The 71929-nt window shown below is 38.3% G+C and overlaps 3 protein-coding genes across 14 annotated transcripts in view; all 3 read right to left on the bottom strand.

Annotated features, from left to right (window-relative positions):
• Nucleotides 1–7923, bottom strand: part of LOC122156088 (interleukin 18 receptor accessory protein) — a 16257-nt gene extending 8334 nt beyond the window's left edge. The window contains exons 1-7 of the mRNA XM_042810568.1: nucleotides 7896–7923; nucleotides 4985–5110; nucleotides 3745–4012; nucleotides 3470–3644; nucleotides 2057–2231; nucleotides 579–647; nucleotides 213–330 (exon numbers count right to left, since the gene is read on the bottom strand). Coding sequence (XP_042666502.1) covers nucleotides 213–330; nucleotides 579–647; nucleotides 2057–2231; nucleotides 3470–3644; nucleotides 3745–4012; nucleotides 4985–5102 — 923 coding nt within the window. The 5' untranslated portion in view covers nucleotides 5103–5110; nucleotides 7896–7923. The remainder of the gene's footprint in view (nucleotides 1–212; nucleotides 331–578; nucleotides 648–2056; nucleotides 2232–3469; nucleotides 3645–3744; nucleotides 4013–4984; nucleotides 5111–7895) is intronic.
• A 5545-nt stretch (nucleotides 7924–13468) lies between these two features.
• On the bottom strand, nucleotides 13469–29531 carry IL18R1 (interleukin 18 receptor 1). 10 transcript variants are annotated; one of them, XM_042810708.1, is made up of 14 exons: nucleotides 29513–29531; nucleotides 28833–29188; nucleotides 28115–28202; nucleotides 27176–27247; nucleotides 26540–26658; nucleotides 25331–25571; nucleotides 21632–21809; nucleotides 20688–20841; nucleotides 20092–20154; nucleotides 18510–18666; nucleotides 18217–18350; nucleotides 17393–17554; nucleotides 16060–16218; nucleotides 13469–14639 (listed from the first exon to the last, which is right to left on the bottom strand). In XM_042810708.1, the coding sequence occupies exons 5-14, from the start codon at nucleotides 26586–26588 to the stop codon at nucleotides 14239–14241; spliced, it is 1698 nt and encodes a 565-aa protein (XP_042666642.1). In that variant the 5' UTR covers nucleotides 26589–26658; nucleotides 27176–27247; nucleotides 28115–28202; nucleotides 28833–29188; nucleotides 29513–29531; the 3' UTR covers nucleotides 13469–14238. The 10 variants fall into 10 exon arrangements, with proteins under 10 accessions (XP_042666642.1, XP_042666641.1, XP_042666645.1 ...); XM_042810707.1 differs by lacking the exon at nucleotides 29513–29531 and having other exon boundaries at nucleotides 28833–28973; nucleotides 29046–29359; XM_042810711.1 differs by lacking the exon at nucleotides 29513–29531 and having other exon boundaries at nucleotides 28833–28973; nucleotides 29118–29359.
• Nucleotides 29532–34292: 4761 nt separating this feature from the next.
• Nucleotides 34293–57242, bottom strand: IL1RL1 (interleukin 1 receptor like 1). 3 transcript variants are annotated; one of them, XM_042810596.1, is made up of 12 exons: nucleotides 57112–57242; nucleotides 56285–56417; nucleotides 54303–54373; nucleotides 52409–52610; nucleotides 51934–52102; nucleotides 51685–51847; nucleotides 49693–49761; nucleotides 47992–48124; nucleotides 47750–47901; nucleotides 40791–40931; nucleotides 40004–40162; nucleotides 34293–35845 (listed from the first exon to the last, which is right to left on the bottom strand). In XM_042810596.1, exons 3-12 carry the CDS (start codon nucleotides 54367–54369, stop codon nucleotides 35499–35501), a joined length of 1602 nt encoding a protein of 533 aa, XP_042666530.1. In that variant the 5' UTR covers nucleotides 54370–54373; nucleotides 56285–56417; nucleotides 57112–57242; the 3' UTR covers nucleotides 34293–35498. The 3 variants fall into 3 exon arrangements, with proteins under 3 accessions (XP_042666530.1, XP_042666529.1, XP_042666531.1); XM_042810595.1 differs by lacking the exon at nucleotides 56285–56417; XM_042810597.1 differs by lacking the exons at nucleotides 54303–54373; nucleotides 56285–56417; nucleotides 57112–57242 and having other exon boundaries at nucleotides 51934–52097; nucleotides 52409–52500.
• Between the last annotated feature and the right edge of the window lie 14687 nt (nucleotides 57243–71929).

Here is a 71929-nt window from a genome sequence, read left to right as displayed (position 1 = left end):
GAAAATACTGAATTCTTGAGTTTATGGCCATATCATATTTTGAACATGTGCTTCTGTATGTAAATGTACTCATGGACAGGCACTATAACATGTTGAAGGACAGATGGTTCTGAGCTCCCTTCAGTAAAATTACATATTAAGTAAAGTTCTTGTGGAAGGATTTTTACAGTTGCCAACAGCATAGTAACACTGCTATTGTATTGCTTTCTTACCTTGTTTCCTGGTTCAATTTCTCATTTATATTTTCATTGTCTCTTTTCCATATTACTCTTTTCTGAGTACCTCTTTCAAACCCAAACTGTACACGGCATTCCAATTCAAGGGGTTTTCCTGAAACAAATTAATACAGGAAGAGCGTGAATGAAGGTCACACTATTTAGTAGACTGCGATACATGTAATATATAATGTTTATTTTAATATTCACTAATACGTTAATTAAGAAAAAAAATTATAGAAAATTCTCTGGAGAGCAAAGCTCCAAGAGAGCAAAGCTGTTTTATTTTATCAAGGTTTATCATCATCTACAATTTGCTCATTTGAACATTTTCTTTCACTATCAGAGAAAGAATAAACTTACCAAGTTCTGCTTCAAGAATCGCCACACCACTGGGATGCAAAATGTTTGGTGGATGGATAGTGTTTTTTGCTGCAATTAACAGGACTGCTATTAATAAGTGCTATTGCCAATGCCAAAGACCAGAGAAAATATTTCAAAGGTATATCTTTCTCTTGATGTTAGGTGGAATTTTGACATTACAGTCCAAGAGGATGATTTATGGTTGTTAAGCTGTCTGAGAATTCACAGTATGAAAGCTTTCTCTACAAAACTTATATAGATACTTAAACCGCTATGTCAGTAGATGAACTGGGGAGCTCAGCATCAGCACTGCACCTGAGGTAATTTGGGATTCAGAAACAAGGATCCCCTTTGCAAAATCCCCTGTGGTACCCAATCCCCATACACATTCCCTGCCAAGCTCCATTCCACATCCACTAAGCATGCACTAACTCCTTATTCACACTTTAAATACACAACACAAGTACGTGCACTAAAATACCACATTGTTAGAATTTTTTCTAAGCAGGAGTTGACAAATAGCAAGGATAATGACACCTAGTTTGTGCAGTGTGATAAACAGGTACCCAGGCTGTGAGAACGTGGCATGAAGGGCCTAAAATGCACGGCTCTGATATTCTTGGGAAATCCCATACTACAGGAAATGTTGAAATGCTGCCGCACAAACACTATTTTATTTTTTTTTTAACTTTGAACTACGCTGAAGCAGAGAAAGCTGCAACCCCTCTACTTCTGAATACAAAATAGATGCAGCTGTGTCACATTGCTGGTGTTCCAGCCTAGAAGACAAGGCCTGAAAGAACAGGTCATACAGGCAGTGATGCTGTCCCCAGATAGCATGCAAAAACAAAGAACTTTGTTGTCTTTGTTGTTAGATTGCTCTCAGGTCCCGTATTTCCTCTGATACAAAACATCACATCACCATTTTTAAGTGAAAAAATGAAGATCTCATGCATTACAGAAGAAAATACCGTGTCATCCAACTGTAGAAGGGAATTCTCTAACTCGTACTTTAACTCAAGCCACCACTTCAGGACACGTGTAGGAATGAGATACAGCATTATATTCCACATCTGCCAAGCAAGATTAGCATTCTTCCATCTTGGTATTCAAATATCTTTCTAACACTGCACACACAGTGCATGGAGAACATTGGCACCAGCAGTGGTTTCATGAATTCTACTCTCAGATTAAGTGATTTAAAACCTTGTGTAGATTTGATTCCCGTTGTTAGGAATCAAGGCAGAATAAGATCTTGACATCTATGGTATTACTAAATTTATTACTAAACACTGAAGGTCCTAGACACTGCCCAGAGATGTCCTCAGAATACTTGGAAGTGAATTTTAATGAAAGTGTAGCTAGTCTAGTTAATAATTTTTCAGAACAAGATCCTGAACAAAATATATTAATAGAGTACTAAAGAATAGGGAAAACATATTTTTGAAATATTTTATAACAGTTAAAATATTACTCACCAACGACTTCTACTGTAACTGCTGTTCTCATTGTCCATTGAGTAGTGTTGTCAAATATGGTGTAATCACATATGTATATTCCAGCGTCTTGAACATAAGTTGTTTTCAAGTAGATTTCATTATCCACAAACTTTAGGCTTTTCCTGGTTTTCCTGTATTCTATCTGACGGCCATCCTAACAACAATAAAATAGTATCAAATAATTAAATGTATCCTTATTGTAGTTGTTACTGCTGCTGTTAAACTATATTATAAGATACTTGGATGGAATTGCCATGACAGTAACAGTAGGGTTAAGCCAAACTCTTTTCACTGAAAACAAAAACTTTCTGCTATTTAGATTTATAAAAATCATGGGCTATAATATGTGAATATCAGTACATGTTAAAAAACAACAACAACAATTTAACTTTTGTGGCTGCTGAGAGATATGTAAAATAATGAAAAAATTATGAATTTAATTCACATTACTAAAGGTCAAAGAAAAGGATCACTGCTTTGTACATTTACGGAGTAGGTATTTTTATTTTCATAAATAAATGATATTTGAAACCAGTTCCACAACATTTTATAGGAAAAAATATGGTTTTGGGTTGTATAGATTGATAGTATTGTCACTATTTTCAAAAGGATGAATACTGCTTTTTGAAAAGTGCCCCTAGTTTTCACAGTTTTATTTAGTTAACATCTCTAGGGGTACTAGGAATTTTCCTTAAGACAAATGCAAAATGAGGTAAAGACATACCTCATATAAAGCTTGGAAGTAAATGAAGAGTAACTTTGACTGGATGATCATTTTGCTTGATGAATAAATACTGTAAATAGTACCAGGTAGTAAAATGAACAGTTGAATTTTCAGTTATTTTTGTTTGCTTATATAGTACAAGCTTAGATGGAACTATTAGTAAGTATAATAACTACTAGTGACTGTAGTATTATTTCACCTTAATGAGAACTATTGGTGATAGGTGGATGGTTGGACTAGATGATCTTGAAGGTCTTTTCCAACCTTGGTGATACTGTGACCCTATGATTCTGTAGCATATTACAATTATCACAGACGAAGTAGGGATAAATTTTAGCTTGAAGGTAATTTAGCAGTCATTTGAAAAAGACTAAATCAGTAATTTCTCTGTGGGATGGTGCCTCATTAGAAACAGATTCTTGGAAAGAATCATTTGAAATATTATTATTAAAATAAATTTGTTTCTAACATAGCTAATTTTTTCTTTCATATGTTTGATATTTTCAGAATTTAAAATCAAAACAGAACTTTAAAATTTTAAATTTCAGCAGTGTCAATTTTGTAAATAACCAATTTTTATTCTCAATTACTACAATTAGTTGAAAAGAAAATATGCGGAATTCCGTACTTCCACTGTGCTTCTGAATACTTAAAGGACTGACTCTTACCTTGTACCATCTTACATCCACTTTATCTATATGGCTGTAGCATTTTGTCCCAGGACAAGCTATTGAATTCCCACTGCCAGCAAGAAGATGCAGTGTGTTTGTACCATAGCCTGCACATTTTGCCTCTGCCTTTGTCTGAACCTCCAGAACAATTTTGAGACACGGGATTTTTTCACTGAGTGATACAGAAAAAAAAAGTTAAACTTTTAATATAAAAGCAAAATAAATACATCAATTCTTACCTAGAAATATAAGCCCTTTTCCCCATTACATACTGTATCATACAGATGTAGATTCCAGAAGCATTCTCCTTTACTGGTTTAAACCAAAGTGCATCCCCTTGCAGAGTAACGTCAGAGCTTTCCTCAACAGCTTTAAGATGTCCTTTGTCTTTCTGACACCATAACCATTTCACCTCATGTTGCTTTAGAGCTGAGTTGTTATAAATGTTGGTAGCATCTTTACGTGGCAAAGCACATTGTAAAACAAACTCTTCATCACTAATTGCACGATACCATACTTGAGGCTTTACATAGGAACATCCTGAAAAGTAGGAAAATATCATATCAGTACCACCTGAAAAGCACACACAGCAGTCATGTCTAAAAAAAAAAAAAAAAAGAATACTGAAAAAAATAGTTTTTTTTTTTCATGTGACTTTCGGACTAATGACCAACTTTGACCAAATAATTTTCTAAAACATGGAATTGATCAAAGTTCTCAAAGACTTGCTCAAAAGTTGTTGCCAAATGTTTTTTTCAAAACATTTTTTTCAAAATGCTTAATATGAAAATAGCTGAAGATTTTTAGTGAACCAAAGATTTTCATGTGGATGCTAATCTGTTAAACCTCCTCCGCTCTGTAGAAAAAAAAGTGTAGCTCTTCTAGCTTCCCTCATATTAATGCAGAAGGGAGTGAGACAAACGTGAAGAAGGAGAGCCTGCCTGCCTCACTCCCTAATTAAAGTAAGACTGACAAACATTTCATTATCATCTCATTGCTTTCAAATCTTTGCCCTCGTACATTTCAGTTGCTATGTCTAAATGAAATGAATTTTCAGATTCTGATTGCTGTGGTCGCACATCCCAACCCCGGATTCTCAAAAGGCTGACCAACCTCCTAGTAGAATGGATGTAGTAACCCCTGAAAGAAGGGTGGCAGGATTTCATATCAGTAGAAGGGAACACATGAACTGTTTGGTTTCTCACACGCCCCAGTGGGAAATCCTTTGCAGTTTTGGTTTCTCTGCAACTGGAATTAAGTAAGTTCTTTCAGATAGACAGATGAATGGAAAGCTCTGATATATTGATCTCACCCAGCCTTGTTTTCCACCTCCCCTATGGTTGGACCAGCTGCTGGAGACTTCAGGGAGTCATAAAAACCACTAATATTTTCCATTAGGTTACCAGAAATTCTCCTTTACATCTCATGAAGTCGTGGCTAGAAGTAGATCTGCTTCTCTAAGTTTTCAGCAAGTATTACGACCACCAAAACCCACCAAAGCGGATTTCTTACCTGGCAAATTAATCCCTCTAACTTCTGTTCCATAAAATGCTAGAATCCAGGAAAAAGTAAGCATCATCTTCTTTATTAATTTTGGTTGGTATTCTGAGATATTTTCTTTAAGAACCATCCTGCTTTCTGTAAAAGAGAAAAACAGACTTTTTTTGCAAATAATAAAATGATAAGACAGGTGGTTAAATATGTAACTCATTGTGTAGCTCTATGAACAATAGCAGACAGTATTTTGTAGATAGTGTGTTTTAAAAATGAGGTTCGCAGTGCTCTTCCTGCTCTTATCATTTCACACAAATGCAAGATAAATAGTATACAAGAATACAGAAAACCTCTTCAAAATATCTTGCAATGATATATTTATCATACATCTTATATGCAGTACAGGTAAGCATTACATATACACAGATCTTCTGCATCACAGCGCTGTGCTGCCTGAATGACCTTAGAGAATTGCAGAACAGGGCAACATCCACACCATCGTTAGGTGTCAGCTCTGTGCTGTGCCATTTGTGAGCATAAAGTGGGGAGCTTCTAACATCCAGGAGGTCTGGGAGAAGGTCCACAAAGCTCTCAAGAGTCTTACATTGCAGCCTCCTCGCCAAAGTGAAACCCCGAACCCTTTTGCATGAATTATTCTGCCTCTACCACACAGAGGCTTGAGCTGTGTCCCACAGCCTTTCCAGCTGTGGGGCTAAAGAGAAGGCAAGTTGTCCAGCATTCATCTTCAACAGCCCCAGATGAATTTGGATATCTAGTTAGAACATCTCCAACACTGATGTTCCTCATTCAAGATCTCAGCGAGTAAAGACACACCCTTTGCTGGTGCTCACATTGTGCAATTTAGACCTCAATAATTTTTCTTTGCTCTTTGGGCTGTTAAGTGACTCTGCATTTACGCAGTGGCTAGAAAGACACTGAGTCAGCCTGAGGGAAAAAAAGGTCAGGCAAGGGCTAGTCCCTAGTCTGTGAGCATCTCATGCAAATTAGACACAATTCAAACAGGCAGGCATCAAGAGATCATCCAGGGCACCATGAGTTGGCTGCCTAGATAAGGAAAACTCACACTACATTTTTTCAGGAACCTAACCCACATAGAGAGGAGCACTTTAGTCACTGTTCTGTTCAAGACGTCTCTATTCCCTACAAGTGAGTGGAACAATCTATTTTTACACTCAGAGGTCATAAAGGGTAGGCTCATTTGTTTGCCTTAACCCATCCTGGTGCTTTCTTATAGACCATCAAATCAACCGTCAAAATGCCATTACCCCGTATACACCTTAAAAACATACTGAAACTCCAAGCCAGTAAGTCAATCTGAATAAAGAGACAGTTTCACTGGGTGCAAGCCCTCCTAAATTTTAGAAAGACTTTTATCCACTGCATAAGAATGAATGGATCCTGACTCTCTTGGATCTGTTTTAAGGCAGTCATAAAGATCTCTCTCAAAGCATCCATTAGTGTTGCAACTCTGTATACAGCAAAGATCATGTTCTGAGTTATGTCACCCAACAGTCCATGTGGCAAAAGCATACTGGTGCCAGTTGCTAGCAGAACCCAAGAGCCTTGTTTGTGATTCAGTGCTGAACCCCCCTGAGCAGGAAAGTTGATGCAATGGGTCATTGTTGCCAAAGAGAGGTGGTCTCATCTGTCATTCTGTCCTAGCACACTCATCTCTCTTCACCCTAAACAAATGGTCCAGCCCCTCTATGGTGACAGCTGCAGTTCTCTTTCATGTCTCAGTTCAATTTGCTAAGCCATTAGAAGTTAAGCTCTGGGACTGCTGATTTTCCAGCTATTCCTTTGTTCGTAAACAGGGACAAGCAGGTTATATGTAGCAAAACCATATGAAGCAACACAAAGCATTTAGTAATACAAATGACAAATGATAATGTCTATGTTCTCCAGTTTAATTCCATGCTAACAACCCTCAGGTCACAAAGGGTCACTGTGAATGGGAAGAAGTGGGAAAAGGAGGGTTAACAAATGAAGTTAATAGCTTTGGTCAGCAATTTGCATAACTCTCTGTTGTATTCTGCTAGCTGTGATAAGGTACATCACTACCAAACATGAGTTAACACTTATTACAGAAGTGCCATCATGACAGCATGTGAGGTTAAGAAGTGTGATCTTGTAAATGTGCTAGATAGGGAGAGGGAAACTCACAGCTAAAGCAAACAACAGTTACCAAAAGAAGGGGGTTCTTGAAAAAGGATAATCTTAAATGACCATCTATATTTGTTTACACTGTGGGTGGACTCAAGGTGATTCAGTGACTTAAAATATTCAGTGACTTGCCAGTATTTGTCAGGAAAATCAATACAGTCTTTCCCTAGGTAACATTATCTACCTCTCTGTCTTCTCCAACCATGTGTGCATCCCTACTGTCATATCCTTAGTTCAGCAATTTAGGATGCTGTTTCACTGGAAATCAACACATATGCAAAGGAGGCTAATGTGGTTTTAAAGTAATTTCCTATGGTAAAACAATGCAAAAGAGAAGAATAAGAGCTGTTCCCTTTTGCCTACGTTTTAACTCCTGTAAGACACTCAGAAAAAAATAAAATTGATGAAAGTCACTTCAGCCTCAGAGTTATCAATTTCTATCAGTTGTCACAGATTTACATCACAAAGGCTGATTAATCTGATAATCTGATTCTAAATGTAAGATTACAAATAGTCACACAAGAGAAGAAAAAACTTCACCAAGCCTATGAAGTGAAATATAGTCTAGTGAAGCTACTTACTGAGGCTTTTTTTTTCTTTTGCTCAAGTAATTAAGAACACTTTACTTTAAAACACATATTAAAAGACAGTAAAACTAACTCACCTGTAAGTGGTGTAAGTGGTATAAGTGGTGAACAGACTAAAATCTAGAATTAAAAAAGGAGAGATTATCTGAAAATCTTACCTGCACATTTTACACTACGTGGTACGAATTGTGGTAAGGTTTAGCTGAACACTGTTGAGACTCTGTTTCCTTTACAGGAATTTCCTCTACTTGAGTGTCATCATCCCTTCCTTTTTCGGTTTAATTGCTTTAGGTTCAAAGTTTCCGGGTAATTTTCTTGTAAAAAGATAGGGGGAAAAAGGGTTGCCTCTACTAAAAAATCAAAGCTTTCTGAGCTTTAAATCCTTTACTTGCACTGCATTTAGAAATGCATTGGACTTTTTAGTTTGCTTCATTTACGAGGAGGAATGGTAGAATATTCTTCTCTCTTTTTTTTTTTTTTTTTTTTCCTAAGTGTTGCTACTGGGTGGGTGAAAAGAGTACATAATTTCCAAAATCTGTAAGCCAGGCATACATCTTCTCAGTACAGAATAATATTCACTATACCCAGCAAGTTCTTACTATCCCTAGAATCATAGAATCACAGAATTGCTCTGGTTGGAAAAGACCTTCAAGATCATCAAGTCGTTAGTCACTTTCTGCATGATGCGAAGAGGCACTGTATGAGGGCTGTGACACACTATCTTTCTGTGCCCTCACACTTCAATCTTGTTGGCAACACTAGTGGGGCTTTGCAGATAGTGAAAAACGTAGGCCTGATGAATACGAGCTGTCTGTGACATCCCCATTGGACCTGCTAGGCAGGCAGAGCACTTCAGCATATCCAATATCCAATCCCACATGGTTCAGCTCCTCTTCCAAGGTTCCTCTAAGGATGTGAAATCCTTACAAGACAGGCTGCATATTGACTCTGACTACATAAAAGCATAAGAGCATTTCAATAGATGTTCTGATATACAGGTCTCTCCGCTTATGCTAGACATTTCAAGAGCAGTAGAACTTTTATACCCTCCCCCTGTGTGAGACTTACTCTCTTTACTGCAGCTTGGGGTAATTATTCTATTTCATTCAGGTTCCACGAGAAGAAGGTAAGAAAGGCTTTTTGCTGTACAGCAAATAAATGTAATATTGCCTCTGCTCAGAGAATCATAGAATCATTTCAGTTGGAAGGAAACGTTAAAGGTCATCAAGTCCCATTCCCCTGCAATAAACACACGCAGCTCAATCAGGTTGCTCAGAGCCCCATCCAGACTAAAAATAGACACATTCTTTTAGGCAATAGACAGTACTAATGTTTGTTTATGTTGGGTCCTGAGCATGTGGAAATATAAGATGGGTATTCTCAGATTCCATAGCTGGTGATTAAGCTTAGTGGTTGTTTCCTCCAATATTTTCAGTGTTTTGCCCCAGCACAAAATATATGTTTGATTTCTAAGTTACAAGAGGCTCCAGTGATTCTTTATAGGTTTCAGTATAAAGAGATGAGACTTTTGTAGGTGTCCTTTTTGACTGGGGGGAGAAAAAAAAGCAGTTCACTTTTCCCTTTAATGAATAATGGAGTGCAACACAGACAAAGCAAAGCCCATGCTACCTTCATAGAATCACAAAATCATAGAATCATTAACATTGCAAAAGATATCTAAGATCTTCTAGTCCAACCGTAGACCCATCACCACCATGCTCACTAACCTAGAGCCATTGCTCAGACAACCAGGAAGAGGGCTGTTTTCCAAATACAAATCTTCCAAACATAAAATGTACGTCAACCTTTTCAAGTACTAACAAGTTCATTAAAATAAATAATAATAAAAAATGAAGTCGCCCAATCACTTGATAAAACACCAGTCACCCAGAGTTTTGAATGAGGACAGATGGATGAAAATCTTGTCAAACTGTACCAACCATGTGGCTCAGCTTCTGCCAAGACTCACCCATCCTCTTCTGTAAAAGCAATATACATTCTAAAAATCAGTCTCACACACTGTACTTATCAGGCTCCTCCTTTCCCCTTGCTGCTAGAGCATGTTTACAAAGGAACGGATCCAGAATTCCCTCTCTGCCTCCTCTCCACTCCCTCACTCAGCATATTTTAGGCTATGGCCATAAGAAACTGCAGGCTCCACACTCAGTAGTACCTTTCCATCCCCCTGGAAAGTCAAGGCAAGAGTCCATATCCTACCTTGTTCATCTCACATCTGCTCAAGCCTTCTGTCAGCCAAGAAGCAGAGGGGAAAATGTACTTCTCTCATCATCTCACCATCTCAGCATGTAATCTTACACTAGTAGGAAGAATTAAGTCTCTTTATCATTCTTGTACTATTCTGGCTTGACACATTCACGCACCACATCCACGCCTTCCGAGCTATGGTTAACACTGACTGAGTAAGATATTTTCCACTCTGTCTATTTTCTACACTGTGTCAGTGGTGTTGGTTCTGCTGTCACAGATGTCTGAACAGTATCTGAACATGAACTTCTGTTCACATTGTACTGGATTATATGGCCAGTGGAATGGCATAAGTCAAGTGGGTTATGGAGCAGTGGCGTAACTCACCTATTACTCCCCTGTGAAATAAGGGAAAGTCTTGTTATCTACCTAGATCTGTTGCACTACAGCAGTTTTCCTTAGTCATTAGAGTGCAGTAAGACTAGTGTCACACTGATGAAATAATAACTGAACAGATCACCTGCAGGCAAATAAAAATGCAAAGCATATATTCATGAACCAGGCCTTTAAAATCTTTTTTCTCACAACATTTCACACTGTTAATCAGAAAGGACTGACTAGTAACCTCAAATTTGACAGCAAACCTTTCTTGATAGTGTATCCCACTCTTTGGAAGCCCAGAAGTACAAATGTCCATGACTACATTAAGAGTTTTCATGCAGAAGCTGATTGTGCTCTAGCACTGAAATAGGTCAGCATAATTTCTCCATTACTCCTACAGGAGATTTTACTATTATAATGGCTTTAACATTCAACACCAATTTTTTTTTTTTTTTAGTGTTTTGGATTTTTTTCTCTTCCTGGATAATTTTCTTTACAATGCTCCTATTCCTTTTCCCATTCGTGCAATCAGCTTGAACAATTTAAATCCTTCTTCAGCCCTTTCACATGCTTCACCCAGTGATTCTCTGCCTTGCATCTCTCAAAGTCTCACTTTGGTGACAGCATTTCATCAGGATTTGCACTGTACCATTTGACTTCCTTCCATCATACTGGCAGCTGGCAACAATCAGCAAATGCGTTGAAGTTCTTCTCCCAAGTTTTCATTTCCAAAGTATGACTTTCTTCCTTGTAGCTGATTTTTGTTGTTATTCCCAAGAGCAGTATCTTCCTTAAGTACTATAAATGCAATTATACTTGATGTACTACATTATAAGTCACAACACACAGAGACATTGCTTTCACAGTTGAGCTGGTTATTTAGGCTATACCTGGCTACAGAAATGAGGAGTACCTCAGAATACAATATCCTACAAGAGCTATCTTCGCAAAGGAGATTCAGACTGCTCCTAGTGTATAATGACAGCTCTTCATGAACAGCACCAGTCACTTGTAAATTTGCCTTTTTTTTTTTTAAGTCAGATTTTTACAGCTTCACAAATGGTTTTAGATACTTTGTAGAATAGCATTCCTTTACCACAGTCAGAAAACTTCAAATAGCTACATTTTTCCTGCACTATACATCAATATTTTGTAGATACATCTTATAAGTCTCCTGCACGACTGGAACTGACTTAACTATGGTAGTTGTCAAAATAATTAGAGCTATGAAATGTAAATCTGAATCATAAATAGGGCCAAAGTACTGTACTTTTACTTCTGAATTTGATGAATAATACACAATAAATATATTACATTGGACTGCAGTGTATCTCACTTGTTGTACATACTATAACCCAGTAAGAGAGGCCAAAAGGAAGATGAAACAATGCAATATAAGAGACAAATCCCCCTGATGAGTTGATTGCATATCTAGCAAAACTCAAAAATGAGACTGATGAGCTCTGTCTGCACCTGTTTTCTCTGAAGTTCAGAAAATTTGGTGTATTAAACCACAGAAAATTGTCACAAGTTGGTCAAAACTGGAACAGATTCTTGTGGAGTGTCTTTCAATATTGTGCCCAATGTAGCTTGTGGCTGCTGCAGAAAGCTTGGTAAATACTGTTTCACACAGGCATTCTATCTAAATATAGCTACTAAATCAGAAAACCATATCAAAAAAATTCCCAATCACATTTTCTCTTTCAAAATACTGAATGCTCTTCAGGTATACCACAAGCATCTCACTAGGAGGGCAACACTTGAAACATTTTATTAAACATACAAAAGATTTAATGAGGTAAAGTTTGCCCCTTCCATGCAAGGTAGAACAAACTCATTTTAAGTCTTCTTTTTTCAAATTCTCTGAGAGAACATGATAGAAAACAGTAATTCAAACATCTATTGGATCTAGAGTAACCTTCTCACACAGTACTTGAGGGACATGGATTAGCAGGCATGGTGGTGATGGGTTGATGGTTGGACTAGCTGTTCTTAGAGGTCTTCTCCAACATCAGTGATTCTATGATTTATCTTCATATCTGTCAGTCTTTACTTTCTTCCAGTATTCATGGTCTTTAATGACAAGAGGCATGAATCTACTGTTTTCTGGATGTGATACTTAGAATACTAGACCATAATGCTCAAACAAGCTGCAAACTGCTTCTAGGTTTGACAAGACCAGCATAAAGTAACCTTGTTCTGCACACACGATAAACATGTGCCCAAGCATTGGAGATCTCAATTTTGGGCTGACTTCAAAATTTCAATTTAACTTCTTGTTTTGTAAACATGCTACTGACAGCTTGCTTCTGCACACATCTTCAGTTTATCTGCAACATAACCTGCAAGTCTTCCTTCTGTCCTCCAGTTCTTTGATCTGAGACTAGTGGAAGAGACAGTATTTGTCCTGAAGCTTGGATACAGGCTCACATATCTCCTCATTCATCCCTGCTTTGCAAGTTCTACCTCTCCATCTGTCTCTGTAAAGAATGTAGAAGGCAATGGAAGAACAGAAATTTTTACAGGAAAATATATTTATGGACACGGTATTAAATGTGGCGTCCATTTAGAAGGATTTATTTTCTCTGCAGACTCAAATTTCTGCAGATTTGGTGCAGACACTGATGATAACCATACAGGGTAGAATTCATGGACAACAAACACTCAACCTTCTACATTTCCAAGCCCTTACATACTGTAATAGTGATACGATACAGGACAGTACCAACTCTTCCCAACAATTATGTTCAGTAGACAAGAAGACTTCTTTGGCACCCTTTTTTTTTTTCTTCCCTACATTGTGAATGGCAGTAGTCAGGTATAGGAAGGAATGGTAAAATACGTAGACTATGGTTTCACAGTCAGTACTGATGAGACAAGAATCTTGAAGACTGCTATCTTACAACAGCTGTCTTCTAACTGATCCCATTTGCATTCTCCTCTGGAAAATTATTTATTCCAGAAGCTTGTTCTGATTCAGCTTAGTTTATTTACCTATTTTACAGTACAAAGGAGACACTTACTGCTTGTGTAGAGTAGGTCTAACAACACTCCTGCTTATTCTTGCATATTTTTTTCCTTACTCAAAGTTTGATTTTTGCCACTTACTGTTGAGTAACTGCAGCAAAAACAAAAGCCACTGTTGTACAGAGAGGGAAATAAATTTTTATTAAGTGCAAAAAATGGTACAAAAATGTTAAAAGAATCACTGAAATGATCTCAAAACAACAATCATGTCAATTCATATATATATATATTGACACAAACATCATCAGGAAAACCAAAAGAACCACAGTCTATAAAAGCCTAACTAGTAGCCTCATTTCTCTAGCGTGGCAAACAGAAAGTAGGCATTTCTAAGCCTTGGTTAAAATCAGCAATTTGGGACCTAAGAGCAATAAGAACTGATGTTAGTTTATGTATGCATAGTCCTATTTTCCCTTGTCTCCTTTTACCATGGCACATTGCTCAGCAGTGAATACAGTCTGATTCACTTCTCTGCTCAGCGCTGCCCAAGGCCTATCTGCCAGACTTTCCAGAGTAGGAGCCATTTGTTTTTACTTCCAAGCAGGACCCTTAGAAAATACCAAAACCAAAAGCACCTAAATATCAGAAATATGCAAGTTTAACCAATGTCATTCTATAAGTAGGAAAACATAATACCAGAAGTTTACACAATGCAGTTGTTGTGGAATAAGAGTTAAGCTCCTTATGCAGACTGCTGAGGAAACATCCTTTGGAATATAATTTAGTATTGGAGTTAACATGATTCTAGCCAATGTGGTGATTCTTACATTCTTCTCAAATCTCAGACTGCTATGAATACTGTCTCTCAAAAGTAATTGCAGTGTGTGTTTTCTATTTGAATTTATTGAAGATGGTAGCTTTCTGCAGCAAATTCCATCTCCAAAATTGCTATATGACTGTATTAAAGTCACAGCCTCCACCCCACGGTTGAGTCCCTTTTGAACCTCGATCTAGATTCAGGCAGTGTCCTTTGGTGTTTGACTTGGTAGGTTTTGCTGGCATTAGGTACCGAAGGTTCTTCCAAAATCTGGAATTCGCGGGAAGAGATTTATCTTTTTTCCATTTCACTATCCTCTTTGATGGCAAAAGAGACAGTGATTCTGGCAAGAAATTGTAGTCACTAATAGGCATATATTCAATTAATATAATCTTCGTTTTCCTTTCTACTAGAGCTTTGTGCAGTCCACTCTCAAGTTCATATATGACTCTGTCAGAAATGTAGTTCTGGCTCAGTATAATGATTAATCTTCGGCTTTTGTCAATGAATGAATGGATATCATCAACAACAGCTGCAAATTAAAAAAAAAATGTGTTATTAAACTAAATTGAAAGGGCAGGCACTGAACTGACTTCTCCTTTAAGAATTCCACATGTACCAAAATATTCTTCTTGTGAAGAATCATCCTGTCCTTAAGAATAGATTAATATTCATTACGGATAATGGATTTGTGAAAATAAGCTCTCCCATGGTCAAAGCTTAATCTATGAAGCAGAGAAAAATCTATATACAATCTCCAGCTATCTATCTGTAATCATACGTACAGAAGGTGACAGTTAAACTTATTTTTCATCCACTGATGCCATTAGAGTGATTCCACACAAAGTCACCAACAGTCACTTCTCCCTGATTGTTCAATAAACACCAGCTCACTCCTTTTCTTCCACTGAAATCCCAAATCTACTGCTGGTAATTCAAGGCTGAGAAGGCTAGCATGAGATGATAGAATGAGCTCCACAACCATGAAACAACAAGGTCTACAGAAACTACAAATCCAGAAAATATGCCTCATAGGGAAAGAGAAAGCAAACTGCAGAAGTAACCAAAAGAAGAGAAAACTGAAAGGAGAAGGAGACTGGCAAGGGTACTGCAAATAGAAGGAAACAATCTGTTTTCTATATCCACAATAGATCATACCAGAGAAAATGAAATAAACTGCAACACTTGAAGGGAAGAATCAAGTTGAGCACATAGGAAAGCCTTTTTTATAATACTCAGAACTTATTGGGAAATTTGTGGTATTTCTTACAGGTTTGAAAAATACGTCAGGAAAGGATGCATGGACAGAAGATCCCGCCTTGAAAAGGAGGGTGAGAGAGCTTACTGCTTCGAGAGTTTAACATGAATTCTACCCCCCAAACAGGTCCTCAAATTAATGAAATTATATTTTTTGTGATCATCTGTAAAAGGCTTTCTGCTCATAGGTCATTTAAAGAAACAAAATGTCATGTTCTCATGTATATTTTCCTACCATTTGTCTTCTATTGGATATATTAAAAAAAAGGCTATCAACTGCCAAAACAAGGATAGAAACATATAAGCTACCTGAAAATACTTAATACCAGAACCATCAATTTCTCTGTGCAATAAATCTAAGTTCATTCACAGACACCTGCCCTCAGCAAAAGCAGAGAAAGAGCTCTACCATCATGAAGCACCTCATAATCTGTGTTCTCACCCTTTCTCCATGGCAGCTTTTCCACCTATTTGTCTTGACTGCATAATTAAAGGTATATATGCATGTGTCTAAGAATTCATAAAATTACATAAAAAGCAATAAAATGTCTTTGTGCTGCCTCTGTGAGCAAACACAGCCTATATAAAATGAAAAGGTACCACTTCAATGTAAAGAACTTTTGATAGAATTCTTTATTTAGCTTTGCATGAAAAGGATGTGTTCATTTATTGACAAGAATATTCAATATGCTTACCTCCTCCAGGAGATACATCTCTCTCAAATATACATAACTTGTACCCAAAGTTTTCTTCTAATATCATTGGTAATATCCTCAAAGCAAATTCTCTCTCTTCTTTACTAGTAGAAACACAGTCTTTCAGGTAAGATACAAAAGCGTCATATTCTTTTCCATCTGGAAAGAAATCACCCATTTTTGTCTTGTTGGCAATGATTAGAAATAAACTATCTGATCCACCATTCTGGTTTACAAAATTACTGTTTCAGCTGCAAAGCATCTAGAAGCTTCTGCTCTTTTTTTCTTGATAATGGATACTTCAAAAATTTGTATTTGATTTTGTTTGCATTTTTTCAAATATTTGAAAATAATATATCCTCTCTCCATTATATTTTTAAATCAGATTATTTTAACCAGTCAATGTGATATTTACGATGATCAGAAAAAATAAGGAAGTTACTAGAAACTAATAGAAAAAACATGTTTATGACTTGATAAGAATATTAAATAAGTCACATTTATTTTACTCTTTGTCTAGTACTATCATGTAGGTCTGTAGAACAATAAAATAAGCCAGTTTATTATTTTAACGAGTTAAGAATTACAAGAATACACCACATTTGGTCATGTACCAGGAAACAATCTATAAGCATAGAACCCAAATAAGACCAATTCCAAAACTAGATTTACCACAGGGATCAATCCCTAATTGAACCTTGCCACAAAGAGCTATCTGGATTGATACAAAACACATAGCTTGGCATCAACTGTACTTCTTCCTTAGCGTTAACAAAGAGATAAATAACTCTTTGGAAACAAGAAAACAACGACATTCACCCATTACTGAGAAATCTCCAACTACTGCGGTTTATTCAAACTATAGTCAAGCTGATTTAGAGTCCAGACTGCTACAGACAAAGAAGCATTTTAATAGCAAGCAGAAGGGCACCACTGAGGTGAAAACAAATTTCTATCGATCTATCACTTTGACAACTGCAGAATGCTCACTGTGGATAGATACTTGTACATTTCTCCACCTATGCCAACAACTCTCCAACTTTTGTGATGCAGATTACTACAAAATAAAGCATACTTGAACAGCATCCAATTACATCCCTCCTACTGCCTGCTCCAGAGGCAGCTTCTCTGTGCGTATCTGCTTTACTACTCTAAGAGGATAACATCATTTTAGCACCTATTGATATCTTTTATGTACTCTTTGCTCATTCTACTGATAGAACTCCTGCATTTATTTTGCCACTTCCTCAAAGATGGCCATTTTATAGAACTTATCAGAAGCTATTCATTTAATCAATGCTCTACTTCAATGTCAGCATTAGCCAAGTCATACCTCCGGCAGTGTCATCTCTTTGGCTTATGTTCCTGTAGAATAGAACTAAGTCTACTCTGAAAATCACACAGACAACTACCACAGCCAGAGCAACACATGGAAACAGTACAGCAAGGATCATTCCAGTTGTAAATATATGCATAGGCAGATCTCGGGTATTTCCTGTAAAAGAGAAACCCAGGCAATTATAGCCTTAACAGAGAGTATGATAGTAAATACTCATGACATCTTAAAATCACCCAAACTGAAATGTTGATGTGAATCTTTTCCTGTTAATCTTTCAGGCACACACGTACACCATTAATCCTGAGATGGAAAAGAGCTGAAGAACATAGATTACTCTAAAAACAACAAAATTAATCTTTCGTGCACACACACCCTAGATACACATAAATGAGTTTCATATGGGATCAATACTGAGATAAAACTCCTCAAAAATGTACAACATCCCAAACTGGAGAGCTATACTAGGTCAACTGCTTTTATCACACACAGAATCACACAGAATTCTGTGTTGACCTGAGTTCTCCTCAGAATCTTTATCGTTTCCTCTTATTTGCTACTCCTTTCTCAGCTCATCAATAACACCACTTAATGTCCTTTTTAATCTCTTTTTTGTTGTTCTGTCTTTACTCTCTCAAGCTTTTTTTTTTGTTTATTTATTGCTATATGTTAAGCCCAGCATCAGAGGGGCCAAAGCCTTCACAAGCACGCATGTGTGTCTGGACTGACATTCCGAAATCAGTGCTGTGCCACCCTTGCCAAGGGGGCTGGCACAAATAATAATTAAAAATGAGAAGCATGATTCATAGATTATACTGTACCTTTTTTCAGTTTCACTACTTTCATGTGCATTATTTCATCGGCTTGCAGTGTGCAGGTGAAATTGTGATTCAAGTCCTCCTCTCTTACTTTTTTAATCCGTAGAAGCCTTGTGATATAAAACTTGTTTCCCGAACTGCAATAAGGAATGAAATTAGCAACACTACCTGCACAGAAATCTACAATAAGTTGAGAAGCAGATTTTGAGGAAAAGGTTGTAGAAGAGCTTCAGGTATTTCAATTAATTTGCAGTCCACAGCATATGACAGAAGATCAGTATTTTCTGGAAACCTACTGTGATTTTTTTAAATCTTCTTCACATATTGGTGGATCAGCCTCGGGAATACCTGAACATTTTTTGGGAAATGTATCATTAAACCACCAGTAGAGGTTGGCATCTTCTTGTATATAATAACCCAAGAAACCTGTGCAGTTGAGTGTCTCTTCTTTACCTAAACAAAGCATAACATAAGAAGATCTAATCAAAAGCAGCATTCACATTTACAGTGCAGCAAAATATGAGCTTTACAGGTCAGATATCCAAGATGCTACCCTCCCTTCTGGACTTAGTAGCCCTTACACAAAGTTTTATACATGTTCCATCTGTACTGTTGCACTCATTGCAGAGTGAGGATCTTCTGTCAAATTAACTCTGTAACAGGCAGAAAAGTTTAAATAGGTGAAAGACTTTAGTGGACTAAACTGCATGCTGCTGGAAGATAAAAGGACAACTCATCAGTGCCTCAGGGCCAGGTAAGGGCAATTAAACCAACTGATGGGGCTAACTAAACTGTATACAACAGCACAAAGAAATAACCAAACCTGCTATGGCCTGTGATGACCTCTCACAGAAAAAGCTGTCTTCTCTTCCAGTGGAACAGTTCAAGAATCTCTAAAGCAAGTCTAGCTGAAAGTATGCCAGCTTTAAATTTAGACCATCTAAATCCAAATCACAGTTGCACAGTTTGAAACACAGACCTAAACATTTATTACCAACTACTTAGCAACTCGAGCCTTACTGTGCACAACTGCTATTTTCAGGAAAATTTTATAGAACACTGTCTAAACAACACAAGTTTTGAAAGTCCACAGACCAAATTCATCCAAAATTCCTTTCATTCTCCACCACGCCATCATGCTGAAGGTAAACCAACATCTGATGCCTTGGCTGAGTAAATGAGATTCACACATGAGCAACAGAGGTGCTAAATAAGAATTTGCAAAATGGTGCAAGGGAACACTGGATAATGGAATGGGAGAAGCCCTCAGACACAGGACAGGAAACAGACAGACAAATTTATGTTCTTGAGAATTATATAGTCTCAACAGGAAAATTTCAGATGGTTTCCAATACTGTGTGAATCCTACAGACCATGTTATCTAACCCCCAGCTAGGAACACAGACAAGGATTCTTTGCAGCAGTAAGGGATCTGAATGCTTTTATTGACAGGACTGTCATCCCTCAAATTTCACACTGCACTGCAGAGCAACATCTTTGACTGTAACAGATATGAAAGGGATTACTTATTCTTGTTGCTCACTGAGAAAAACAACCAGAGGCATTTCACACATTGTTCTGTGTTGCTTGCTGTCTAAAAATAAAGCCATGGAGGGCTGGTTTATCATTACCGCCACTTTTTCTTGATGGTCATAGCAACAACCTCCTCTTCTGCCTCTGCAAGGGTGAATTTAGTGTACTTGTAGATAGATCATGGAACCCACTAGTAAAAAAATAACCATTCGTGAAGACGTATTAGATCCAGCAAGGTATACAGACAACTATTTCAGTTAAACTTAGCAGACCATCAGCCATAAAGAGCTCAGGACTAAAGCATGTATACGAACATGTATAAAAATACTCATATCAATTTGATACCTATTTCTGTTTGGATTTCTTCATTGCGTCCAACTATCTCCAAAGTTACAGTCTCTGGTGCATCTAAAAAAAATATATAAATAAGGAAGTTTTGCTATTGAAGCTTTCTTACATTCTACAACAGTAGAAATGACACATTTCTGGAACTAATTACATAGATTTCTAATTCAAAGAGAAATATTTCGACCCATACTTACAGAGCAGTTAAAAAGCAGTATTTCCTGATGAATTTTCTGCATTTCAATACAGAATACAGATAGTTTACAATGGTTGGAAGGGCTCTTTCCCCAGAATCTGTAAGTTTGTATGACTTACAGCATTAAAAAAAAAAAAAAAAAAAAAAAAGGCCACCTAAAACTGCAAGGGAAAACTTACTAAATTTTCCAAACTTGGTAGTACATGAATTTCTGCTTTTTATTTTCGAATTACTGCAAGATATATATCAGATTGCCAGATCTAATTACATCGAAATACTTATCAGGTAAGAACTGTAAGTAAGAGATGATGAATGACATCCAATCACAAACAGATTTAGTAGGGAATGTTTTCCACAGTGAAGTAAACAGAAAACATGCTTCAGTTTCAAGTCTTCTTACCTTCTTCTACTACCAGCCTAATTGTATTGGTACTGTGGTATAGCTTTCCTTCATGACTGATGGAAATTTTGCAGGTATATATACCAGAGTGCTGAACTGATAAGGTTTTAAAATCCAGTTCCCGTCCCCTTTCATCTTCATAGTTCTTACAGTCCTGCATCAATAAAGCAAGAAAATATCATACTATATGAAATATATTCAACACCTTAAAAAAGACAAAAACAATCTTCAGAATGAAGAATCATTCTTTTACTATCTCAATAGCATTTACCTGACCCAAAGGAGGTGAGACCCCAATTTCCAATTACTGCCGTTTAAAGGCAACACTTGAACATCCAACCCACTAAAAGTTGAGAGCACTGCCTGAATTACCTTACATTATGAATGCTCAAAGTGGCGAGCAGGGGCCTTCCTAAATCTAACGGCTGATTACACCAACACTCCACAGTTACAGGTGCTTCATCTGTTGTCTGTGCATCAGCAAAACTGATCCAAAGATCAGATTTGCCTAAAGTGACCTGAACCAGGTCTGATACACATTCTGTAAAACATGTTCAGAAACAGTAAAATTTCAAAGCTTCTCAATAACTTTACAAGCACATGTCTACAGTTAAACAAATACCTTGGCAATTCATTTAGTGTCAGGATGACACCTATATTGGCAAAACAAATAAACAGGCTAACAGACATGCACATCAGATCTTCTTCCATTCTAAACTACCAGTAATTTCTGATTACAGGTATTATTTCTAACAAACTTGATAACAGAGAGAAACTTTATTCTGTGTATCTCTCTGAAGACTTATTTCCACAATAATTTGGAAGACTAAAGCATTATTGGGTTTTTGATGGTTCTAAAAATCTCTATAATTCACTTTTCCTGCAATTAGATGTTCTATCAATAGATGTTCTATCAACAGACAATGCTTTGATTTTTTGATTACCTTATACCATGTTATGCTGTCATTTTCATTGACAGACAGATCATTGCATTTCAATGAATGACCAGTTCCAGCATTTTGAATTTCAGTTGTTAAATGATTTTGATTGAAACAGCTGCTTCTATTTCTTTCAAGTACATTCAAGGTCCACTTTTGAATTGTGAAATTTCGTTTTCCACTGCTATGAAAAAAGATTTGCAAAACCAGTTTTAAGAGCTTTTTAAAGGAATTCAGCTTAGCAAGCTACATAACAAAATAAAAGTAAGTCCTTCAAGCCATAATAGGTAAAAAATACATGTACTGTGAACTGATTATTTACATTCCCTTTATTACTCTTCCATCTCAAATGTGTTATTTCCCACAGTAAAAGAGGTAATCTAAACTAAATTACCTATCATAATGCATTTGACAATAAAATTATGTTATGAAATATGACAACACTGTTCTTGTTCTGGTAGATGTAGTACAAGATATATCTACCAGAACAAGAAATCAAGTATCTGTGGCGTCATACATAGTTAAACATGGAAATAAAAGAGTTTAAGTAGCATGAATCAGCTACTGATCTTGCAGGTTTAATTTCCCATGCTTTGATAAGGTCTAAAGTAGTAACTGAGAAATCTATTTATTATAAAAATATTAAAAATAAAATAGGCGATTCTGGTTTTGTTCACAAAGTCCTGTTTTTTCATTGTTTAATACTGTGGAGATAATCACCAAAATTTTGGAAATATTTCTAAACTCTGCAAGTCTCATGAATTACTGAATCACTTACGAATTTAAGCATGTCTTCAAAAGAAAGCATTTTTGAAAGAATTAATCTCATTTTAGTCTCCACTGAACAGAGCTCTACAGTTTGCTGGCCACCACAGGTGGATAGAAGAGCCAGCAACTCTCTCTTCTAAAGCAATTTCATTACATCTCATATCTATAAAAGGATATGTAAATATGCTGTAAAAATGCCTCTTCTAAATCTCTAGAAGCTGACCATGATCATCCAGATATCTACTATATTCTACTTGCATTTTTTCTCTAAAGGTTATAGCTGTAATATTCCTTTCTGAGCTGTTATATTTCTATCACTTGTGATTCTTTTGTGATAGTTTTTGGGCATACACAACAACTTCTGGCTTAACAAACTTTCCACCTCACCCACCAAACCCACAAAAAAGGAACAAAAAACAGCTTGACTCAGGAAAGCATACAGGGAAGTGAAAGCCCTTAGGGCATATAATCCAAGTTTACCATAAAGACTGTATACATACACAGTTCTAAGCTGTTTCAGTGCAACAATCCAGTGTTACATTAGTATTTCAACCTGCAAAACAAAACTGACAGCCTTCTATACAGTATTATCTCTACATGTGTGCATTCCCACTGCTTTCAACAGCTCTAAGCACCTTAAAAAATATGCAGTGTTAGGAACTTATTATATAATCAGGTGTCTGTCATGAATCTCCACACACTAATTTTTTTCAGGAACTCTTTATTTCAAGGTCATTATTGCAGAGCCACAAGATGACCTGCTTTCTTGTTGGTGTCTTTGTTGTTGTTATTTTTTTCTCTGCCAACCACAGGAAATAGGTACAAAAACCACACAAATTCGAGATCCTGCCAAAAATGTGCGACACAGATTTCTGTTTACCTCTCCCACATCCAGTGCCTTTGAAATCCTTTATGTTCAAGAGATGTTGCTGAAGGTGGACACGCTCAGACTTTCAGGTGATGTCCACTAATTCCTAAAATTATGTCCTCAGTCTACTGCATTAATAAATGTGCAAACACATCAACATATACATCTTTGGCTATATATGCTATGTCTCAGCAGAACAATTCTGTTGAACTAGAAAACTTCTGATTATTCTTTAAGTAAAAAATAAGTGGATAACACAATATACATACACTGTTACAACATTTTCACCTCTCTCTCCTTGCACATTGTCAGTTGCAACAGAGCAGGAAATAATTAATTAGCTTGCAAAATATGTATCCTGTGTTGTCATATAGTTCCTGAAATCCTGCAGTGAATTTGATTGACACTTTGGTCAATTAAAACTGTTTACCTATGCAGCTAAAAAATCATTTCCCATATACCTTACAAATTCTCATATCTAAATTAATTATTTGTTACTAATTATTAATTATCAAAAAGATAAGTGAAAATATGCATAGCTTGTTTACTTTTAAACCAAAATTTTAGCCTAATATAAAATGTTATGAAACAAACTTCATTCTGTCAATCTTATTAAATCTTAAATCAATTCAGTAGCCCACAATAATCCACAGTTCTTGAATGTCAATTAACTCCTGAAAGTCCTCCTTCACCATAGAAAATCGATTCTGCAAATAGTCTTCAACTGCTCTTAGTATGCTTTCCTGTACTGAGAACCATCAGAAAAACTAATCTCAAGATACAGTGAAAATCCCATTTAAAAAAAAAAAAAAAAAAAAAAAAAAAAACCACCATGAACCTTATTGTTCCAATACCCTTCATTCTAATCTTAAAAACAAACAAACAAAAAAACACCTAATATCTGTATGGGTCTAACATGGAGAAATTCTAAATAAATAAATTAAAAATTGTTTCAGGGTGCCAAAATATTTTCTTTTAATTCAGAAACTTTTTTCTCATAAATAAAAATGCTTTCTTCTATAACACATTTTTCAAAAGTAGTATCATAATACAGCATGTTAGAAAATGAAAAAAGGGTTTCGTAACAAAATCAAAACTCAATTGCAAATGAATACTTTGATAAAATCAAAAACTTTCTTCTGAGTTTCCTTCTTAGGTACATCAGATAATCACAATATTTCACAGAGGATCACTTCTGTGTTATTGAACAAATAATCATGTTAACAAACTCTATCCTAATAATTTTATTCAGGATCTTTTCCCATCACCTCCTCATGGTCTGATAAGGAATACCACAATCACTTGAGGCCCAACCTTACTTCCCCTTTTGACTTGTGATGCTCTATGGGGGTAAGAAATTAAATCCAATTATCTTATTTGATCCATGAACAGCTCCAGGTATGCAAGGCTTTGCACAGAAACCAGAGTTCATCTATGCTGCTGTTACTTCATTCCACATTTAATCAGTAGACATCACAGCACGAGCTCCACTCAACACAGGAGTGTAACACCAGTAAGAACAGGTCTGGTGTAGAGGACAAGCAAATTATAGAATTAAAGAATGGTCTGGGTTGGAAGTGACCATAAAGATGATCGATTTCCAATCACCCTGCTGTGGGCAGAGTTGCCATCCACTAGATCAGGTTGCTCAAAGCCCCATCTGACCTGGCTTATACCACTTTAAAGATAGGACAACCACCACTTCTCTGAGCAATCTGTTCCATTGCCTCACTACCCTCATAGTGGAGAATTATTTCCTAAAATGTTTCCTTTTACTTGGCAGTTGACAGGAGTGTCTGTCTCTCCTTATGCTTAGAGAATTAGCCATAAAACATCAAAAAATGCTACTTGTTTTATCCAATCTTTGAAAGGCAGTATCTGCCTACAGCTATTTGCATATACTACAAATCCCTTTGGGTGGTGACTGAGAAACTGTGACACCACAATTAATGTAGTTCTCCACACTTCCTTTGTGTGGATACCACAAACAATACAAAGCAAGACAAAGAAATTACCACATTCATAGATAAGGGCAAAGGAGGATGCTCATCCACTGGCTGTGTACCCACCTTTGAGTGACAAAATAATTCCCAGAGTCACCAAGTTCAGCTGGCCAAAACTCCAAAAAATTCATTTGGGATACAATTCTGTGTGTTTCATTTATTCGCTTCTGCCTTCCAGCACTTTCTTTGTACCAGTTTATTGTGTATTCTTCTTTCCAAGAATGTTGTAGTTTTGACTCAGGAAAACAAAGGTAAAAATACTCCCCTTCTAGTACATCAATGGAGGCACGAAGAGGACACAGCTTCTCTTCAGAGAAAGAGGGAAAAAGGCTTAATACTCTTTCAGAAAATAATATCAGCTTGACTTTAAAGTGAACTGCTGCGTAGCAAGTCTTTTATAAAACAACTTTTTTTTTTTTTTAGCAGAGTAGACTGACATAATTTATTTGTTCCAACAAAATCTATTTCAGTCTATTTTACTGAACCAAAACTAGAAGACATACAAGGATAAAAAAATGGACATTTCCCTAAAATTCTTTCATGTGGGTCCAAAATGGGCATAGATGGCAGAATTTGGCCTCACTTTATAATAAAGCAGCTGCCACAAACAGAAAATTTCTTCATGTGGTTGGACTCGACAAAGATGGCTAATCCTCCTAACTGATCAACTGCCATAAAAGCAGAGTCTATGAATTGAGGTGTACATTTCCTTCTTAATTAATGCCCAATAATTACATGCTAAGATTTCTTTAAAGCTTCGTATCTTTAGAAAATTTATCTCCAAACAAGGTTCTGTGTGAAAAATCTAGTCTCAAAGTCTGCTTTTCTAATCAAATTTTCCAAATGTACTTTCGCATGTGAAAGTCATATGAAATACAGAAAAGGAACACCGGTCTAGCAGAAATAGTCAATAATAAATAAGCTTTCAATCCTATTTGTCCTAGAGATTGTCTTTCTCTAGCTGTTATTGAGACTACACTTCTGAATGCCACAGTCAGGATCATTTTCCTCTTTGCTGCAGCTCGCCATACAGCCATGCACCTGTTCAATAGAATTGGGGGTCTCTATCCGTCTTCATCTCTAGTGTATTTAATTCATAGTTTTGTAACTATAAATGACATTTCCAAACTCTGGAGCTAGGCTGAAACTGAAAAACATTAAGATGTTGTTCCTAAATGCAAAGTACAAAAATCTCAGTCTGAAAAACTATCAAGATGTCCTTATTTTGGCAAATATTTTGAAGGTTCTACTGTTGAAAAGAGGATTCATACTTACCTGTGGCTGTTTCAGTTATAAAAATTAACAAAAAAAACATGAGATTCATTTCCTTGAGTTACTTCTCACTTTTTCTCCAGAAAAAATGAAACTGAGTTCTTCTTGGTCACACTGAAAGCCTAAGGAAAATATACTCACAGTTCATCACAAGTGCAATGATACAGACTTCTTTGAGCGTAGCGAGAAGCACAATTAATGCCCATTATTGCAGAGGGCCTTTCAAATGGAAAGTTACTCATTTTTACCATAACAGGTATTTTGATGTATCAAGTCATGTATCTAGGTTTTCCTTGGCAGGTTTTATTTCAAATTCAGAAAACAATGACGGGTTTCCTTCCTTCATTTTCAAGATTGCTTAATGTCCTTTGTATTCCTGATTAAACTGACAGTCTTTGAGGAACATCTACACTTGGATTCCAATCCAATACAGTGTTCTGTGGTGTTTTTTTTTTCCTACAAAGAGTATGGCATTTGCAAGGCAAGACCTTACAGAAACACAGCTAATAAATTCCCTTATTTTCCAGAAGAATAGCGCAACATTGATAGATCAGACATTCAGGTGTCTTTTTAAACCACTGGAAAACAGCGAAGTCTATAATTTTGTCTTACATTTTAATCTGTTGAGCAAATACGTACCAGCTGGGAATGCTCATGTTTTCATCTGGGGGCAAACAAGGGCAGAGCCAGTCCTACGACCATGCTTCAGTTCTGCTAACACAGCAGAAAGCATAGATGCTGATTTCAGCCAATACAAATTCCCTTAGTCATCAACCTAATCATCAACCTGAACATGCATGTACAATATGATGTACTCAAGAGAGATTTTTCACACACAGCTATCTCTTTGAGCATCCCATTTGTCTTTTCAACCTAAAACTTTTGCAATTTGAGAAGATACATACTTACTTTTGTAAGACACCTGTCTGAAATTTACTGCCAAAAACTTGCTGTGATATAAACAAGCAGGATGAAGTAGACTATTGCATTTCAAGTAATACTCCAGAATTACATCAAGATATATAGCTGCTTTCCCCTCAACTCATTACAAGTGTGCCATCTTCCCATAAATAACCGTAAGAAAATGAAAGAACTATTTCACATCCCTTTTTTTCAGACTGACTGGTAGACAGATCCCAATTTAGAAAACAGCAGAAAGCTGGGTGCTGAATACTGCAACAAGCAACTCCAAGAGGCCATGCACTCAGACCTGGTTTTGGTTCTCTTCTGTACATGGAGAATCAAACTATTATATTTTATGGGGAAAAAAAAGAAGGGTCTCTCTGTCTTGAATTTTCTTTTCATTTTCATCCTTTCACATCTATAACAAATACAATTGTCACAGACAATGAAACCATGATCCACTATATTAAGATAAAATTATATATCGTCAGATTTTAATTCTAAATCCCATTTTTTATTGGCACATCACATCAGCACAAAATTGATGTTTTAATGAAAGCATAGTATAGCCCTTGGTTCTTGGAATAGGAATTAAAGAACAAAATCTGATCCAAACTACTTAGTAATAACCAGGTTTGAGATACCTGACTACAAATACCAAGTAAAATACACCACCTTAATCTTCATCTTATGCTGCTATTGGACCTGATGAGTTTGTCCAGGCTAGAAGTATTTTTATTCGAGCCATATAGTTGGCAGTACTCTTCAGTGGAACACCAGGGAGGACAAAAAAAAAAAAAAAAAAAAAAAAAAAAGATATAATTTAGGTAAAATTCAACTACAATCAGTATTCTTCAAGGAACAGAATAAGGTCTTTAACTTTCCGAAAGGAATGGGGTGATAATATAAGGACAATGATTCTCAGAAGAAGTACAAAAATATTCACAGAGCAAAATAGCAGAGGATGAGAGATTCAAAGACAAAAGTTAAAAACAAAAATGACACAAAGTTGTCTGTAAGGTGTCTAAAGGAGCAGCAGCTTCAAGCATGTTTTTCAAATTTCCCACATGCTTAAAGCTACATCTGGACTTCCAATTATAAAAACAGTTCTTAGAATCATTGTGTCATCTCTAACACATTAAAATCTTAAAGCAAACTTGAGCATTCCAAATCGTGCAAACTGCATTAACTCTATGTTATGAAGCACATAGGCTGATACACCGAGATGTTTTGGTCGTGTAACTCATTTTGATAAACACTTCTGGAAACTGGAATTTGTATCCCAAAGGATTGTGGCATTCTTTACAACAAAGCAAAACAAACAACAATAGATCCTTCTGAAACTCAGACTGTTTGAACAAATGTCTGGAGGGTCAGTGAGGAAGCCACTAACCTCAACTCTTTCAGGAAGGCTTTTTGGGGAATGTCAGTCTCTTTCACGCGTGACTATATAGCACCACAATTCACATAGGATTAATGAAGAGAAAGGATCTAGAAGGCAGTTATCAGAACCTTGGTACGTCTAAACACCATCCTGTCAGGAAAACAAGATATTGGTTAAAATAAAAATCCACCTAAATTTCCAAACAAGGAAGTGTTTACTCACGACGCAGGTTGATAGCGGATGCAGAGAGGTAACCTTCCAAACGGCAGGCAGTTACAGGCTGCACTCACAAACCTTCTGAATTCAGCACTGAAACACAGCGATCTCGAAGTGAGTCAATACGAAAACAGCCCAGACTGAGAAACCTTCCGAAAAAGCAAGAGTGGAATTATCACTTGTGTCTTTTTTTTTTTTTTTTTTTTTTAAACTGTTGAGCACAGGGAGGAGAATGGAAAAGGCAGAAGTGAGATTTTCACTTTTACTTGTATGGCTAGGAAAAGTAACAGCGATTTCTGAACGTGAACTCTTCTAAAGGAAGCATTTGAGAGAGGCACCCTACACGCCAGGAGCCCCCGCAGCACCGCCCCTTCCTGCGTGGGGCAGCGGAGCCCGGCAGGGGGCGGGTGCCTCCCAGTTGGATTAGAAGGCAGCAGCCCGGGCAGGGGATGTGGGTTGTGGGTTGGGATTACCTGGCTTGGAATTACCTGGCTTGGAGAGTGCTCCCGGCTACCAGCTGCTGCAAGGTGAAACCTGGCAGAGTGCCGTGCCTGCAATTGGGGCAAGATGGGCTGTGTCAGAAGAGAGACCTTTACAGGATGAGAGGGTGCACGGTGATGGCTTCGTTACTTTTGGATGGAAACACCTCTTCCTCTGCTCTTCTGCTGAAGGCTTGTGGCGGGACTGTGTTCTGAGAAGTGTGATGAAAGTAGGATGGAGTTTCAGGAGTGTGCATATCAGGCTAAAAACAGCAGCTTCTATCTCAGCTACAACTTTCGTCCTCCTCAGTGGCCCTTTGAGGATGAGAGTGTGCTAAGAGATAAACAATAAAGCTGATATGCTGCAAAAAGATATAAAAAAACCACAAAGCCTGACAAATCACGATCTGCAGGAAAAAACAAAATGTGCTCCCAAACAAGATTCTCCTGATTTCAGAGCTGTTCTTTCTGTCCCGATGTCCCTTTTGGGGGTGGATTGACGCAAGGTTTTGAGACACAAAACGTCATAATTCCATTCTTCTGAAAGGACCATTCACCCCTACGTAAACCTCATGCCGACAGCTGACTGGTTCTAAGCCAAATGCTCATCTGCTGAAACTATGGTTTCATCGAGGATTTCTGAGAGTTGTGTTTCATGTTTAAGTGCTGTTCCTGCACGAGTGTCTGCCACTGTTTATTTCACACCAATAGTTTGTCTGATAGATACTGAATGATGACTTGAGATCTGCTTCTAAATGAATTCATTTTGATAACAGCAGAAACAAATCAATCCCGTTGGGATTTCCTTTGTTTTTCGTATTACACTGCTCATCTTCAGAAAACTGTCTGGTAATAGTCACCCTATTTCTGTTTTTATTACTTTTTACAGAATTTCCCAGTAATGACAGGAGATGTCTGTGAAAGTGGAAGGGGCAAATTACTCTAAACAGGGAGGGATTCCACAGAGCTGGCATTTTGCAGATTTTGCTGCTGAGGTGAAGCTGAGAAACTCTGGAGAGTTTTGCTGCCTCACCTCATTAGTTTTTCTCATCAGAGATTAAGACAATCTATATACAAACACTATCAGACTGTTAGACAATGTAAATCAGAACTTTAGGTAGGTCAGCTGAGAATCTGACTCACTGTAACTACTTTTAAATGTGTACACAATATTTCACAGTGTTTATTGTTCTTAAGGCTCAGTACCTGATTTTAAAACTTAAAAGAAAGCATACGTATACTGTAACAATTTTACATTTTACACCATATACTGATAATGATTTTACACGAGTATTAAAGCAGTTTAGCAGACAAGGAACTGGTGAAGTTAAATGTCATCAGCTATTTACTTTGACAGGATAAGACTTGATAGTGACAGTTCAGATACTTCTGTTTTATTCACTTTTTACAACAATATTTTCCATTAGTTGTTCTCATATTCATTTGCTTTTGAAATACTCTGAAGTTTCTGAACTTTCAGCTGCATTGTGGAAAGCTGTGCATTTCAGCTAATGTCGTAGCTAGCATTTTGTGCCTTGTGAATGTGTGCAGAATCAAGTCTGCAGTTTTTCAATACAATTTTTAATGGAGAAGTAATAGGTTTGTAATAGCAAAGTAACTCAGCTGTGAAAATAACTACAGCTCAGTGTGGCATGGTGAAAATGCCATGATGAAAATGGAAGTTCACGCTGATATTGAAAATAGATGTTTCTGTGAAGCTCCACCAACGAGTCAGCCCTAGCTGATTACCCTTTTCCATCCACCACACATTACGGAGGTGATAACTGAAACTGTGAAACCGATCCTTTGATAAAGAGCAACACATCCAGCTCTTGTAACCACAGACTAAGATTGTTCTTTCTTCTAACTGGTTGTACTTTTAAGTTTACTTCTGCCACCTCTGCACATGAGCTACACTAATTCTTAGCTGAGCATTAAGTTATATTCCAATATTTTTTTATCATTACCTATCCCTGATGTCAGAAAGCAGGTTCCCAACTGATAATATGTCTGCAGGAGCCTCAGAAGTTTTTCAAAAGTTTTAGAATATGCAGGTTGCATGTTTTTCAAACTTCCACAGCTTCTATGGACAGCATTTGACCATCTGTCAGTGAAAACTGGGTCTGTTCAGCCTTGAGAAAAGAAGACTGAGAGGGGACCTGATCCAGGTCTATAAATATCTAAGGTGTGGGGGGCAGAATGGCGAGGCCAGACTCTTTTCAGTGGTGAGTGGAGACAGGACAAGGGGAAACGGCCGGAAACTGCAGCATAGGAAGTTCAGCACAAATATGCGCAAGAACTTCTTTACAGTGAGGTGACGGAGCACTGGAACAGGCTGCCCAGGGAGGTGGTGGAGTCTCCTTCTCTGGAGATGTTCAAGACCTGCCTGGATGCCTACCTGTGCGACCTGCTGTAGGGAACCTGCTTTGGCAGGGGGGATGATGATCTCTGGAGGTCCCTTCCAACCCCTACAATTCTGTGAAAACTTTCTCCTGATTTCTAATAAAAATTTCCCATGTTCTAAGATATCACTTGCTTTTTGTAATCCCATTCCTATGGTCCTGATAAGATCTGGCTAAGATCTGTATGAAAGGTTCTTTACCTTTCATACAGATTCCTGTAAACAGAAATATGAGATCGTGTTCTCTCCCTCAACATCCTGTGCTCTTGGAGGTGTTTCCCAGCACTCGCTCCAGTATGTCAGCTGTTGTCCTTCTTTGTCACAAAGCACACTACTGACTCAAACTCACCTCGGTGTCCACCGGGACCTACTGTCTTTACAGCAAAGCTGCTTTGTACTGTGTTGATCCCTAGGCTGTATTGCTGAGTGAGAATTTTCCAACATAGACACAGCACTTTGCGTGTGTCTGGGGTTGAACCTCGTTGATATCACTGTTCTGTTGTAATGCAAAATAGCAGCCCTGGTACTCCAATGGGTCAATAATCTCTTCTTGGATTCATTTTATGTCTGAAAATCTGCTTCTATGATGACCTGTCACATTTCCAAGGTCATTTATAAGGATAATCAGGAGTATTAGTACCAAAATTAGGTCCCAAAGGATGTCACTAGTAATTTAATGTGAGCCGAAGTTTGTGTGCTGATCACAATCTCTTGATCCAGCATAAGTTGGCCATGTCCAAACTGAATTATCTCCAAAAAGGGAATTTCAACAGCCTCTCAGGGCACCCCATGTTGGTGCTCAGTCACCACACAGTTATCATAGTTTGTATTGACAGGAGCTAGGTGTCATACCATGGAAGTTACCAAGATCTTCACTATTGACATCAAGAAGTGAACAAAGTCAAAGCTCATTCCTGTCTCTTACATGTCACATGCCAAGAAGATTCTTCTCTTCCTTTAAAACATAAGAAGGTGAATTCTCAGTGTCTGATTCTGAGCTGAGGTACAGCTTCTGTGTCTATTTCTAACAGTATTCTTTATTTGATTTCTAGTTGTCCACAATCTTTTGGTAGCTGTTCATCCACTAGATGTCATACTGACTCTTCTCAATTAATGAAAGCAAATTGGTTTCCTGATTCACTTTTTCAGTGGTACCAAGAATAGGGAAGCATAGGGCAGAAGTTAAAGGGCATTAAATCTCTAGGTGAAAGTTCTAATTCTACAGCAAATTTGTTTTTCGCTGTTTAGTTTAAGTTTTGAGCATCTGAAGATTTGTGAGCTTTTTACAGAGACATAAGAGATTTTTACACAGCACACACTTTCTTTTCATTATTCCAGATTGCATGGTGTAGTTTCTATGTATCCAAGAAAATATGAAATACAAAAAAGCCAATTTAGGTACTCACTAACTTGTGTGTGTTATAAAAGAGTACCACAATTCTACAGCTGTGATAATATTTGTAGAAAGATACTGAGTATCTGATTTTTCCACTAACCACCAAGGAATATAAAAAGAAGTGACAGCAACTGCATTTCTCTGCCATTACTGCAGTCACATACTCATCTCTAGGCTCAGTAAAAGGTTTTTGCTACTCTCAGAGTTTACCCCTTTTCTTTCTTTAAGGGAAGGTAAACAACATTTAGAGTTCTTGAGCACTTCTGGTATTATTTCCTTGTATTTTCTTTTTGTTAGCCACAAAATTTGATGCAAAAGAATTGCCACCACAAGAGCTGATTGCTGGGTTTATTTTTCACCATTCCGCTCACACAGCTGGTATACAGAAGTCAGTAAGATATCCCCTGATTTTAGACAGCCCAGTTCTTTGTTGTCACCCTGCATTTCCCCATTGTACCTTCTCTTCCACTTCTCCTTCTCAGCTCCAAAATTCAGTTATAATCATTCCTTCCTTCCCACTTACCATCCTTTCTTCCTTCCTTGTAAGTGCTCAGAACACACATTCTATTAAAAACTGATTTTGTCTTTGTCTTGAAAGAGAATATTTTGTCCTCATTGGAAGTTGCTGTAAAAGATTTTCATAGTGAAAAGCAGCTGGGCACCCTGCCTGTATACATGCCTTAGTACTAGTATTCTTTCCATGGGAAGAAATTGTACTGTGGCAAACGTTTAAACCCTGACTAAGTCTGTAATAAACCAAATCTCTTTGGTGGGCACAAATCCATTCTGTGGAGCTTCCCAAGAGACGGTGATGTGTATCTAGAGAGATCTTTAGGAACGAGTCCTAGTACTGAATATGATCTAATGAGAGAGTGATAAAATACAGCATTAAATGCTTTACAGTTGTGGTGATGTGAATAATCAATACATGAGCACTTGAAAATACAATAAATCAGAGAAAAGCTGGTTCGCTTCCATTGTCTTTTTAATGTCATGTTGAAAAAATATCAACGCATATATTTGACATAAAGTCTTCCTACTCCAACAGCCATCCATAAATCTGAAATTCCATACTCAATAAAAATCTACACTGTACGATAAAAGGATGTGGTAGCATAAGACATTCTAATTTTCACTTTTCGAGTCCATCTCTATAGTTAACTGAAGGTCAAAACCAGGTCTTCTCTGACTAAAAATAATAATCTGTATTTAAGAACCTAAAAAGATTAAATTTCCCAAGGATATATGCACTAAAACATGCTTTGTTCATACATTCCTGCACTCAGAAGAGATTTCATTCTGACCTTTGCATCTCAGGATATTCTCTGTCAGAACAAAGGAATAAGATCAAAGAAGGGGGAAGAAGAGGAATACTGGCAATTATAAAATTGCAGTGAGTCTCTATCAGTAGCTTAAATGAATGCTATCAATGTACAAAATAGTAGCATGGACTATCATACTTGATAGATCTAAAATACTGCTACTTATAAGAATTTAAATATGTAGCAGCTTTCAAAACAAAATCACTTTTGATGTCTCTATAAAATAATTTCTCCTTTTGTGAGTTTCACTTTTATGTGTGAATATATTTAATATATAGTGGTCGATCAGTATGTGTACATTTTCCTTTAGACTGCATTTCTAATAAATGCTGTATTCACATTAGTCTCTAAAGAGCCTCTCTTGAAGCATCCCTGCTAAGGAAAGATTAAATTTCATGGTATGAGTAATACTACTGAATCAAAAAGGAACACATGATGGATAAAGTGAAGAACACAACATGATAATTTCCAATCAAATAGGACAGAAGGCATTTATGTTTGATCCACTGTATTAGAAAGATAAAGTAAATCTACAGAATATTCAGAACCAAAAATTCAGCAATATATACAAGTATGTATAGGAAGGGCATGGGTAGATTCTGTTTCCTGTGATGTGCAAAATTCTGTTGTCTGCCTGGAATGATTCACTTACAGAGTTCTCAAACCTCAACAAAATTCCCTCAGCTCCTAGACCTGCTCCATTCATTTCCCTTATCGTTACTCAACCGGGTGGCTGAAAGATGTGGGGGGAAAATGCAGACATATGTCCAGGCTGCAAAATAATGTACCTACTGATAGCAAAAAGAAAATCATACACTGATGGTTCAACTTGATGAAGTACCATTTTCTTGGGTAGACTGCTCACCCAGCATTAGCTGGGTCTGAGGATCTGAATGTCACTGGCATGTGGTACCTCACGTGTTTCCAGAACTTTGAATTGGATGACTGTGGGTGCACAGTGTGCTGCTCTTTCCATTTGACAGTACCTTGACGCTTGATGATGTACCTAAGAGATTCCTGAAGATTCTCATAAGTCCCCATCTTCTCCATTTCCAGTAGGATCACCTTTGTATCATTTTGAATGAGGGCATTGTATAAAGCAATATGTTGATCATAGTTAAGTTCTTGACAGTTAATCAGCTGCTGTGTGAGAAGGATGATCAACCGTCTGCTCTTCTGTATCCTCTTCTCAATTGCATTCGCTTTATCTAGTAATGCACACAAAAATCCAGTAAGACTATGAAATTTCCTTCATAGTCACTATATATGTGTAGATGCTTCATTTCGTTTATTCTGTAATTAGAAATAACCTTTGTATCACTTCTGTCAGGTACAGTTTATACGTTAGGGAAAAAAAAGGCTTAAAAATCTCACAGTAATCAAAGTTTTCTTTCAGGTGTTTTCTTTAGTTGAAATCTTAATGTTTGCACTGCTCTTAAGATCTGTGAGGAATTTCTAATTCAACTGGTCAAGTTCAGTAGCTCTTGCACCGTATTTGTGCTTGAACAGTAATTTCCGTCTAAGAAAGTATGTTCTTAAGTTTTGGGCTTTACGGATTGATCCTGGAGTACTTACATATGAAGACTAGTCTTTTGGAGACCTCATTGTGGCCTTCCAGTAATTTAAGGAAGCATATAAACAGGAGGGGGAATGACTGTTTACAAGAGTAGATAGTGATAGGATAAGGGGGAATGGTTTTAAATTGAGACAGGGGAGGTTTAGGTTAGATATTAGGAGGAAGTTTTTCACACAGAGGGTCGTGACACACTGGAACAGGCTGCCCAAGGAGGCTGTGGATGCCCCATCCCTGGAGGCATTCAAGGCCAGGCTGGATGTGGCTCTGGGCAGCCTGGTCTGATGGCTGGCCTTCCTGCACATAGCAGGGGGTTGAAACCAGATGATCATTGTGGTCCTTTTTAACCCAGGCCATTCTGTGGTTCTATGATTCTGTGATGTCAGTGGCTTACTTCTAAGAAGCTTGTTTTCCTTTAGAGGGTGTACTAATATCCCTGAGTTATAGAATGCTGATTTATATGCAAGCCTGTGCAGTGGGCTGGCATCCGCTCAACATTCATACATCAGCATGACTAAAGGTATTTTGCTTTCCCTCCGCGATGTTAGAGACAGCTGATCAGTCACAATTAGATCTGTGGTGTTGTGTGTTGTACTTAGAAACCTCAAGAACTGGCACACTGTGGGAGAAAGTTCTAGATAAGGAAGGGTAAGGAAGATAACCCCATGAATGACTCCTCTGACCTATTTATTGATGATGAGAGCATTTTCTGCTGACAATTTGCCTTTCTTTGAGGTTCACTGTCTCTAATTCCTGTCATTTTCTTTTTTTTTTTTCATTAGATTTCCATAGTATTAGAATAGATCATTTGGAAGATGAGAAAAACTAAGATCAGCAGCTATTTGTGTATATTTAGTTTCCATAACTGTAAGGGTTTAAAAATATGTATTTAACGGGTTTGAAGTGCAGTCCACTGAGCTCAAGACTGAAAGATGATGCAACTTGGGGAGGTATGTAGTTCTGCATTTGGATTTCTGATGCCACACTTGTGGCAATGTTGAGGATAGGACTGCAAATACTTCAACAGTAGAAATCATTATAACATATCTTGTGGATATCAGAAGTTATATGATTTCAGAAAGTGGCAGAAAGCAATGTGGAATTAAAACAACAACAAAAAAAAAAATAAAAAGAAAGAAAAACATCAGCTGTTACAAATAGAAATTCCAGCATCTGAAGTCCACAGATTACTGGGAAAATGCACTAGATGAAATATCATATAAACCTGCCCTGTTTTTAAGCTCTTTTCCAGTCATTTGCCAATGATCACTGCTGATGGTAAGACACTTGGTTGCATAAAACATTCATCCAGTGAAGTATGATTATTGTTATGCTATTTTCTCATGTTTCTGTCTATTACTGATACAGCAGCTCTGGCATCACTTAGATTCTGTGTCAAGGAAAGTGGCTGACAAGACAATGAGACTGTGAAAAGAGTGGAACAGAAGGTAATGTTGGTGAAACCTCTTGGTTTTGGTTTGTTTTTGTTTTTGTTTTTGTTTTTTGCAAACTTGTTTTTGTACTTTCCTGGGCATCTGTTAAGTTGTAAAAAATTCCCTAACTATAAAACTAGAAAACAAAAAAACGTAACTTAAGGAAAACCAGTGGGAGTCCAACAGCTATACAGCACTGTTTATCACTTGAATTCCTTGTATTGGTTTTCATTACTAGAACAGCACAAAATTAAAGCTCTCTGGAACCAAGAGTCATAAACAATTCTTGAAACAATAATTCCATTTTACATCCTCACTGCATTTTTTTATTTTTCTGGAAATACACATAGTTTTACTGGGAAAAAATATGATTCACCAGATGGTAATTTACATTTTCAGGAAGGATCACAATACCTCCAAGTGGCATTTGCTGTAAATACTCCTGATTTACTCTGTGGTTGGCATATTTTAATTATAAAGTTTGGGATTTGGAAATCTGGCTCAAGATCAGAAGGTAATCAAGAGTGGGGAGTTTGGTAAATTAAATATGTCTGAAATCAGACAATTTTTAAGCGCTCTCCACGACAGACTGATTCTGAACAGCTTTTCCACAGAACTGGAAACATTTTGAGGCATGAAAGTGGACAAGAAAGGCAACTGCAGACGGCAGGGAACGTAAGCATGGAAAGGAAAAGGACAGTGGTCAGTGCCAGACAGGGAGGGATGTCTGCTGCTTTGATGGCTGTGAGTGAACTTGGTCTGGCAGTTGACACCAGCAATACTCTCCCTTACCAAGTTAAGAAGACCAAGAGGCGCCAAGAGGTGCCTTGGCCTAGAGTTCACGTGTTGGAGGAGGAACCAGGTCCCCTATCTGCTAGTACCTAGGACTGAAGAGAGGGAAGGGAGGTCTCTGTGGTGCCAGACAGCAATGTCCCTCGGGCTCATGCTGGGATATCTATGCATTTGTGCTTAATACTGTAAAAAAAAAATAATAATTCAACCTTTTCATTGTTGTCAAAATTAGTTTTGTTGATATAGTTGACACCAAATTTATGATAGTTGTAATTCTGTAATTGTTCAGAAATTTTTAATTTCAAAATTATAAAAAAATCTGATAAAATCAAATGGGAAAAATATGTATATAAAAACTTATTGTCCTAGACAGGCTTAGTGAGTCTTCATTGTGCTTGGGTTACAAGCATCTACTAATGCATTTGCAGACTGAAAATGTCTTGGTTTTCAGCCAACATAGTAGAGCCCCTGTTAGTTGCACAGTTTGTACTTCATTTGCGTGCTATGCTCTGTTTTCTCCAGGAAGGTTGGAGAATAGTGTCCCATAAGAGAATACTGCCCTGAGCAAACAATGGCATATTGTTTTGCCATTTGCCATATTTCTGAGTTTCATTGGTCTGGATCAGGTGGGTGAGGTATAGTCTGCCTCAGCAACTCTTGCAGCTGTCATTCTCATTGCAGTGGCTTTCCTCAAGGCCAGGCAGAACTTTTCTTATTCTCCAGAAAATAAGAACATCAGTAATCTTGGCTCAGCTCTGAGCAGATGAATCATACCTGGCCCAATGCAGATGATTTTGGGTATGTTTAACTCAAAATGAGATATCTTTGGCTTCATGCCTCTTTTCTGATAAAAAAAAAGAACATCTGGTCCATAGAGCACCAGAGCACAAGACACACAGATCAGCTCTGGTGGAAAGTAGATAGCACCTAGATTACAGCTGATAAGAGAGAAAGCATAGAGATGTCCACATGAAAATTAACACTGATTAATTAACAAGATTCCACTTCAGAAAACAAGGAACTGGATGTAAAGAACGCAGAATGTCTCTTGAATTAGCACTGGGAATTGTATGAAGTGAAAGTAGGTCACCTTGTTATACAGAAGCTTAACTTCCTGTGATTTTAGCACCGTTGCCACAGGTTGAAAAACCATGAGTGATAACAGCAAGGTTAATTACTCAGCTCGATTTGTGGTTCTTCTTCTCTTCAGTGTCTTGTAGACCTACTCATGCACGCTTTGTCCAGATAGAGGCAATGCGGACTGGCACTGTCCGAACAGCAGGTATACATCTGAAAGAATCACTCTCTGGGTCACATTTCCTGCATCACCCAAGAAGGTGATAAACAATTCGTGCTGCACCCTATGGCTTGCTTTTCTTAGAACTTCAACGAGCACAGAGTGCTGTTGTGTCACCCTGCCTGACACATCAGACACAGCAGCTGCTGAGATGAGCAACCCGCTCAGGAATGCAAAGGGACCTCCTTCCCTCCACCACTTCAAGGGTCTAGAAACACAGCTTGCTCCAACGCAATAAATAATGCAGTGGATTATCTAATTTGAAACTTACCTTCTCCAGGATATGTATCTCTGCCATAAATGCATAATTTATAGCCACATTTATTTTCCAGAATATCTGGCATAATTTGGTAAACAAAATATTCTACAAAAGTAGCTTCACTGGTGTGGCTCCGGGGGTAAATAACATAGGCATCATATATCTTCCCATCTGCAAGGCAGAACAAGAGGAAAGTATATTAAGTTAACATGAATTAGAGCAGTCTATTGCAAAATAGATCTAAGAAGATTGAAATAGATCTAAGTAGATCTTGCTGCTAATCATAATGAGTTACATCACTGAATGCATCTTTGGAAATTAGAGTGTACACATATTTCCATGGTTAACTCTTACGTCCTATGCACTCGCCACTTTGGAGAATCTGACCATCACAGTGTGAAAGATGTATCTCCAATCACATAGAGTAAGGATTCGGTGAAGTGGAGATGAGGATCATCAACTGTTATTTCAGTAGTATAACAAGGCTCTTAAATCAGATTTTCAATGTCATTCAATGTTTCTTTGCAAAAAAACAATTTTGTGTGTATTTGGTTTTAAAAGTGAAAACAATATTGAATTCATTGTGTATGTAACACCTCACTGTAGAACCAAGGCAAAAAGTGAATACAAGGCACTACCAGAGCTGTTGGTTCCTTCTTATATAATGATTGCAGAAGTCATGAAAAAGGAAGGATTGGGCTCAGCTGGCATGTAAGTTAGTAAATAGCTATCAGATTTATCCGTTTCCATGATTTGTTTTTTCCTTTTATTTTAACTTCCTTGTGCAATGCTTACTCACCATCCTTGACTGAATAGGCCTGAAACAAGTCCCGATACAACAGGGTGATATCGACTCGGAAGGACTGATACAGTACAACAGAGACTGCTACTGACATTAACAGAACTAGAAATCCAGCAATCATGAGGACATTAGGACCTGCTGCAAAAACAAAAAAAAAACAAAAACAAAACAAAACAAAAAACACACACACCAAAAAAAGAGAAATGAAGCGTTAGCTGCAGCCTTAGCTTCTCTTATCTTCTGCTGTGGCTTTAAGGAGTTTACCCTGATAAAACTCTTTCCTTCCCCAGCTGATATATCCAGCACAGAGGCCTGTTGCACCTCTGACGTAGAAGCATACTAGACAACACATACTGAATATCCACGTGTGTTGATCCTAAGTGCACTGAATACCACAGCTGGCAATGATGTCTGTATTTTGTAACATGACCAGCTATGATGTTAAAGCATTTTGCAAGGCAGCTGAGCCCAAGCCTGACAATAGGAAACATCCACACAGGGGCAAGCAGAGGCTTGAGCGTAGTTGCACAAAGAGAGTGCAAAGAAACTTGTGCAAATAATAAAATCTGCAAGATAAGATCAGAGTATGCAAAAAAAAGCCTCAGGAAGACAGAGTGAATCTGGCCATAAAAATAAGATAAATTACACCAGAAGCAGAGGAGGCTCCTTTCAGAACAAGGAGTATAAAGTATCAATGACAAATAAAGAAAACTGGGAAGAAAGGAGTAACCCATTGTGATTCCAGCTTCTCTCATGGAAGAGCTCTTGAATCTGATCACTTCAGACTCAGAGGTGAAGACTATCAGGGACAGCCATCATCATCTCTGATCAATCATATGCGTACAGTTTAGGATAAGATTGTGATTATCACTCTTTGAGGAAGCTACATTTCTGTAGCAGTCCATAGAGCTATGTTCCTATATTTGCACATTTGTCTTCTTGTTCTGTGGTATATATAGCAGAAGACAATCTAGATACGCATAGCTTCTAGATGTCATCTAGTTCTGCTGCAGCAAGAGATGATGGGAGGCAGAAGCAAGGTCATTTTGTACCTTCTCCAGCCTAGAAAACAGAAAGCTGTAATGATCCACAGATTATTACAGCCACAGAGCTGAAGAAATTTTTTACCTGTGTTCTGGATGTATTGAAGTCACCCAGACTCAGTATTGAAAACACTGTGAATTCCAGATAACCAAGTTTGAAATTGATATATCAAAGAATGCAATAGCAGTTACACACACAGGATGCATTATTCCTTTGGATGGAAGATTAAAGTTAATTGCTTTACAGAAGAAGTCTACCCCAAAGCAAATGAGAGAGACCTAATTTGATTCCTTGTGATTTTAACATGTAAATTCAGAGCAGTTCCATGTACAGTTTTTCTCTGACTGACAAACCAGTTAACAGAGTTCCATTTGTAGCCCACCTTATTTATCTACTTATTCCAGTCCATTGTCATAATTCATCGTCCTATAATTGCAGTAACAAATGATTTGGAGACTTTTCCAAGATTTTCTATTATTCAGATCACTGAATTAGCTTGGATTAAAAAAATATGTGGCCTCAGAAGAGTCAGAGTGGGTGATGGAGTTTAATCCCGTAGAAATGCATGTGAGAAAGAACAGGTTTGCATCATATTTGCATAAAGGAGCCCACCTATGTATTTGTTTTAGTTCAGTGTAGCAAACATAGCAATTGCCTGATGCGGTACCCTGCTTCTGAGTATTAGTAGAACCATGTATCCCTTCAGCATTACTATGGAGTTTTCGGCACGCTTCACAGCATCTCAGCTAATGGAGTATGCTTACATGTACTGGTACCATATAAACCCAGACAAGCCTTATGTCTTCAGATCTGGAATCAGATTTCCAGGTCTTTGCCTCCCTCTGTCTGTGAAAGACAAAGTACGCATGGCTGCAGCAGCAGCAGGCCATTCACTGGCAGCTGAGGAGCTGATTGTTAGAGCATCCCCAAGAGCCAAGTCCATTTCCTCTACAAAAAAGGCAGCAAGATGGACTGGAACTATTGGCAGACTGTGTGAAGCCAGCAAATTCCAGTGGAAGGCACTGACCTTTACAACCAAAAAGCAATTATAGAGCTTCTCTTGGACTCGTCCTGATTGAATGAAATAAGATAAAATGCTTGACAGTGAAAAGCCTCTTGTATTAAAATTAACAGACTCCTGAGTTTTGCAAGAGATCATAAAATCATCAAGGTTGGAAAAGATCTCTAAGATCATCTGTCCAAACACCTTCAACAAATCTTGTCCACTAAAGCATGTCCCTAAGTACCACGTCTACTCATTTCTTGATCATCTCCAGGGACAATGATGAATAAGAAAATGCACTGTGGAGGAGATAACCTTAAAGAAATAGACTCTGGGAAATGATACTGAAAAGCTAGATAAACAAAGTGCTTCCAGGTGTATTTACTACTTCACTTAGTAGGAAATGAGGCAACTCCAACAGTGTTTTTAGACTCTTTCTATTTCTTTCTTTCCCATTTAATGGGAGAAAGAAACATCCAACCATGAGGCATCTATCTGATGAAGAATACTCTTACCAGAATTAAGAGATCGGGAAAAAAAGACATTCCAGTAAGATCAAAGTAGACAAAAAAGCCAACCAGTTTCCTTCATAGCAAAGTTGGCTATTTTGTAGTTTTGTGATTGCATCACATGATGCCTACAAAGGAACTTTGTCCGTGTTCTAATGTTTGGTTTGATCCATAAACTTGGAAAACCTCTTCCATGACCTACTGAGGATTATCCAAGGGACAGAGATGGTCTTTTTTTTATTGTTTCAGTTGTCGACCCTGGACTTGCCACAACCTTACAGATACTGTTCTAATATGTCAAGCATTTAGAAAGCAAACATAAAAGGAAACAGGTTCCAACAACAACTTCGGCAGAAATGAACCTAAAAGGAGCTGTTTATTTTTGGCTTTACACTGATTAGACCAATTCTGAAAAAAAAATGATAAACTTCCTGAGCTTGTAAAACTTGTATTGCTTCAGATCAAAACCTCCACTGGAGTCTTCCTGGAAGAGCAGGTTCAGTTCCCAGTATGACTGACTCAGCCTCTCATTTCTCTGGAATAAATCAGATATGGGGCAGTGGCCAGAAGCAACTTTTGGAGGCCTTGAACAAGGGTGATCAGATCCTGCTGTTCCATTTAACTTCACTGCAATGTTTAGTGGCAGAGAGTTCACAAACTGACTGTCATTTAGTAGTGTTTATTTAAATTCAAGTGCAATGAGAACACAGAACCATCAGCTCTCAGGAAACAATATTTGAGACGCTAGGGAAAACAACCCAGAAAAGAACATTTGAAAGCTTCTCCTGACAGATGCAGGGAGAGCTGCACCTTTTTGTAAGTTCTTTGGCTTCTAAAGGGAACACACTTTCAGACAGTAAAAGTATAGATCTGGGTGTGGAATTCCTGCCCACACCTGTCTACTGAAGATGATCTATAATGTCAGCAAGAAATAACTTTGAGGAAAAAGAGGTCTGGTGTGCTGGGCTGAACTGGGTTAGAATGAGTGGAATTTGGGTCATTCTAAGAACAGAGTGTTCACTCTGGAAGTGTTTGTGGTCCTCCAGGTACTTTTCACTTTCTTGCAGATGAGAACTGATATAAGACAACGCTTGTAAGTCAGACCTATGAAACACAATCATCAGCTAGCCCAGAGTGAAAATGAGGAAGCTGGTGGTGGTTTAGATATTAATAAAAAAGTGGCACTTGGGAGATATTCTGACAGCCCCTGTATCTCTGAGAAGGCAGATAAAGGTAATGCTGAAGGCAGGTTCCTGTTCCTTTCTGCTGGTAGAAGGAGTTGACATTTCCAGTGTTTTTCCACTTGCTGTGGACTCACTACCAGAGTCTTTGTTGCCTGGTGTTCAGAAAGACTTGCTATATCCTCACCAGGAAAAGAGGAAGAAAATATAATGGAAAGACATCACAAATTCCTTATGCTGACCAGAGACTGACACCATGTAAAAAGTTACACAGATGATCTCTGAGATCATGAGATGATGTGTCTTGTGGCAAAGATGCAATGTAAAGTATGGGATGATCATCATCTCTGGAATTAAATATGGGAGCATAGAACTAGATGAGCTGGAGGAAGTAAAACAGCCTGTTTCACAGGCTAATTCTTTAGGTTTACTTCCAGAAGTGTTACGAAACATTAAAAAATGTGTGGTGTTCTTTTGTTTTGTTTTTTAAAGTGTTGGTGAAGAAGACAAAAGATACCAAGCAGTCTTGGGCAAAGAGAAGAGAGAAAGGATGGGAAATAATATTGAAGGAAGGGTTTCATATTGACCAGGGATGGTCAAAGTCTATGCAAGAAGAGAAAAAACAGAGAAAGTTTTTCCTCAGCAGGAGAAGTAGCAGCCTCTCAGTGTAACAGTGTGTAGTTTGAATACCACCAAATCACACCAAGCACTGCGTTACTCCCGAAAACTGAGGTACTTGGGTCATGCTGCTCATTTCCAAAGAATCATACGAACACAGAAGCATTGAGGTTGGAAAAAAATCACCAAGATCATCAAGAGCTTCTCTTAGCAGCACTTATCTCCTATTTAAAAACACAAGTAAAAACAACAACAACAACAAAAACAACCTTGGGACATACTCTTTGTTCATCATACTGCACTTCTCTTCACACACATATATGAACATATAAATAAGTGCACAGCACACATCCTGAATAAAACATACACATTTTTCCCTGTGCTTTGTCAGTGACATTCTTTCCTGGCAATGTGAAGGAATGTTTTTTGTTTGTCATAGAGACAAAAGCAAACAGCTCTCACCACCGTTGGCTGTGATAGAAGCTTTTCACTCCTCTCTGGCAATCCTTCATTCTCATGTGGATGGCAATTGTTATCAAAGCAATCTAACAAAACCAGCCATAAAGATACTGCTAACAATGAGCTAGTACTCGCAGTACTTGATTATGACTCAGAGTGTTAGATTTAATCCCTGGCTTCCTTGGAAAATGCCTTGTGAGCCAAATCATTCATTCAGCACGTTTTTGATGACTGTAAGACTGAAGCAATTCAAATACAGTAACTCTGGTGCAGTTGCCTACAGCATCTTCGCTTTTTCCCTTAACCTGTCATCTCTGCTGCTATTTAGCTAGTTCATAAAATGCCTCCAAAAGTGATTAATTTCAGTAGTAAATGGAACAACATATACAGATCTCTTACTTCCTATCACAGATTTGTGCTACAGAGAATAACAATGCAATCCAAACTAAATGCTCTGGGGAAAAATTATCAGAACATAAAGCAGGAATGTGTGAAAAGCACACTGATGGACAGCAGCTAGGAGATGTGAGTTACACTGCGGGAAAAACAAAGGAACAACCATAGACATATTTTAAAAAATAAAAATCTGTGTTGTTTTTTTTTTTTTCATTAAAAACAAAAAGAAGCAAAAAAGAAGAGTACACATTTTTATTTCACATTTACAAGATGTGAGGCACAAGGAATCCCTGAGGCATTTTTATTTTACTCAGAGGCAAGCTATCATTGTTTTAGCACAAAAATGCTATGAGAGGAACAAATGAAGACAACTAAAGCAGAGCACTGCCATTTCTGGATTTAGCCTTGCTCACATCAGCAGTGACGAGCAGCAGAAGCAGGCATCTTGACAGTAGCAGCAACAGGGAGAAGGGGATAGACATCCACACAACACAGGCAGCAACAAAGAGCTTTCCTGAACATTTACTGAGGACCTATGGATAAAAACAAAATAAGGTTTGTGTGAAGCAGAAATGAGGTTTAATGAATCACTTCATGAACACAAAATACTCATTCCCTTCCCTCATCTAGTTTGCAATATGGGGCCAGTAAGTGTTTTCCATTGCTTGCCCTACAGCTAACAGGAAGTGTTACTTAGTTTCCTTCCCCTTCTTTGCAAGAACATTCCCACAAGCATTCCCATAGATACTTCATCACAGTGCTGATGCGCTCTCAGCTTCCGGAGAGATGCTAAACTCTCACTCACCTGGCAACATACAACCAAAACATTCCCTCTCACACTCCTCGGGGGAATTCTGGGATGTCCTCCTCGTGATGCCCCCTACTCTGCTATAATCCACCTACAACCTTTCTAATCTCAGCTGCAAGGAAATGTGTCTCTATTTGAAGACAGTTATGAACAGTGAAAAATACTGCAAGACATGTAGCTATGCAAATCCTGTGATCGGAATAAACTGTATTTTACTCTTACCACCATTCTCTCATAGAAAATGAACCCCTCTTTAAGGGCTTTGCGGTTTACTCTCAAGACCTTTGGTGGCTCAGCACATTTAAAGGGATAACAGAGGAAACCACTGACCACCATTTCTGCCAGAAGATTCAAATGCTGTGGTGCATTTTGGGGATCTGACCATCCCCATTAAGGAGTCCTATAACAGATAAAGACCATCTCAGACCCCACCATTTACTGAACTTAAATGTTCTTTCTCTGTCAGAAATGACTGGAACAATGAATTTAAAAATGAAGCTGAGAGGAAGCCTTCAAAGCGTTACTCACACACTGTGTGGCACACAGTAGGCACAGTGATGTTCATGGGGAATGAACAGGAATATCCTAGAATCAGGGTATGCTTGTCACAGTGCACCATCCTACTATTCATACTTACTCTCTTGTTGAAATGTTGCCCTCCCCCAGCAAGATACCATCCCCAAGGCTGCATTTACCCCAAGGCCTTTCACATGGGAATGAAGCCACAAGAGTTTTGCCTCTGACTTCAATATGTAGGGAGAAAGCAAATTGTTTTTTCCTTCTTTCTGGAAGAAACTTTCATACTACAGGAAAATAATAAATAAAATGAAAGAAATAAAAGAAAAATGGGATGACATAAGCGGGAAAAAATAAAGTCACCAACAACTTTCTAACAGTGAAGTATGCGAGAGACATTATGAAACAAAATTTATCCTTACATTTTTCTTTGAGTCGTAACGTCACCGTGCTCCTTGTGTTTCCCATTTCATTCATTGCTACACATGAGAAACTTGACTGCAAATCTGTATGTTCTATATTACTGATGGTCAAAGTTGCCTCTCCATAGTACTCTTGGTGCTGTCCTTCAAAACTAACAGTGAGAGAAAAAGAAGTGGTACTGGTTGCTGTTAAGAATAATTTGCACAGAAAGAAAAGGTCATTACATATTATATGCACTTACTAAATAATTTCTTGATGAATTTTTCCTTCATCTGCATATTCTGCTGGCATCTCATTCACATCCCACGTGACAACAGCTATAGGCTGTTTCTTAATCCCCAACCGGGCCTGACATTTCAGAGAAAAAGCAGCACCTAATCAAGATTGATGAAAAAAAAGAATAAATTTATTTTTCTCATAGTACCTTTTTCTACAAATCTTCATACCACTTTTGAGTTTTGCCTTAGCAATTTAGGCACTTCCTGAGTTAAAGCGCAGATCATGAGTCAAGGGAGTGTCTTGAAAAGAAATACTAAAAGGATATTTGAACAAAATATCTAATACATTAACAGAGACTACAAAATAAATTATTTATATATAAAGCTCTGAAGGGAAAACAGACATTACTTGTGATGCTATTGTAATCAGCTATTGTAATCAGCTATTGAGAAATATGGGAAATAAATGCTGTCTTGCATATAGGCATACATGGAAATAGTGTAATATAATTTTCAATATACAGTATTTATCATAAATTTTATTTGCAGATTCTTATCTTGGATTTTATTCAAGCTGGAAAAACTAGAGAAAAACAGGATAAAATTAAAACAGGAAATTCTTCTTATGCATTTGTTATCAGGAAATATTTATTCCAGAAATAAGAGTCACTGTTGCACTGAAATAAACATAATTAAAACAATTTAAAGATTTCCACATTAACATGCATCAAAACAGGGCTTAGGTAAGCTTAAAAAATCTTATGATTTACATCCTGAATTGGTACTGGGGAGTATGGAGAAATCCCTTCAATTCTGCAAACAGAAGACAGCAGAAGATGGTGCACTGTGACAAGCATACATAAGAAGTGATACAGTGTTTTCTAAATTTAGAGTATGTTTGTACCATGCATTTTGAGATTAATTATTTTCCCAGAAAGTCAGGGCATTAAAGACTAGCTATCTCCTTAAGGAGAGAGGTGCCTGGCACACTAATTCTGAGTGATAGAGAAACTGCAGGAAAGAAAAAAAGAACAGAAACGTGTTCCTATGTGGAAGTGTTTGGGCCCAGGCTCTAGTGTTACAAGTTATGAGAATGAATCTTAACCTCTGAGAACATCCATAGTCTTAAATGAAAGGAAGCTAGGTGCATGTTCCAGAACACCAAGGGCTGTTCAGCCCTCTATCTGTTGCTTCAATCCCTATCCTTTCATTCCAACAAGTATCTTCCAACCAGAGCAATCCACTCAGTGCCTGCCAGCACAGGCAGGACCAGCAAGCAGTCCCTTGCTTTCCTTCATTCATCAACAGAGATGCAGCTGTTGTGTCTGGACCAAAATCACGAGCAAGAAGTATTTCTGGTTGCAAGAATAGTCCATTCTTCCCTCTTAAGTGTATTATCAGGAAGTTTCAAAGGATTTAGTTACAGCCCTCTTTGAAGTGGATGGAAGCTGTCACACTTTCAGTTGATATGTGGTAACTGACCATATGAGTAATCCTAGTTTATCTCTGTCAAAGCAGAATAGGTTATTTAAACTTTTAAATTGCCGCTTAATTTCTAAATAGCCTATCATTTAAATATAACTTCATATCGTTATGCCTGGAATGAATTAAATCTGGTAAAAATTGTAGTGCAAAAATGTAATTAATCTTCTCCCTGAAGCTGCCGATGATCGTTAGGTCACCACAAAATGCTGGTTTAAAAACAATGGAAAATCTTTACTTACCAAGCTCCACTTCCATTACATCTTCATCTTTTGGAAATAAAATTTGAACAGGTAGAGATGAGTGCTTTGCTTTAGAGATTAAGGAGAGAAAGGAAGGATGTATTAGAAAATTGTGAAAATACATTTTATGAAGTAATGGAATTATATCAGTTTGCTATGACAGTGAACATCCCTTGTTGTTAGTGTTCAGAAGGAACATCTCCTTCAATATATCTGCATTTGGTCTCTGGTAATTATTGATATAGACAGGTCTAAGCTACACTGAAACATTTGGTTTGACTGAAGGATCTATTCCCTTTGTTGCATCTTTCCTTGCTTTTCAGACAAACTCCCATTTCCCAGTCGAAGCACACTGCTTGCTATTCTTCCCATCAAGACACTTCTGTGAATCTCGTAACCGCATTTCCCTATAAAATATTGAGGAACTTATTTAACTCCTGTTTCCCAGGCTGCTATAAAATCCACTCTTTTTATCTATCCTGTGTCTAATTTTCATTCAAGCTGGATCTTGAAGAAAAAAAAAGCCAGAGAAAGACAGTAATTTTCTAACTCTCTGACATTGCTGTGATTTTAGCTGCCAGCATGCAGATGCAGAATGTCCACTAAATTGGTGTGGATTTGCAGACCAGCAGGGGCACACATAAGAAAATATTGACAACATGTAACAATTTATTCATCCACCAAATTTATTTTAAGAGCTAGTGAAATCTCAAAGAAGTTATTGTTAGGTATTCTGAGTGCTAAAAAGTGGTGCTGACTCAATTCACCCAGTTGAGATTTCACATGCTATGTTGCAATCCTGTCTTTCTGTGGAACGATTGAAAAATAATCAAATTAGCTTTGAAATGAAGTAATCTGCCTGGATGCAAGAAAGAATTCTGTAATTTTGGATAGCTGTGTGCCAAGTAAATAAGAGTTATTTCCATTATAAACCAGAGAGAAAAAAAATTTGGACTAGTTAGAAAAGTTTTGATGAAAGCATATTCAAAGAAAAATGCAACGTGAAGAAGAGATTGTCATGTTGACCAACAGGGTATTTATCAGACAGAATTGGGGGAGGAAAGGCACGATATCTCCTAAGCTAATGTACTAGTTCTCCCTTCAGATCTCAATTCTGACCAGCTCAGAATAGCAAGAACGTACTTTTCTACTGAGGATCAGGGCAAAAACTGTAATTGAAGTTCCACAGAGCTCGGCACAGTTTCCCACAGCAAAATGTTCTGATGTCAGACCATGAATGAACTACATCTATTTTTCAAAGAAAGCAAACAAGCAAATAAAAAAACCTGTTTTTCTGTTGACCTGATTGCACAACTGAAGAACATCTTGAAGTCTGGTCAGCTGATACAATCCAGAACTGATGATTACTGGCATGTTCTTGCTCTGACTAACACCAAAAGACAAGGCCTCCCTAAGGACGCTGAATCCCAGAAGCAGCCCAAAATCTAGACATCTCAGCCATGCTGGTCACTTTCACATGAACAAAGATTACAGTGATTAGTGGGATCCATTCATTTATCATCTGTGTTCATCATTCATTTTGTCTCAGTCAACAGAAATCCAAAAGTTTTTTTTAACCAAGATGGACCAGCAGGTGTTGAGTTGTATGCCATCTGCACAACAGCAATCCAATGATTATCAGAAGATCCTACAGGCCCTTCCCTCATCAAAGCAATAGAAAATGAATTTTTGTAGCACGCTTTGAAACAGCCCCTTCACATCAACAATACATGCTATCAGTCAGCCCTACCAACCACAATATGCAACCAGGGTCATTGGAGACCACTACTGAAAGGCTGAATGTGGTTGGGTCTGAATGTAGTTCCATCTTGCTCTATTTGGATCCCCACCCACAAAATTCACCTAAAAAAATGTTGATCTAAAGTTTCATCAAAATACAGTAAGTTAACAGAAAATATTTTTCTTTTTAATGCGCAAAAGTTTCCTTTTCTTTAAGGGGACATAAATCTTTGTCATTTTAGCAAGTCTTACCTTCACTTATAAAGATCCTCGTTGCTGATACATTGAACACCTTTCCTCTGTGAGTATAAATAAACTGACAAGTATAATAACCATCGTCCTCCTTATTCAGGTTTTCAATGAAAATATAAGGATCATGCATGAAATATCTTTCTCCCTGTAGAGGTCTGCAGTCCTGGAAAATAAAGCTCTCTTTGGCTCATTGCAAATAGCTCCCACAGTGATCTGATCTACAGCTGGCACCGTCATTGCTTTATTTACCTTATACCACTGGATGATAGTAGCGTTCTCATAATTCTTAAATGTAGGACAAGAAATTTTTCCTTTTCTAGTTTCATTTGCATAAAGTATCCGGCTTGGGAAACACGTTCCTTGTTTGTATGGATGCACCTGAACATTCATTTTGCGCCCTTTTTTGCTCCCATCTGGACTTCAGAAATTGAATAAAGATCATTCAATGACAACATTATTACAGGGACTAAAATGAATACTTGTAGCAAATGTGAGTCTTGTTTTAAAAACAACTGGATGGTTGCTGTATTTCAGTTACATGTTGTTACAAAGGTCTGCTACAAAAATAATAAAAAAAAACTTTTGCATACGAAAGTTGCAGAATGGAAGTTAAATAAATTGGTGTACACCAAATGACATCATTTCCACAGATAAATGCATTTTTAAAACATGTATGATTTTTTTTCCAACTCTAATTTTATTCTCTTTCCTATATTGCACTTACTAATTTATAAGACAAGTGTAGTTTCCAGAATCCTCTAAAGAAGTTGGCAGAAACCAAAGAAGCAGTTCTTTTGAAAATACTCGTGATCCCTCTTCCTCTTCGGGAATTCTTTTCCTTGTGTCTGTGTGATACCAGCTGACTTTTGCAGATAAATCATTTTCAGGACATCTTACAACTAAAGCCTCACCTTCAATTGCATCATCTGCAAATGACCAAAAGATAAAAATCTCAGGTGAATTAAGCCTTAGACTCACTGAAGATAGAGAAGATCAGTAGGCCAGTCATGTGCCTCTGCCTTCCATCCTCAACCTTTCAGAGAAAATGTAAAGCAAATTGATTCCTGGTATATTCAGTTTGTTTTGTTGTTTTTCTGTTTTGTTTGTTTGTTTGTTTGTTTGTTTGTTTCAGGGAGATTTTGCTCTGTTTTCAATGCAGAGAAATGGGATATAGAGAATTTTTATTTACTTTTAATGGAAAAAAAGAACTACTGGCAGGAGGAAGGGTGTAGATAAGATTGTTATAAAGGAAATCCAGAAGATCTTGTCTACAGTGTTCAATGCAAAACAAAATAAAAAACCAAAAGAAAGGACCTGATGGAAAGTTGAAAAGCCATCAGAAAGGAATGAGAGAAATCGGGGACTTAGAAAATCAAATCACACACACAAAAGGAAAAGAAAGGATGGAATTGAGAGAGAGGAATTAATACTTTTTTTTTTTTTTTTTAAATATAAGTGAATGTAATACTGAAATGATCTGGAGAAACTTGAAACAGGCAATTTTGACAGAGATTTAAGTGTTGTGGTACCTGAGCAGTGAACTGGCTGCTGAAAATAAAAACTTCAGTCGGAAAGTCAAATTCCATTTTGGAGAAGATTAAAAAAGAGAAAACTGAGGAGGATGAAAACTGGATAGGACAGCACAGGAGTTACAAAAGATAAGGGAATAAGAAAATGAGACCAGGTAACCAAATAGCCAATGGAAATATCAAAAATGACATTTTGGAGGCAAATTGCCACCACCTGGCTTCAGGCATGTGGTATGCAGATCAGGTGGTGAGTATCTCTGCATGGTTAACACTTGTCTCCTGGTTCTTTCTGAAGAGATCCTTCTCCACTGACATTACATATAGCCTTACAGACCCATCTAAATTGCCCACATCAGGTATAAGTTTGCATGAACTCATCATTCTATCTGAATTCCCACCCATGAGTCCTGCATTGCCCCAAAGGAGCAACGCAATGGAAATGCAGTACTCCTCAGGAAAAAATAGAAGAGGAGGAGGAACACAGAGAAGATGAGAGGCCTAATCTAAACATAGCAATGTCAGTGAAAATTATATTGATGAATTCTTCAGCAGAATTAAGCCTCTCAGGAAATCAAATTAGCATTCATTCTGTAAAACTGGGAGTACAAGGAAATATTTAGAGATAACATCTTTCTACATTTCTCAGACAACGCAGCTCATCTGGAAAGTAGTACTACATGAGTGCTGTACAATGCAGTGTCACTGGTAGGAAATGATTGCAGGGTCAGCAGAACTGCTGCAACAGATTGCACTTGTGAACCACGCCGCTCAATGCAATTTAAGTACGCTTGCTCTTGGGGATTTTGCCCAGGTGGAGCCAGGAACAGAAGCTACTCCCAAATTCTCTCAGAGGCTTTTTCTTCTGCCTGCAGAGATGCCTAGAGCAGAAATAGAGCCTGAATTTAATGTCTAAAAAATGGACAGCACTCAGTGCATTTTAATACAAGGAGAAATAGCAACACTGAAGAGCCAACTTCCATGCTGTGATATATGGCTTGATATACACTAGCCAATTGCAGTTAAAAAAAATAATCAGGATTTGTTTGCTGAATAAAATTTATCAGAAAGAGTATTTTAAATCTGACTTACATGATTCTGATATCACGGAAGCCGGGAGGAAGATAGATAGGAAGATCAAACGTACAAACACCATCATATTTCTAAGGGGAAAAAAAAAAAAAAGACTATCAGAATATACTACTGATGTACATCTATGAGCAGACAACATCATCATGCAGAGATAAGCTGAGTCACGTGTGCTGCTCTGTGCAGAATGTATGTGTGGGTGAGTGGCAGCCCTTCTGCAGCTTTGAGATGATGCTCTTAGTTCCACGGTCAATGCAATAACTGATGCAACATTAAAACTAGTGCTATGCCTTCATTCGATTTAAGGGTGGGGAAATTTCTCTTCCATGGTGGGCCTCAGATAGAGGCCTCTTCTTTCTTGGTTGTTTCTGTTTGTTTTGTTTTTCAGGAAGGTAGATGTATTATGACATTGTCTTCACTGTCAATAATGAAAAATTGTACATTAATCTAGAAAAGGACATATTTTGGATTTGAAAATACATACCTTGGTTGTGAATTAAGCTTTCATCCAATCTAGTGTGTGGGTGCATACCACCTTCTTTCTTTTGGAAAGTGGAAGTGGAGGTACCTTCAATGACAGCTCCTCGCAGGTAAGTGCTTAGTGGCAAGAATGGAAGCAGATGAGCATCATCAACAGTGCAAACCCAAAGGGGAAAGTGAAGAAATGGACTGAAGGGTAGGTAAAGGAATGTACATTGCCCTCGTACAGTAGTAGTAGGACAGATTCTAGGACCCACTGATGTTTTCATTTGTGTCTAATTGACATGCACTGCTGTATCTAGCACCTGGGAGTATGGCTCAGGCACACTGCAGCAAGCCACTGTATCAAGGCTACCAGCTATTGATTTATGGACATTGGTCTGGATGTATTCTGTGAATATGCCAAGAGACAGTAGATAAGCAATACGCATATATTAAGGAGTCCTAAACACTTTACCATCAATAGAGCCTTCTCCTAAATGCTGTCTTTGCTTGCAGATTACAGAGCAGTGTCTGTTGCTATCAGAGGAGGAAGGAGTGATCCCACAGTGCTACAGACAGCAAACAAGTTGTCAAGAAAAAGCAAATTAGAAGTGAATTGTTATCTGTACTGCAGATAGCAAGCACAGGAGGAGTTGTGAAAAATAGGCAAAAAATGTGCAGGCAGGATAAGTACTGCCGTCACACTTACAGCAAGGAATTTTATTTCGGTGCCAAAGATTTCCAGACTAAACAAACATTGAGAGGTCTACATCTGTGCCAAGTCTGAAATTCAGAACAAACTCAAATTTGTGCTTTCTGAAACATCATTCACTTTGTACTGATCTGGAAAGCTTCTTCTTTTAGAAGGTTTAATAAACATCCTCCAATAAAACTCAGTGTTGGAAGAAAAAAGCATGAGTGTTTCAGTGTAGGTATTTGCAAGGTCCATAGAAAATGTGAAGTTTAGACCTGAAAAATCCAGCATCCCAGTAAGGCTGTTGACATGGGAAATGAATGACCACCCAGGACCTCCAATAAACAATCTGTGTGAATATCTGCTCATTTCCATTGGAGCTGGAGTAAAGTACTGCATCCAAAAATGTGCAGGCTACCGACTTATAAGAAAATCTTAGACCAGCTTCATAGATATTTAGAATTACTTTTCAGCATAACAAACATCAGCAGCTTTGTCCTGGAAGGAATTAAAGAGTTGGCCCAGGAGAGGGTTCAGTGTGAGCTGGGCCTTTGTGTGACCCAGGATACAGAGAAAATTAGTACACAGGAAAGCCCACAGCAAGAGCACAGTAAAGCATTTAGAGCAGAAGTTTTGTTTTGAGAACTTATTTCTCACACTACCAAGGAGCAAACTAGACTGGCAAGTGGGAACAGGAAGCTGATTTTCATGTATCCTGATTGTTATAAGCCAGGATCGGGATTTATTAAGCAAATAAATTTTTGCCAATAGTTCTGTTGATCTCAAGTATAACCAAATAGCCCAGTTTTAAAGGAGAATGAAGAATCACCTTGTTGTGTTAGAAGTAGCAGTCTATCAGGCTTAGCTCCTTGCTCCACCAGAGGGAACTGCTCTAGAAACGTTTCATGATATTTTTTCCAAAAGTGGATTTGCCAACAAACTGTAATGCTGTTCATGTAAGTCTATGGACATAACAAAAGTACCATGTCTTGCATACCAACAAAAATTGAAAATGCTTTTGCAATTCCTAATTTAGAAAGTTTGACATGCTTTACAACATGAAAATACCGTGAAATAATGACTGTGTGGGATGATACATTCACAGAGACTTCCCTCATTCATACTTTGAAAGATATTTCATCTCTCATCAAACCAAGAACACATTCTGACTGAAAATGAGCCACTAAAATAGTAACAGTAACTCTGATGTGATTGCAGAACAGTCATAGCAGTTGACACCTACAATAATTAAAGCTATAATCATAAAATTTAGGAAATTCAGTATTAAAATACAGCAATGGTTGCATTCATTTATAACTTATTTTTAGAAAATATTTTGAAGGAAGAAAGTACATAAATACACTAAATTGCATAGCAACTATTTTCTGGTTTTGAATAACTAACAAAATTATCTGCCAGAAAACTGAAGACAAACACATTTCTAAATACACTTCATTATGGATAAGTCCATATGTTGTTAATGTTGGATCCAAAATTATTTGTCTATCACATCAGCATATCCTATATTTGAATCTAATATTTTTTCTTGAGATAAAGAAGCACTTAAGCGAACTGAAATAAAGTTTCTTACAAAATTCTAGACAGTTTACAGCAGCATCAGTTATTATTCGCTGAATGATAAAATATTTGACCTACCTTCTGGAAATTCACACAGTAGAGAAGTGCTTTGCTCTGACCTGAGTCCTTTACTTGTACCAGATTACTGGAAATGCTTTTTAACTGGCTTCTGCAATGCATATCTGGAGGAGCAGAATTTATAGCAGCATTTGAGACACCTCCCACTGAACAGAACAGAACTTGCAAATGGCTGTAATAGCTTTCAGTGCATATCAGAGGGGGGATCTCCTAGTTCCTATCAATCAGATGTCTTTTGCCAAGGGCATCGGCTTTCTGTTAATCACAGACTATGCCACTTTATCTTGATTGTACTGCAATAAACCTGCTGACTAATTCCTGGCTATCTCACATGCCTGGGGAGAGCAAAGAAGTAGCCCTCAGCCGGCAGAGGGTGCTTTGGAACAGGTTTTGCCTGAAAACAAGTGGCAGCCTTGCTGGGGCAGCACTCCTGCAGTACAGCTGTACACATCGTTGAGGCACTGGGAATGGTTTTTAGTGATGGACACTGTCTCACTAAAGCTGAACTGATAAAAGAAGGGCCCTGAGAAAGCAGATGTCTGCACCAACGGATAGATTAGGTCTCTGAGGAAAAGAAGGCTCAAAGAGCAGAGACTTGAAATCCAGGAGAAGCTCTGGAAAAGGATGCAGGAGTGGGAGAAGTCTCTACAGGTATGACAGTGGCCCAATGCTCTGTGAAAAAGCAAAATTCCTGAGGACGAATCAGCTTTGTACATCATAGAACTATTCCTAAAAACACTCTGAGAACCAGTGCTTCATTCTTCCTTGACAGAGTTGCTGATACTCTTCGCTACTTTCAGTGTTTCTGAGAACTTGGTATGAGCTGCAGTCACAGCAGTCAGCACACAGCAAACGCTCAGCAATATGTGAAGATGTGGTAATTACATGCCACCAGGAAAAAATCTTACTCTGTCATATCCACATTCTCCCCAGCTCTCGGTACATCCCTTCCTTTGAAGTGGTCTCGGGGGTTGTACTTTCCCTATAAAACAGAAAATGAAGAGTGTCACATGAACACCCTGCCACAATAAAATATCACATTGCTTTGGTCAACCACTCAGCTCAAATGGTAGCTTGAAAAGCTGGTGACAACTCCTTGCTAAGGTTCAAGAAGTTTCATCAGCATGAAGGCCTTCCTCATTTCCTGAAGCTATTCGCTAGAGACAGGCAAGAAATGTGTGGTATACCATCTACATTCAGTTGAAGATTCAAGGACTTTTCAGCTCTTCATGCTGTCCTGCCAGTAAGGAGCACAGAACCATAGAACCATTAAGACATCTAAGATCATCTAGCTCAACAGTCAGCCCATCCTCACCATGCCCTCTGACCACGTCCCTCAGTCCACATCCACACAGTTCTTGAACACCTCCAGGGACAGTGATTCCACCACCTCCAGGGACAGTGATTCCACCACCTCCCTGGGCAGCCTGTGCCATTGCCTCACAACTCTTCCTGGAAAAAGATGTTTCCTAATCTCATAGAATCATAAAGTGGCCTGGGTTGAAAAGGACCACAATGATCATCGAGTTTCAACCCCCCTGCTATTTGCAGGGTCACCAACCACTAAACCAGGCTTCACAGAGCCACATCCAGCTTGACTTTGAATGTCCAACCTGAACCTCCCTAGCATAACATGAGGCTGTTACCTCCTGTCCTGTCGCTGTTACGAGAGAAGAGGCAGACCCCAACCTCACCACAACCTCCTTTCAGGTCGCTGTAGAGAGGAATGAGGTCTCTCCTGAGCCTCTGCTTCTCCAGACTGGAAATCCCAGTTCCTTCCACCAATCCTCATAAGGCTTATGCTCCAGATCTTACAGCCAAACTGGGCAAAGAGAGCAGCTGGACACACAGGAGTTGGCGATTGCTAATCAAGGACTGGCTGGACATCAGTCAGTTGTGGTAAGCAACTGTGTTGTGCACCACTTGTTTTGTTTTGCTTTCCTTCTTATTAAACTATCTCAATGGTCCACATGGGTCCTTTCCAACTCAAAGTGTTCTATGATTCTATTTTGTGTAGTCTTGTGTGGAGCCAAGAGTTGGACTTGATCCTCATGAGTCTATGATTCCATGGTCTCAAACCACGATTTTTGACATTTTTCTGGTTTTTTTCAATTCTCTTCCCCACCCTGCTGATGTGAGTGGGATGTGAGCAAAAAGCTGCATGGTGCTGAGATGCCTGCCAGGTCAAACTACAACACACAACCTCTGAAAAAATTCCAATTTGATAAGCATATAGAATAAAGTGCACTTACAGAATAATAGCAAGAAATTTTCTTGATGAGTTAGCTGCATTGCACTCCCTTAGTAGCCTGTATGCATAGCAGTCCAATGAATAAGAGAGTAATCAGTGTTCCAAGAAAACAAATCAAGAAGTAATGGTCTTACTATGAAGCATGATATAGTTAGGCAAGACAGCAGGGGAAAAAAAATAACATGAAAGGTAGCAACACTCTGGAGTATCTTGCTGGGAACCCAGTGGAGATGCCACCAGGGGAAGACCTTCCATAAAGAAAAATCTGGGACTGTAACATGGGTATGGTTGTGTATGGCCCACAAGTCTCTACCAGCTCCAGTAGTCAATGGCCCAGAGACTCAGATGTCCATGATCCAATGGTTGGTTTTGTGCTCAGTTTAACTCAGTTGTGCATCAAAATTACTCCTGAGCTGTGTAAAGTTCGCAAGCAAATGCCACTCTAGATAAGAAAAGTGAAAATACAGTTGAAGTTACATTTTTGAGATGAGTAGAAACAGTTATGAGCTCAAGAGGTCAAAAGGAAAAAAACACTGACATAAGAGAGATAAAATACTGAGATAAAAAGCAGAGATGGGTAAACAGCAACTCAGCAACATCAACATTTGCCTCGAGCCAAGAAGGAGTGCTTAGACAAGCAGCTTAGTCTTATACCTGTCCTAATTTGCCAGGAAATAATAGCTGTTCACTGGTTGCTGCTTGTCTTTTTTTACATCTTGCTAGCAGACTGTCAGTGAACATTGTAGAGTCCGGATAGAGGCGACCCTGGCAGAGAAAGTTACACTGCATGCAGTTCTTGGGGTCAACCCAGGAAGCTCTAGTGGAGTCAGTGAGTGACTAAACAGCAAGGGAAACCAGTGACAGGTTTGACCATGCCCACAGTGTGTCTAATGTCACTTAGCTGGTGGGAATACACCTTATGGAGGGTGCAGCATCCTTCCTGTGCGTGTGTGTTGGGGCTAGCATGTGCATGTGGTTGTTCCACCCTGCTGGGCAGTTGGACTCTGCCACACTGCCTTCGCACTCCGTCTTAGCAAAAGAACAGGGTGGGGGAAAATAAAATGGAAAAAGGACCGTGGGTTGAGTTAAGGACAGGAAGATTGCTCATCAATTAGTGTTACAGGCTAAAGAGACTCAGTATAGGGATATTAATGTAATTTATTGCCTATTACTAACAGACTAGAGCAGAGAAAAACTAAAAGCAAAGTAAAAATACCTTCTGCTCGTCCATCCTGCCCTATGTCCTTCCCCTGAGCAGCACAGGAGAATGGGATCTGCGATGAGACCATAATGCTTCATTCTGCTGCTCCTCCATCGACACTCTCTGCCCTTGCTCCATGTGGGTCCCTCCCACAATGCTGTCTTTCCTGAACTGAATTCCGTGGGCTTCCCACAGGCTACAGTTCTCCCAGAGCTGCCCCACCATGGCTCCATACAGCGGGACCAACCCTAGCACTGCTCCACATGGGCCTGTGTGGGCGGCAGCTCCCTCAGCCTTTCTGCCCCACTGTGGGATCTTCTCTTCTGGGGCCTAGCTTGTGTATCAAAATTCAAAGGATACAAAATTCAGGTGAGAGTATATTGAAGGAGGCAATTGTCCAATAGTTAAATGTACCTTCTGTAATGCTGACATGTATTTGCTGTTGGGTTGCACGATGATAAGTTACTTGGAAAGTCCTTTCATCACCTATTGTTTCTAGAGTATCTTGACTATGGTAGTCAAGATACATTTGTCAGGCCACAATGACATTATTCAAACAAAAATCTTAACACCAACACCAAAATCTCAGCACCTTAAAAACGGATTCCCTTTCCAGCAAAGTACTCAATTCCTCTGCTGCACGCTTTGCCCTAAAAGGAAAACAGCTGAGCTGCCATTCTAAGGAGGCTGAATACAGCAAAGTCAGAATGAAAGTAGCAGCAGATGTTCTGAATGCGACCAGGCCACCAGCAGGATTGCCGTAGTGTGACCACAAACTGGACAGAGTGCTGCTCCAGTACATCTGTTGCTTGTATGGAAATAAAAACACTTCACTGAGCCCCTGGGATCTTCCATTCCCACTGGCGATCTTGTCAAGCTACCTTGGATGCCAGACAGGACAGAGATAAAAGTGAGACTGAGCAGACAAACATTTGGGCAAGAAACCTATCTAAAGCTTATCTACAAAAGAAAAGTGGAATAAATCCTCCATTCTGTGTCCAAATAATTACAGAAAACATGTCCAAAGTAAAGACTACACATGCCCAAGTCAAAGTTTCCAATTTTAAGTTAAAGATCTTTATATGCAAGAGGTCATTGCTTGGTACAACAGCAATGCTAACCTCCTGTGCAGCACTCATTCTATTTCGCATTACTGAAATCAAACATTATTCATATATTGTTGTTTATGTGTGACTACTTCACTGAGAACAAGAAGTTTTTGTACTATTTCTTAGGAATAAACTTCTATAAATACCTAACATTCTTGAAATCATAAGTTGGTTGGGAAAGACACAATTCTTGCTAATTTACTGGACTAAGACAAAATGAGATTCTCTGAAGAGCCATTCAAGATAATTTGCTGACAGAGGATATAGTTTATAGTGACTTTGTACTAAACAGCCTTGTTGGTTCCTCAATGTATGTGAATTACTGGAAGCGAACGTCTCACTGATAAAAGAAGGTCATGACATATTGACAGCATGTAGGAGCAGAGGTTTAGTCTTAATGATTATTTATATTATTTATAGTATCACTATTTAACAAAACGTTTTTTCAGAAGAACATTTTTCATAAGAATTAGCTCACTGAGTTTACCATCAGATCTGGCAGAAACCTGGAGTTTGCAGTCTCTACAATTCCTAAGTATTTTTGGAAAGAAATCAATTTAAAAAAAAAATTCTGAATATTCCTTGTGAAAAAGAAATGTCACAGAACTCCTTTTCTTCTGGAATTTAAAACAAAACAAAACAAAACAAAAACAAAAACAAACAAAAACAAAATCTTTTTTTCAATTATTATTCAATTACTATTATTATTATTTTTTAAATGAAGCAGTTGGGTGAACATCATCAGCTATTGTTCAGAAATTCATCACTACTCCTTAGACCACCTATCAACATAGTAAGAGTTCCAAGTGGTAAAATATTCTCTGGCCCCCAATAGCTACTTACATGGAAATTAGCTTAGAATTCGTTAGTGATTTGGCTCGTTATCATAGAAGTGGTGTTTGTGGTTTGCAAGATATTTGGGAAATTTCTTTCACTATTAAAATAGGTGTTCCTAGCTTTATAGTGCTTGGTGTTGTTGGCCACTGATGTAGATAAAGCACTATTCTTGGAAAAACATGCAGAAATTCATCAGTTTTCAGTAACTGGGAAGGATATCACGGTGTAGTTTTGTATTTATTCTGAGAACAGTGTAATGTTCAGCAGCTGCCAAGAGAGCAAACATTGTGATGAGTTATTAGAAAAAGAATAGAGAACAAAACAGGAAATGTTATTATACTGATGCAACATGTCCTTATCTCGTGCAGTGAATGCAATTTTAGTCACCAGTGACTGAAAGGACACAACAGCAAATAAGTTCCCTAAAAGAGCAGTAAGAATATCATAGGTACAGAGCACTTCTGCTGCAAGACTAAAACAAATTGACTGGCACTCTCTAGGTATGAAAAAATTTAATATAAAATTTAATATGAGGCAAAAGATCAGGCACATCCTTAAAACAGTGAATACTCTTTCACACAAATAGAAAATGAAGGTAGTTGCCAGATTAAGTTATCTAAAAAGATGATGGAATGGATTCAGAGGGTTTGACATGTACTTAGGAAAGAAAGATGCATTGATCAGTACTTAAGACGCTGTTGAAGAAATTACTTTAAACTGAGGATGTCCATCCCACCTGACTGACACTGGTAAGGACCACCAGGATACACCATCCTCTTCTTAGCTTGTTTTTGACAGACTGTGGTTTTGAAGAGCAGCAAGAAAGAGACCTAGGTATGTTTTGTCAGTGTGATCTCATATGACAGTTCTTATTTCTTTATATTAATAGGGAAACAGAAGAAAAGCAAAATGGAGGCAATTTAAATCCCCAGCAATTTCCCTTCCCTGAGATCCGGAGGTCCTTGAGATCTTTTCTTGTAAGAGCTCAAGCTGTGCTTTTTGAAAAAGCTCATTTATTTCCTCTTTGTTTTTGCCTTGAAGCAGAAAACCTGCCTGAGTAAAGATCTATTTTGAGTATTGATAATAAATGCAAGGCAGCAAGTTTTTGTCTTTCTAAGGAAAAGAACCTATTTTTTTAAGCCAACAGATGGTTTGCTGTTCCAAATCTGCTTCCCTGAAGCGTCAAAGGCTTTTCAGGAAACAGAATTTCCAGCACAGTCTTCTTTGGTGTTTCCTGCTATCCCAGTAAGTAACACAGCACTGACTTATGTTGAAGCCTAACATGTGCTGGGTATAGAACCATAGAATCAATAAGATTGGAAAGGACTACTAAGATCATCTAGTGCAACTGCCAAACCCATCAACCATCAACCACAGGTACTCAGGCATGTGGGTGTCCTACTCAGTAGCAGGTCAACTACTCTTCTGGAGCCATGCTCGCCCATTACAGGCATTGCCTTGTTGACCATCATGACCATAATTCCATTTTTTTTTTTTTTTTTAACTGATCCCTCAGCACTGTGTGTAATAGGAAATCAAACCTGCCTTGTGTTCAAACTGCTGTTGAAACATGGAAAAAATGCTGTTTTGCAGAGGAAACACCTGGACAGTAGACAAATTACACAGCTTGTCAGCTGCAGACTCCATTTGCTTTAAAGCAGGGCACTTCGGAAAAAAAGATACATTCATAATCAGCTGCCTTGGGTACTTCTGGACCTTTCTGTCTTTGAGAAAATTACCCCTTGGTGTACAACATAAACAATATACGGATGGGCAATTGAAACAAGTTGGCCTGAAATAGGGAAAAATCAAGTATGCTTTTTAAATTTCCTATTGAATTCACATTGTAATTTGTTGGGGTATATGAACATCCCTAATGCAGAGTCATAGGGAACAAAAATGATTTTTAAAAAGATTTAATATTTTCATAGGTTGCTCAGCAAAAATCTGTCCTGCAAAGAATGACAAAACACTGTGTTTAAAGCCCTCATGTACTCTTCCGCTGAGTCAGTGCATAACACATACTGGCCTCCCTAGCAACCGTCAGCCACCCTGCATGGTTTCTTCATGGGTGATGGCTACAGCTTGTCCCTGCATTAATGGTTAGCTCAGTAGTGATCCTAAGGCTCTTGTGAGTGGTTCTGACAACTTGTCTGATATCCTCAGGTGACATTACATACACGGGCAGTACATAATACACTGATCGGAAATTAGGATGCTGAGCTGAGGGTGCTCGCTAGCTGACTCGTGGCCTCAGAAGCCTTGGTGCAGACGTGTCACCACCACTATGGATATATAGGACAGATAGTATGTGTGGAGATAGTTGGGTCAGACACCACACAACCAGATATTAGTAAGATCTATTTTTTCCTTATTTTAAATAAGTTGCAAACAAGAAGGAGAAATTTCTTTCCTGATATTCATTTCCATTAGCCATGAAAAGGACTTTTTAATTATTATTATTAATATTTTTTTATAGAATCATAGAATAATTAAGGTTGGAAGAGACCACTAAAATCGTCTAGTCTAACCAGCAGCCCATCCCCACCATGCCCACTTCCCTCACTGCGACATCCACACGGTTCTGGAACACCTCCAGGGATGGTGACTGCACCACTTCCCTGAGCAGCCTGTGCCACCGCTTCACCATTCTTTGTGAGAAGAAATGTTTCCAAATATTGAACCTTTCTGGTGCATTGTAAAGGATTGAGTCAATCTGCCGTCCCCAGATTTCAAGTCCTGACAATACAGACACGGTCACAACATGTCTATTATTCAAATTCCAGTTGTCACATATTTCTACGTGAAATACTACGTTCTAGTGCCTGAACCCAGATTTGGAAAATAAGGCTGACTTACACCTCGGGAAAAAATTGTGTACATCTAATGTTCAGCATCACCTAAGCTCATTCAATATCTCTTCTGTGCTTATGAGAGGCACCCTACGCTCTCAGAATCCCATCCTGTGGATTGGACAACAATTTCTCTCCGACATAAAATCATTTACAGCTCCAACTGAGAACAATCATCAATGCACAGACAAGACTTTCATTCAAAATACTTATCTAGAAACTAGATCAAAGCTTTCAACTTCTGTAAAGGTTTCTAACTCCTCCATTTGCTTTCAACAAGAAAAACTACACTACCAGGTAGAGGATAGCCCAGCTACTTTAGGAGAAGTAAAAAGCATCCCAAGAGCTTCTGAGAGAGTCCATCCTCCTTCAAGACAACAGAGTTTTTTGTCATTTTTTTTTTTTTTTAATCTGAGTAATCTAATCACAGCTCTAGAATGAGAATGAGGAATTGAGTAAGGGTGCAGTGTCAACATCTGTTTTCAGAAAATATATAGTCAACTGACAAAATGACCTGAGGTGGAAGCAGGCAATACCTATTATGAGGACCACCTCAAAAGTAATCACAGAATTGTAGGGGCTGAAAAGGACCTCTAATCATCTGATCCAACCCCCTGCAAAGCAGGCTCCCTACAGCAGGCTGCACAGGTAGGCATCCAGGCAGGTCTTGAATATCTCTAGAGGAGAATCCACAACCCCCCTGGGCAGCCTGTTTCATTGCTTCATCACCCTGACCTGCTGGGAGAAAAAGAACAGACTTGGCACTTTATGAAAGTGATAACGGAGAGAGTTTATTGGAGAAAATACAACTCTTAAATAAAACAAAGCGTGCTTCTGATTTGGATGCAGGCATGAATCACGTGTAATGCCTCCATAATCAATTGGTTAGTATGTGGATGGCACGAGACAATCACGCACCTACTCTGATTCGTTGGCAACAAGCAACTTCTTACCTTACCCTAAAGAGTAACTTGTTGCTGTTTTGCTAATGCAGCTCTTTTTCTGCTTATGCATCTCCCTATTCTTGCTGACTTTGTCAAGGACTGTGATTGACCATTGTCAGTATAACATGCACCACAGTATGTAGGCCTTAGCCTAGACTCACGTAGTCATGTCCTCCACCAAGTATGTCTCTATATTTACCATGGAAAAGTTTTTACGCACATTTATATGGAACATCCTATGCTTCAGTTTGTGGCCATTTCCGCTTGTCCTATTGCCACACACCTCTGAAAGGAGATTTGCCACGTCCCTTTGATCTTCACATTTAAGATATTTATAGACATTAACTAGATCACCTCTCAGTCTTCTTCTCTCAAGGCTGAACAGATCAGCCTTTTCTCACAGGAGAGATATTCCAGACCCATTATCATCTTTCTGGGCCTCTGCTGGACTCTCTCCAGGAGACACATGCCTTTTTTGTACCTGGGAGCCCAGAACTGGATATAGTATTCCAAATGCCTCCTATGTTATTGCATTGGCCCAAAATGCCAGAGGTGGAGGTTTGTGGTATGGTAGAAGAGTCCAAGCATTCCCAACAGCTACCCACTATATGTTGTTGCCATGCACAGATGACAGCAGAGGGGCAGTCTGACACAATGACATCTGACATGGAAGTGCAGATCAACCAAAGGCGTTGAATTCCTCCATGCAGAAAATATGGCACCCATTGACATTCATCAACATTTGTTGAATGTTTATGGAAACCAACAGTGGATGTGAGCACAGTGAGGCGGTGTGTGGTGCATTTCAGCAGTAGTGACAGTGGTTCACCTCCACTAGTGCAGATTTTTACAGGCACAGCATGCAGTCTCTTGTTCAACACTGGTGAAAATGCATAGCTAATAGTAGTGATTTTGTTGAAAAACAGTGTTTTTTAGCTGAGAATTTGCTCTATCAAACAGTGGTTATGTGTTCTTTGTAACTGCTGTAATTTCCATGGGAAAAAGATAAGAGGTATTACTTTCAGAGCATCCTACACATTTCTCTATCAGCCAACAGTGTCCCTTTTAGGAAGGAGAGTTCTCTCTGAAGGTCTTAGGGGTCTTCATCTGCTACCAACCAGATACATATATTAAACCATCCCATTCCCTTTGGTGTCTGTGCCTATAAATTCCAGCAAAGATGTTGGCTACAGGCATTCACATTTCTAACTCATATCACAGAAGTAGTTCTCCATTCACACAAATTAATTCATCTTAATTAATTCAGAAAATCCACTGTCTTCTGTGATGAGCTTTCTCCACAGCCTTCCTTCCTACTACCATCACAAAGTTTATCTACACACTAAAGTCAGCATAAAGTTTCTATCTGGTTGGTTTTGTACCCCAGCAAAACCTCAGTGTCAGATCTTACTTCTGGATAGCCACAGAGTATGAACTTTTAATAGTTCAGCAGAAATGGCATTTTATCATTCAAGCTGTAACCAGAAGATCTGTTTAATCTATCTTCTCCACCAGCAAAGTGGTGGAGAAAAAGTAGTCTTTTTTCCTATTAATTCATATGCTAAAGGATGGAAAGACACAGTTTTAAAATAGTCATAAATAAAACTATTCTGTGCATAATATATCAGTGAAGGCCCATGCAAACATTGTGGAATTCAGTGTGGCAAAGAGCAAGGTCCTGCACATGTACCTACAGGAAAGATGGGACGATTCTTTATCAGAAACTGTTATAACAGGACAAGAGGGAATTATTTAAAACTAAAAAAGATAGGTTTAGATTAGACATTAGGAAGAAATTATTTAATTAGAGGGCAGTGAGGCCCTGGCACAGCTGCCCAGAAAAGCTGTGGTGCCCCATACCTGGAAACGCTCAAGGAAGGCTCAGGGGCCCTGGGCTGGTGGGGGGCAGCCCTGCCCACAGCAGGGGGTGGGACTGGGTGGGCTTTGAGGTTCCTTCCAACCCAAACCATTCTGTTATTCTACAAAGGAAAACTATCTGAGAATCAATTATGATATTGTATATTCTTTGAAAGAATAGCTCAGAGGTACTGAAGTACTTGAGCAATTACTCTCATTAAACATATTCTGTCCCATTTGTGGTGTCTTTCTGGAGAAGGTATTTATGAAGCTTCAGAAAATACTAAATTACAGGACGATGAGAATCACATTATACATAAGTCTGATGTGAAAATCTAAATCAGAAGAAAATTAACCTGTTTTATAAATATTTTAAATCTAGATGGAAACTACATACACTTAGCAATAGAAACAGTACACAAGAAGGTCGTGACAACAGAAGGTTAATACACCAAATCAGCATAGAAGATACTCCGTTCACTAATCATACCTAAACTTTGACCTGAACTACACTTTCAAGAAACAGTCATAAGGAAAGCAGAGCAACATCTTTGATCTTCAGATTTCAGAAGAAGCTTCTGAAATGCACTATTGTTTAATAGATGTTCTTATCCTTTCATAGCAAGCATGAAGAGGAATGAAAGTATGCATAAAAGAACTTGAGACTGCGCACTTCAGGGTGGCCATATCTTTCAGTTCTGTTTCCTTTCAATCAGTCAGTTAATCACAGCCCATCTCTGCCCCTCCTCTTATTTTCCATTAACTTCATCTTTAATTTCTCATTGGAAATTCCACTTGCCTGCAAATAGAAACAACTAATTCTCATTATCTTTTTCTTTTTTTTTTTTCTTTTTTTGCAGTGGAGGTGGGAGGGTGAGAAGGAGAAGGTAGGGGACTTCTTGAGTTGGAGAAGAGAAAGCCTAGAATGGAAATCCTACCATGAAATGACACCTGCATATTTTGTTACAGTCAATTTCACCTACCTTCATAGCTAAAAAGGTGGAATTAAAGGTTAAATTTGTCATAACTGCTCAGAGAAGTTTAATTCCAAATACAGTGTTGTAATTTCATTTATATCTAGCCCATGCATCTCCCTGCAACATGCCAACAGAAAAGTCTAAGGTTCGAAATCATTCTTTTTTTTTCTCCCCTTTCTTCATATGTAAATCAGAGATAACTGAACTCATTGTAGGTCAGTGCGCTCATTTGAATTCAAATGTTATTGTCTCTTATTTTTCTATTTTGATCACTTGAGACAAAAAAAAAAAAAAGGCAAAAGGACAAATTCTTATGAGGATTTAAAGCAACTGTGGAGTCTGTTGATGCAGTGTAATAGACAATCACAACAAACTTTGTTGACAGAATGGAAAGAAATGGACAAATTTTGGAGAGTCTAATATTCATACAAAACACTTCTTTCCAAGAACTATCATTCATGGAATTAAATAATTAATGAATAACATTTTACAAAAAACATGAAAGAATGCTCATCAACAGTGGTGTCCACAAATTCTGATGGAATGTCCAAGCAAGTTTCATCATTGTCATGTACCTTCATTCAGAGGAGTACGAGAACAGCTACACTGGTTCATACCATCCAGCTCAGTATTTGTCTGCAGTGGGAAAATTATTAGGAAAAATGAAGAGTAAGATAAGGGGCAGCATATACCATAAGTCCTCCACAGGACTCTCCTAGCCCACAGATGCTCTCTGCACCAGAGATTTCCTGAGCCAAATAATTTTATTCTCTTTATTTACCTTCTGTTGGATTTCTCTTCTGGCCTCCCAAGGAACTCATATAAAATTTCTACTGCTGCATCATCCTCTGGCAAGGAACATGATGGGGTTGTTATCTTTTTTGTGAAATCCATCTTTTATTTCTCTTTAGTGGACTGGTTGACCGACACTGCATTTGTACTGAAGGCTTGTGGGTAGTAAGACAAGTAAATATGTGGTGTTTGCAGTAAATACCTCTCATCAAATGCTGGTGTCTTAGAACATCACTGTGGGATATGACCTTTTTCATTCAACCTATTGACTCAAGCAAGTAAAAGTCTATCAGATGCAATACTTGGAAAAATACCCCAAACCCAAGCATGTGGCCAGATAAGAAACATCTAAGACTACGTGTTCCTGGCACAGTGTTTTCCTGTGCAGAACTCGAGTGCTACAAACAGCACAATCACAGGAGCACAGATCATCACCCATCTGTTAAACCCTGACAAACCCACACATCAGGACCAATGTTTCTCATGCCATCTTAACCAATCACTCTTGCTTTCCTTGCTTTTCAGTACCACAAGTACTGAACAGGATAAATAGATAAATGAATGGACAGATGAATGGATGGATAGATAGATTGTTTTCAGAAAACAGATCTGCCTAAGAAATAACTGATCAGAGAAACAGAAAAAGAATGCTTTTTTTTCAATACGTTTGATTCCTGGGACAGCTTCTCCACTGTGCTGGTACAATAGAAATGGCAGTCTTGGAGCAAGTGTGAGCAAACAGAGGGAGTAGGACAGTACTAGCAATTTAGGCCAGGACATAAACACCTGTTGGACCATGCTAGAACAGGGAAAAAGTGTCATATCCCTCCTGATACACTGGAAGATTATGCTAACAGGATTCCTGCAGACATTTTCCCTGGTGACTTCATACTCATAGAATCATAGAATGGCTTGGGTTGGAAGGGACCTCAAAGCCTACCCAGTCCCCACAGCTGCCCCCCCACCAGCTCAGGCTGCCCAGGGCCCCATTCAACCTGTCCTTGAGTGCCTCCAGGTATGGTCACCTCAGCTTCTCTGGGCAGCTGTGTCAGTGCCTCACCACCCTCTGAGTGAAGAATTTCCCCTTGTCCTTTCACTATCGCATCATATAAAAAGTCAGTCTCTTTCCTAATTATAAACTTATTTTATGTATTGGAAGGCCTAGCTCCTTCAGCCTGTCGTTGTTGGAGTATGATGCATGAGTGTTAATCAAGAACCTACAGAGTGCAGAGTGTTTCCTTCAGAAGAAAATAAGACTGTTTTAATGCTTCAAGTATATCCCAAGTTCCGAAGTCACCTTAACAACGGAAAAATGGTTCCATCTCCCTTCAGGATGAGAATGTAAATACAGAATCACAGAATTGCAGGGGTTGGGAGGGACCTCCAGAGATCACTGAGTCCAGCCACCTTGCAAAGCAGTCTCCCTACAGCAGGCTGCACAGGTAGGTGTTCAGGTGGGTCTAGAATATCTCCAGAGGAGAATCCACAATCTCCCTGGGCAACCTGTTCCAGTACTTCATCATCCTCAGTGCAAAGAAGTTCCTTTGCATATTGGTGCAGAACTTCCTATGCTCAAGTTTATGGTCATTTTCTCTTGTTCTGTCCCTACAGACTGCAGAAAAGAGGCTGGCCATGTTCCTTTAATTCCCACACTTAAGATGTTTATAAACATTAATAAGATCACCTCTCAGTCTTCTTTTTTCAAGGCTGAACAGACCCAGGTTACTCAGACCTTTCCTCATAGGGGAAATGCTCCAAGCCCTTTATCATCTTTGTGGCCCTCTGCTGGAGTCTCTCCAGGAGATTCCTGTCTTCTTTTTTACCAGGGAGCCCAGAACTCAATACAGTACTCCAGGTTCATTATGTAATAACAGACCAACTCAGCATTATTATACCTGAATGGAAATAAGCTCTGCTCCATGTAGCTTTCAAGGCTCAAAGAACAGTTCTGGGTTTTGATACTTCTTTCTTCTAGGTTCCGGGAATTTCTTTCCTACC

This window comes from Centrocercus urophasianus, unplaced genomic scaffold (genome assembly GCF_019232065.1).
Source record: "Centrocercus urophasianus isolate 14NV4802_14NV808 unplaced genomic scaffold, USGS_Curo_1.0 seq_12, whole genome shotgun sequence".
NCBI classification, from domain to species: Eukaryota; Metazoa; Chordata; class Aves; order Galliformes; family Phasianidae; genus Centrocercus; species Centrocercus urophasianus.
Note: the sequence above shows the minus strand (reverse complement) of the source record. Positions and strands in the feature narration are given on the sequence as shown.

What these genes read in the sequence shown, in the direction of transcription:
- IL18R1 (XM_042810708.1), bottom strand. Translation starts at nt 26,588, where the DNA reads ATGAATCTCATGTTTTTTTTGTTAATTTTTATAACTGAAACAGCCACA. An exon ending in TATAACTGAAACAGCCACAG is followed by an intron (nt 25,572 to 26,539) that starts GTAAGTATGAAT and finishes CTTTCTCTGAAG; the next exon opens with AGAAGCTGTGTCCTCTTCGT. An exon ending in AGAAATCCAAACAGAAATAG is followed by an intron (nt 18,667 to 20,091) that starts GTATCAAATTGA and finishes TGCTTTGTTTAG; the next exon opens with GTAAAGAAGAGACACTCAAC.
- IL1RL1 (XM_042810596.1), bottom strand. Translation starts at nt 54,369, where the DNA reads ATGATGGTGTTTGTACGTTTGATCTTCCTATCTATCTTCCTCCCGGCT. An exon ending in TTCCGTGATATCAGAATCAT is followed by an intron (nt 52,611 to 54,302) that starts GTAAGTCAGATT and finishes GGTCATTTGCAG; the next exon opens with ATGATGCAATTGAAGGTGAG. An exon ending in AGATACATATCCTGGAGAAG is followed by an intron (nt 35,846 to 40,003) that starts GTAAGTTTCAAA and finishes GTGCATTACTAG; the next exon opens with ATAAAGCGAATGCAATTGAG.